Here is a 58,295-nt window from a genome sequence, read left to right as displayed (position 1 = left end):
CTGGTCTCAAACAAGACAAAACAACAATCAGAGGTATTTAACATCTCTGGGAACTCTTAACCGAGTTCAAACTGAAGTAAAACCCCACATGCTGGGATGCATAGGTCACTCTGTCGTTTTGTGTCCTGGACTTCCGACCTGCCGACTGCATTAATGTCTCTGATTGGTTCTTTCTAGATTTGGTCACACTACAGGGGCAGGGCTTTGGAGAAGTGATAAGCCTCCTGTACCTGTTGATTCCCAGTCACATGTCTGCCCTCTGGGATGACATAGCAGACCTTTAGCAAAGTTAACTATTAAGTTGTCAGGATGAAAGGTCGGGAGGCTTGCCTTTAACTGGGCAGCGAGGATGGGAAAAGCGCATTGCTCCTTAACATTTGCTTCCCTTGGGGCAGAAGGTAAAGAAGAAAAAAGACAATCATAGAAAGTCATCGTAACAGAAGTGCCCTGGAAATCACGATGGACGAATTCTGCAACTCTACTTTTTGGGTGAGAAATGACATTGATTCTTATGGTTTCCTCTTCTCAAACTCAGGCAACCATGGCTATCGGTACGAACCAGTAAATTTAGAGGTTTATTTGGCCTAAAGTTCTGTGTTTTAAGAAAAAAAAATTAATTTAGCCACATGATTATAACACGTGGGAAAGGCATTCCATTTTTTTTCTTCTTTAGCATTTTCTTAGTGCACTGCAGATGATTTTCTCGGACTAGCTGCAGAAGAGCCTTTTATCAGAGAAATAAAGAAAAATGCACTTTCTTCAGTCCTAGGAAGGGAATTTACTTTGTAGGGTAGGAGGAAAAGAGAAGGCAGATGTCTGAGCTTTTGGGTGATGTACTGATGTAATTAGTAAACTCCCATAATGTTGAGAGGAGCAGGAAAGACATTAGATAGCCCTTAATGTGTTAGGAAGAACTTAAGCCCCCAAGCCTTCATGGCCAAGACATGAAGACTATTAGAAGGTAGCTAATCATCTCTTGAGAATCCCCTTTGAAGGCCGGGTATGGTGGGCATGGTGGCACACACCTTTAATCCCAACACTTGGGAGACAGAAGCAGACAGATATCTGTGTGTTTAAGACCAACTTGATCTACGAGGCAAATTCTAGGACAGCCAAGGCTGTTACACAGAGATACAGAGAGAGAGAGAGAGAAAGAGAGAGAGAAGAAACAGAGACAAACAGAGACAGAGAGGGAGACAGACACAGACAGAGACAGACAGACAGAGACAGAGACACAGAGAGACACAGAGACAGAAACAGAGAGGGACAGAGACAAAGAGACAAACAGAGAGGGAGAGAGAGACAGATAGAGACACAGAGAGACAAAGAGAGAGACAGACAGAGATAAAGAGAGAGAGAGATACAGACAGAGAGACAGAGAGAGAGAGAATTTCTTTTTAGAATTCTACAAATCATCTTGTCCGATACTTTGACCTTTCCTTTAGAACATCAGTACCCACAGATCTGTTTAAAAGTATCTATGGAAAAAGAAAACCTACCTTTGTCTAATCCTGATTCAGGAACCGCTACGTCCACACAACTCCGTCTCCAAGGACTCTTTATTACATGAAACTCTTGTTTAAAACATGTTTCTTGCCCAAAAGTGCATTGTTATCTTGGCACTGAAATGTACCAGGTCCTCTTGGTTTTGATTATGAGCCTTCTCAGCCATAGTAGGCTAACGTCATAGCATGTCTAACCATTCTGTCTGGTGTCTGCAGGTTAGAATATCTACCAGTGTGTTCAAATAGTGCTAGAAACCACGTAGCATGCTCTTAGACCTGCGAAACTACTTTCCCCTTTGGAGAGAGGAATACTCTTTCTTTTTTCTATAATTTGGAAAATATTTTAGTAAGTTTTATGCAGACTAGTCAGTGTAGACATTCACTTAAAATCACATGAAGACACGTTTTGAGAGGAGGAAAGCCACTACATGTCATTAAATGGTGACTGTGTTTTAGTGTAATACATTGCATTAATGATGAGCCTGGAAATACACATAGTTATAAAGTAAAGCTTGTTATTGTTATAAGTGTGGAGTTGAATTCAAGTTGATTGAAAGCATTTGGAGAATGTTGGGAGAATGGGGTGTCTTTTAAAAGTATGTACCCACCAGTCTTTCCCTTTTGGTCCCCCAGAATCTCTCATTATTGAAAAGTCCGGAAGCTGACCTGCCTCTCTGTTTTGAACAAACTGTTCTTGTGTGGATTCCCCTGGGCTTTCTTTGGCTCTTGGCGCCTTGGCAACTTTACAGTATATACAGATCCAGGACCAAGAGATCTTCTATAACCAAATTCTACCTTGCCAAGCAGGTACAGTAACTCCACTGTTTTCAAACTCTAAGTCCTTGGTGTAGTGGTGGGCCATTTTCTTTGGGGTTAGTGTCCTTGTCTTAGTCTCTAACCAGTTTGCCAGTTAGTTAATCCTGCTTCAAGTAGGGTCATGCTATGGTCCTGCCTATGTCTCACCGGCCAGATTTCTTACTCAAAGTAGCTTTGCTTCTTGTATAAGAAGAGTGACCCTGAATTCTTGTGGATATTAAGTTCTCTGAGCACAAAGGAGGGGTCAAATTAGCATTATCTTTTACGGATTTGAGGTGTGAACCTCTTTAATAAATCAAAAGGCTGCTATCCAGTCGGCACCTACCCTGAGATGCAAACGAACTATATAGCAAATCTTTTGCCCCAATGGCCAACAGTCACACTTACGTCTCAAAACTTAGACCTAAAATGAGGGTTTTACATTTTTCCAAAGTATTTCATCAGTTAGGACGAGCCCTCATGGTGGAAAGAAGGGTTAGTATGCACGGTGACCAGTCACAGCAGGGAAGGGATGGGAAGACCATGGGCTACAGCAGAGATCCCCCAGAGAGTGAAAGAAGTGGATCTCAGCGCGCTGGAGTAGCCAACGTGGTCAGCGGTCTGGCAATACTGTGAAATCACCTTATAAAATCTACCATCTGTTTCCTCTACTGCCTTTCATCCCTTCTTCTGTCTATCCTTTTAAAAGAGGCTTTTAGAGTTTCTCGTCTGATGAGTTTATGTACCTGTGGCCAATTGTTTTCTTGGGATTTAGAGGTGATAACAGTAGGAGTCACGTGAACCCTGAGATGGAGGTGGGGCTGGGAGCTGCAGGCTGGGGGTGGTAGCTGGGGGGCCGGGGCTGGGAGTGGGTTTTTGTCAAACTTTCAAAAGGAAAAGAGTTCTCTTTGAGAGTTTCGGCAGCGTCACTGTCCCTCTTCCTGTTTAGGTGACCAGCGCCGTGCTTTGTCACCGATCTCCATGTTGGTTCAATGCTGGTATCAAATGCACCCTAGGTATGCGGTCCGCGTCAAGCTTGTGTTAGACAATAACCGGCTTCATGCTTTAGTATCTTTATAGTTATTGTCAGTTAATTCAGGAGGTTTCTTCTGTTTTTCTTGAGTTTCCACGGAGAGAGTAGGCAGTGTGCAAATCAGACTCCAATCCTGCTAAGATCTGTTAAGTTTTTAAAATCCACTTTTTGAGATATGGTTCATGTACAATATAATTTTCCCCTTTAAATACAACTGAGGGTGGGTTTTTTTTGTTGTTGTTTTTGTTTTGTTGGGTTTTTTTTTGGGGGGGGGGAATGTGTGTTTTGTTCTTTATATTCACAGATATATCCACCATGGTCCACCTTAGAAACTAATTTCCCCACTGTCTCTGATGTACGAAGGGAACTGTGTGGTATGCAGTCTTGCAAGATTGGCTTCTCTTAGCATATTGTTTCAAGTTTCAACTTTGTAGTATACTTAATGCTTAATTCCCCTTTTATGGCTAAATAGTATTCCAGTTTATGAAGATAGAGAGAGCTAATACTGTTTAACATGTTTAAGTTGAAAGTACAAATCTCTATGGAGAAGAAAAAGCAGTATCTCTCTCCCTCCCAGGAACCCCTCATCTACCCACATCTTATCCAGTCTAAGACCCATTTAAAATTTGTTTTTAAGGTTTTGGCCCTTATTCTGAGGGTGGTAAGCATAGATTTAACTTCTTAAAAATTTCGAAATGGTTGGTTCTTTCTCTCAAATAGTAGAAGCATAATTCACCCTAAGTTCATTTTTCTGTGAAAATCTCCATCCAGTCGTTTTCTGTCACATCCTCTTCTTCTCCTTACCTTTGGGCTGTTGTTTGTTTGTTTCACTTTGTTTTGTTTTTCCTTTCTTCTCCTCCTGAGTTGGCTCTGCTGCAGTTGTTTGGTCTTCAGTATGGTGCTTTCTCATCTGGACTTGGGTCAATCTGATTGAGCAACATGTAACTGACTTCCTAGGTTCGTTTAAAGATTCATCTTCAAAGAAGGACACAGAAAACAGGAAGCAACCAAGCAGACTAAATTTAAATACAAATATCTGATGGCTGTGGCAGGACTAAGAGTCAGAGCAAGAGGTACAGAAAAACAAAGGAGCTCAAACCAGTAAGATACGGGGATAATTACAGACGTATACGATAAAACATTGCCCACCATGTCCTGAAGAGTTTTAATAAGTAAGGCTGAGATAAGAGAATGGAGTTTATTCCAGCGTGGAAGGGTTTAGCTAAGTAAATGGTGTGTGTGTGTGTGTGTGTGTGTGTGTGCGCGCGCGGGAGTGGAGGGGGATCCAGTAAGAATGCTGTGTAATAGTAGGCAAGCTTCTTGAGAAGGTAACCCCTGAGAACTCTGGGACAGAAGGAGGTGCCCCTGTCTATTAGGGGAACGTGGCACCCCCAGGGATAGGGCAGATCTGGCTGCTGCATGTGTCATTCACAGAGCTCTGAGAAAAGAGGAGGAGAATTAAGTATGAATAAGCAGTCTCCTCCTCGGTACCGAGGAGACGCATTGCTTTATGGAAAGTTGAACTTTACATACACAGAAGTAACGTCGCATGGACTCAGCAGGCTATGTTTAGGGATATATATGTACACACAAATACACCTATGCATGCAATAGGTAAAATTAGTGGCATTCCCTAAATTTGAAGGAGAGTGGGGGAGGGAATGAGGAAGGGTTTGGGGGAGGAAAGAGGAGGGAGAAGCACAGTAATCTCAAAAAGGAACAACCACAAAAAAAAAAAAAGTTGAAGCTTAGAAAGTTCTGGTCTAAATTCTAAAAATATCACAGATCAGAGCAAAGAATATTGAGTAGTTAGTGAATCATTAAATGGCTGTGTTTTTCTGCTGTGCACTGAACTGTGTGCTTGTTCCTAATGATCAAAGGGGATGTGTGGTTGATTGTAGGAAGTGTAGAAGGTCCAGAAAAACAGCAAGAAAATCAAATCTATCGATCATGATGTCACTTGGATACATCCCAGATTAACACTGTCTTATTTTACCATCAACTTTTTTGGTTTTGGTTTTGGTTTTGGTTTTTTCGAGACAGGGTTTCTCTGTGTAGCCCTGACTGTCCTGGAACTCACTCTGTAGACCAGGCTTGCCTCGAACTCAGAAATCCACCTGCCTCTGAGTGCAGGGGTTAAAGATGTGCGCCACCATGCCCGGCTGGATACCATCGACTTTTTTAAGGGGGGGGGGGAGGACAAGTAAAAGCAAGCAATTTTTTCTTCATCTTTCTACTCTGAAGTCCTATTCTGCAGAGGCCTCAACGAGGGCCACTTTGGTGGTTTCATCTGTATCTGCCAGCCATGTACTTACATGTGTATTTCCCATCTGTCAAGTTATAAATGATGAGTCTCTGTCACGAATATGGCTGTGGTCTGTGGCAGCGGCTGGGAAGAAGGAGGTGACAGTCAGAGCTGGCTCCAGTGCAGCTGACCACAGAGGCTCAGTCAAGCCTTCAAGACCTGACCTGTCCTGGTCCCTCTCACATTTTCAATCTTTCTGTTTTGGATTTTTTTTTCCTCCAAAACATTTTGTTTTCCTACTTGTTACTTTCATGCTTAACTGTACATTCTACCTCCTGATGCCCTTTTGGAAAAACGTTAGAGAATGAGTGTTCCCAAAGTTCTTAGGTCCCTCTACAGAAGAACATCATGAGATAAAGCTTTTAGGGTGCCTGTTAAGCCCCTCAAACTTTGCATCTTAAAGGTACTCATAAGCTTATGGAATGCCGGCTCCACAATGACCTTTCTTAGCTCTGAAGATTTCAATTCTTTGTATATTGAAATCTGCCAAGCACCTGGTCTCACGGGTCTTTACCACACTCAGTGTGTCATTCAACCTGAAGACTCATAGCTTTCTCATGGGAAATCGTCTTGGTGTTCTTTTATTTCCCTTCTTCTAACTTTGAAGTTCTGTGTCTTTCAGATAGGCAGTAACTTTAACTTTGATGGATTTTCCTCCACAAATTCTCTCTCTCTCTCTCTCTCTCTCTCTCTCTCTCTCTCTCCTTTTAAAATATTTTTCTCTTCCTCTAGCATATTTTCTCAATAATTTCTTTCATTTTTTCCCTAAGAATCTTTACTTTAATATCCAGCAATTATTAAGAACTTTTCTTAATTTCTGAATGTATTTTTTTCTTTAAAAGCCACATGTTTAAATGATACAATGTCTTCTCATGTTTGCCTTAGAGTGTTAATTTTAAAGTTCTCTTCACTTACTATTTGTCATGTGTTTGGCCCCATAATCAATTGTTTTATTTAATTATCTCATTGTCCATCTTCTTAGTTTAAGTTGCTTTCCTAGCAATTCATTTGCATCTAAGAATAAATAAAAGTCTTAATTAACGTAGCCAGCTGGAGTAGACCTCTTCTCTCTTCTTGTGTTGACTTGCACAGCTGGCCTCTCCCTGACATGAAGCCTATCATCAAGCTCTGAGTCCTGGACAGCTGTCTGGCACTCTCACCAGTTCCCCTGGAGGTCAGAGGGTAGACACAGCTTAGACTGCACCTCTCTACCCCACCCATAGAAATTGGGATGGATTTACTCTGGGTACCAGAGGTGCTACGACTACCTTCTAGGCCTGCACAGGAGAGCACTCGCATGCGTTAGAGAGCTCTTACTTCTCTTGCATTAGTGGTCAATATGTTTAGTCTACAGTCATGGAGTGGGCATGTGGAAAGAAGAGTCAGTTGGTGTAAGTAAACCAGTTAAACCAGTTATTGCTGTGTGGATGGTGCCGTCATGAATTGATGGTCCTGGGTTCTGTAAGGAGGTAGACTGAGCAAACCAGCAAGCAGCGTCCTGCCATGGTCTCTGCATCAGCTCCTGTCTCCAGGTTCCTGACCTGCTTGAGTGCCTGTCCTGACTTCCTTCAGTGATGGACTATGATGTAGAAGTGTAAGCCAAATAGACCCTTTTGCCCCCAAGTTGCTTTTGGTCATAGTGTTTCATCCCAGCAACAGAAGCTCTACCTAGAACACTGCCTCTACTTATTTTTGGCTACAATTGAGGCACGGTGCACATAGCTAAAGCAGTTACAAGGTCAAGGGGCCATCATGATTGGTTTTGATTTACCTCATGAAGTTGAAGAAGGGCTCTGGTTCCACGGAGTATGTGGTTCAGCTAAGTAGAGTGTGTTTCACAAAACGGGGGTGTTGTTGAGACTAGAGTAGCTTTCAGTAGGCAACTCCACCAGAGTTCCAACAGGAATGGATGGCTGAGGCAAAACAAGACATTTTGACGGCATCTGGGGCTTAACATCTGTAAGATGAGACCACCACTGTAGGCTTCAAGAAATGAGGCCTAAGGTGACCCTCATAGGACAGGCAGAGATACCAGCGTAGCAACAATGAGTCTAGCTTAGATTTAATGCTGCCTTTCTAAAAACATTATTTTTGTTGACTTTTGGTGAACTTCACATCATGTACCCGGATACTGTTCATTTTCCAGTCCTTCCATATCTGCCCTCTACCTTTGTAACTTTCCCTATCCCCAAAATAAAATAAAGACCAGAAAAAAAAAATCTTGCTGTGGAAGCTGCAGTGTGCCATGCTGTGTTGTCACACAGTGTGCCCTTCTGTCCACACATCTTTATTTGCAAATGTTCATTGCAGTTCATTGGTCTGGTTCAAGGTCTCTGGCTTCTGCTACATCATCAATACTGGATCCTCACCAGGACTCCTCTCAGATATCCTATTGATCTCTGAGTCACGGAGATCCTGCAGCTTTGGTTCTATAGGACCGGCCCCTTCACATGCTCCGTCAACTCATAGATGGGTTAGATGTTAGGGTGGGTCAACTCAAACAAAGCCCTGGATCTGGGCCTGGCTGCTAGCTGAGTTGGTCAACTCACCGGCTCTCCTATGCCCACACCACCTTGGCCTTTCCCATAGCCACACCACCAAAGCCAGCTTCCCCTTGCTGCTCAGGTGAGGGGTGGGGCCAGCTCAGCAGGACCCTAGGACATCAACATGGCTTCAGACAGCAGCCCAGACAGTCTGGATGCCCTTTTGTGATAATATATGCTACACACATCCACACAGATCCCTGCTGCCTTAAGGCCATGGACCCAGACTGCAGGGGATGGGTCAGGCGGCAGCACAAGTCTCTCACATCAGACTGGTCCTCCATGCTGTCCTATCTCCAGTTCTGCCTTTCTTTACAGCGCACTAACCACTCCCTCTGCTTCTCTTTCTTTCCCATCAGTACTTGCTCATGTGGTTACACCCAGCCACCTCCAACCTGAGGCAGCAGGTGGTCCTCTGGCTGTCTCTCAATGCTACCTTTTTAAGGTGTATTTTGGGCTTTGGTTTCTCTGCTATTTATCTGCCCATCTTAGTTAGGGTTTTGTTGTTGTAAAGAGACACCATGACCAAGCCAACTCTTGTTTTTTTTTTTTGTTTTTTTTGTTTTTTTTGTTTTTTTGAGACAGGGTTTCTCTGTATAGTCCTGGCTGTCCTGGAACTCACTTTGTAGACCAGGCTGGCCTCGAACTCAGAAATCCGCCTGCCTCTGCCTCCCGAGTGCTGGGATTAAAGGCGTGCGCCACCACGCCCGGCGGAGCAAGAGTTTTTTTTTTTTTTTGGTTTTTCGAGACAGGGTTTCTCTGTATAGCCCTGGCTGTCCTGGAACTCACTCTGTAGACCAGGCTGGCCTCGAACTCAGAAATCCACCTGCCTCTGCCTCCCAAGTGCTGGGATTAAAGGCGTGCGCCACCACGCCCGGCTGCCCAAGCCAACTCTTATAAAGGACAATATTTAATTGGGGTTGGCTTACAGGTTCAGAATTTCAGTCCATTATCATCAAGGCAGGAAGATGGCAGCATCCAGGCAGGCATGGTGCAGGAAGAGCTGAGAGTTCTACATCTTGCACTGAGGGCAAACAGGAGAAGACTGGCTTCCAGACAGCTAGAGTGAGGGTCTTAAAGCCTACACCCACACCTACTCCAACAAGGCCACACCTCCTAATAGTGCCACTCCCTGGGCTGAGCTTATACAAACCATCACAAGCAGTAAGTCTCAGAAGCTGAAAATATTCTAGGCCTAAATAAGACTGTATGGAGTCTAGAAGCTTCCAGGACTAGGCCAAAGTTAGCTGGCAGAGGTAGTAAGCCTCCAAGGAGACAACTAAAGGCAAATAAAAGTTACTTTTACAAGCGATGGATGCGTGTATACATTTGTATTTGTACTTGAATTTGTATAAATATGCACTTACACTTCACTATTGAAAATAAGGCCACAATTAGCTTTTTAACTATATATGTGCGAAGTAGGATGGATGGTGGAAGGGAAGGTGATAGTAGAAAAGGTCCTCATTTGGAGACAAGGATACTAGTATAACTTCCCAAAATATAATTGATGCTAGGTGGATCTCTAGTACAATGTGGATAATGTTTTATGGGTTCATGGGAACAAATTGGGGGCGGGGCATGAGGATACCCTAGGTAAAATAATTGTAATTGCTTGCAATATCAACTTCAAAGGTTCTATGATATCAAGGCAAGAGTCCATAATCAAAGAAAGGGAGGCAGGGTTTCTCTGTGTAGCCCTGGCTGTCTTGGAGCTCACTTTGTAGACCAGGCTGGCCTTGAACTCAGAAATCTGCCTGCCTCTGCCTCCCGAGTGCTGGGATTAAAGGCATGCGCCGCCGCCACCCGGGCTTTTTTCTTTTAAATAGGATCTTGCTATGCAGCCCCGGTAGGTCTGGTACTCACTCTGTAGCCCAGGCTGTCCTGAGACTCAATCATCCTTCCTCCATTTCTGAGTACTAAGATGACAGGTTCCTTTTAGGCTTCAGTTCTCTTTTTAAACTTAGAATATAGCTCTCTGCTTCTGTGCAACAAGTTGTCTCTAAGTTTAACAGCTTAAAGGATACTCTGTGTGTGTAATTGTGCATACATGTTCATGTTAATATGGGTGCACACAAGTGTATGAGAGCGCACGTGGAGGCGAGAGGTCAACCTCAATTGTTATTTCCTGAGTCATCCTCCTTGCTGTTTTGTTTTGTTGTTTTGTTTTGTTTTCAGAAAGAATCTCTCACTGGGACATGGGATTTCCTAATTAGGCTAAGCTGACTGTCTGCCAAGCTCCAGGGAACCTCCTAGTTCTGCCTTCCCAGGGCTGGGATTAAGGCATGTACAGTCAAGCATGTATGTGTATATACATATACATGTATATGGTTTCTGTGTAGCCCTGGCTGTCCTAGAACTTACTCTGTAGACCAGGCTGGCCTCTATTATAGAGATCCACCTGCCTCTTCCTCCTTAGTGCTGGGATTAAAGCCATGCATCATCACCGTGACTGTCTCTGCTTAGCTTTCTTTATGAGAGTAAAGAGCATCAAACTCAAGCTCACAGGAGTGGACAGCAAGCACTTTACTGACTGAGCCATCTCCCTAGCTCCCTCTCCATCTATCTGTAACACAGTTATTTTTCTTTTAAATTAGAAAAAAAAATTTTATTGAACAGGTTCCTCCAAGAAGAAACGTGTTTACCTTGTTTCTATAAATCAGGCATTTTTTGAACCACTCGCCTGGACTCTGCTTTAAGGTCTCTCTCATGAGGCTCTTGGCAGGAGGATCTGCTTCTAAGATGTTCTTCTACTGGAGGATCTGCCTTCTAAGACTTTCTTCCGCATGAGTGGCAGCCAAAGTCCTCAGTTTCTTACTGGCTATTGTTAAAAAAAAAAAAAAGTCTCATTTCCTAGCCAAGCGGATCTTTCCCTAGAGCACTTTGAATGTCTTCACGATGGGAGTAGCAGGCTTCTTGAGAATGGTTGGCCTGAGAGATGAAGCGTCTGTGCGGCTTTTTATGATCTCGTATCAGGAGCTGTACATTTTATCACTTTTGTCACTTCCTTTCTTTTTCTTCTCATGGTATTTATTTATTTATTTATTTATTTATTTATTCATTTATTTCACGGGTCTCTCTCTCTCCCTCTTGTGTGTGTGTGTGTGTGTGTGTGTGCGCGCGCGCATGCGCATCATAAGCTGCAGGTAACTGCAGAGCCTGGAAAGAGGGCATCACAGCCAATGGAGCTAGAGTGTTGCCTTTTATAGTTGCAAGCCACCTGTCATTAGGGCTGGGAAGTTCATGAAGAAAGGAGTAACTGCAACAACACAAATCATTGGCACACTTGAAAAAAATCATCACAGCAAAAATGCCTATTGTGGCTGACTTTAAGACAAGTTCTCACTCAGTAGCCCAGGCTAGCTCTGAACTCATCTTTCTCCCTCAGTTGCCCCCGTGCTGGCATCATGGTTATCATGGTTGAACGTTAGCCTTACTTGACCTGTGTACAGCTATTTACACTAGGAGTGCTAATGGTGTGCTGTTTGAATCACTGTGTATCACTGTCCAAATCCATCCCTTCCTTCCAAGAGGTTCCAGGAGCCTTATAAACAGTGGCGTGACCCTAACAGTGCTCTTGTCTCTTCTCAGGTGTCCGTTGTGTGTCTTCTTATTTTAGCAGCCATAGACCTGTCTCTTGCACTCACAGAAGATACTGGACAAGCCACGATTCCTCCTGTTAAATATACAAATCCAATTCTCTACCTATGCACTTGGGTAAGGTTCAGTACTACCTCTACCGTATCTAATTCTCTTAACCCATAAACAGCTGAAATGTACTTCTTTGGGTATTGAATTAAGTCCCATTTCTCCTGTCTTTTACAAGAATTTACAGAGAAATATGGCTCAATTTTAAAGGAGTGAAACAAATTTCTTCTTGTTTTAAGTTCTAATTTATAGACCCTTCTCTAAATCTTGCTCTCTTATACCTTGCCATCTAAGGGCTACAGATGAGATCCAACTTTCATGATTGTAAAATGATTTTTAAATGTTGTAAATATTATTTTTTGTCAGATGGCTAATCAAATCACTAGGTCTAAAGCTGTATATAAGTTTGATATCAGAAAGAGCTAAACCAGGTATGGCAATGTACACCTGTAATCCCCTCCAGGGGCGGGAGACATTCTACTGCAGCCTATCTCAAAAGGGAGAGAAGGAAAAGAGGTGGAGGAGGAGGAGAAGGAGGAGGAGGAGGAGAAGCGGCTATATCTCTCCTACAGGGATCCTTTATTTGGGGACAGGAACATAAAGTATTTTTTAAAAAGTACTGAATAGTTACTATCATATTAAACAAGGGAGCTGACACAGAACTGCCTGGATTTATAAACTTTCACACAGATTAGAGCCTTTGATGTTTGCATCTGTGTGTGTTCAACACAACCTTGAATTCCCCTGGCCCTGCCTACATTCTGTAACACAGGCTGGCACTCTTTTCCAGGAACTTTGGTCTGTTGCCACTGCCCAGACAGAGGTGTCCTGGAGCTGGCTAACACAGAGCCGACTAGGTTGACCTTTTCCCAACACTTTATTAGATGGCATTCTATTGGAAATTGAAGCTTTCCACAGCAGCATTGTGTGGACACCAGGACAGTTGACAATTGTGACATGTCATGGCTTTTCTCCCTCTAGGACAGTGGTTAGCTAGCACAGCACTAGATAGAGGAAACAACATCTTTGAGTGAAATGATATAAGGCAAGGTTTGTGGTTTTAAAAAATGAGTTCCTTAGATCAATATTATAGAATTAAGATATAGTCAACCAGTATCTATGCATCAGCCTCGTCCTCCTCAGCCTGGCCAAAGCCTGGTAGTAATTTCCTTCTGTCCTGCAAAGGTTTTCATAACTCTCAGAGTAACCCCACTTAAAGTCAAAAGCAATGCTCTGCTTTCTTGCTAACTCTGCACCTAAGTGTAGAGATGAAACGCCAGAAGAGAGGGTTCCATAGCATCAGGGAAGGCATGTAAATTTGACACTCATGTATTCACTGCCTGGCTAAATTAACTTCCACGGTCCTGTCTTTCAGCTCCTCTCCTACCCCCACCCCCACCCCCATTTCCCCCACGTTCTCTGTCAGCCATCTTCCCGGTCCTTGGTGGTGACACTGCTCTTCAGCGTTGTACGTTTTCCTCCAGCTCCTGGTGTTGGTGATCCAACACTGCAGGCAATGCTGTATACAGAAGAACTCTTGGTTCCTGTCCATGTTCTGGATTCTCTCTCTATTATGTGGCGTATTCCAGTTTCAGACTCTGATACGAGCACTCCTGCAGGTAAGGGGGAAGGGGAGGTTCCTTAACTACAAAGATGCTTGTCCTAGACCCTCTGGTAGCCAATCGAGGTCAGAGAGCATGGCCCCAAACGGTCTGAGTTTGGGGATAGCGGCATGCCAAAGGGTTTAGTGATAGCCTTTAGTCATAAACCTGATTGTGATAAAAGACTCCATTTTGTTTGTTTGTTTGTTTGCCTCGAACCCACAGGATATCAAGTCCAACATGGTCTACTCCTGCCTGTTCTTCGTCTCCTATGGTTTCCAGATTGTCATTTTGATCCTTTCAGCCTTTTCAGAATCAAGCGACTCAACACACGTGAGACTCTATATCCATTCGTTCCTTATGTTATTTAACTGGAGGATGCACAAGCATAAGTAACTTGGAGATGTGTGGGTTTCATGGCGGTCTCCTGAGCCAGGGATGAGGTATAGATTGAATATCACTGACCCAAAACTCTAACATCCACAATTCCCCAAATTTGAAAACGTTCAAAAAGGCTGTACAATATTAATATTGTAATTTGGAAGAACTTCAAAATCAGAGACATTTTTGGTCCCAAATTGTAGATAAGGGATACTCCACCTGTGGTATAGAACATTTTATATTTAAACAATGCTAACTATATAGGAATACTGACTTCCACATTCACCTGTAAATGTTCTGTGCAGGCTGCTAACTCACATTATGCCAGAATATCTGGCTGTTAGCATCTCTAGGTAAGCACGCTGACCAGCCAGCACCTGAATAATGGCTAGCTTCTAAAGCCAGGTTTAGGAAGTCAGTGTCTGATTTTAGAGCCCTATTGAGTTCTCACTTCCAACTGACTCACTGTTTGATGATTTTATTTTTCAGGCCCCATCAGCTACAGCTTCATTTCTGAGTAGCATTACGTTTAGTTGGTATGACAGGTAAGAAATGCCTGGATTATAGGGCATATATATCCCTATAATATCCATATATATCCTTATATGCTAACTTCTTTGAAAATGAAAAAAAAAAAAGCTCAATTTTTTAAAATGCCTCCTGTGGCCTCCATTTCTCTTCCATTTAGAGTCTGCGAGTATTAAAATGTACAGATCAGTTCAATTTCGCCCCTTGGTTGGACTGATTAGAATGAGGAGGAGAAACTGGAAGGTGATCATTTCTCATAGCCTAAGAGTTCCATGGGAGAAACAGAAGGAGAGAGAGCAAGACAGGAAAGAGGGCACCTGGAGGCAGGCAGTGTGGAATAGGAAGAGGGAAAGGGAGACACAACCTGAGCTACCAGAGGGTCTACAACGGAAATCTTTGTAGTTTGTGGACCCTCTGTGGTTTGGATCTATTGGACACAGACTATAAACATGGTCGGAATATCTAACGGGCAAGTTTGTGGGACTGGAGAGGTAGCTCAACCCCTAGGGCTCTTGCTCTTCTTTCAGAGGATCCGAATTTAGTTCCCAGAACTCACGTCAAGAGGCTCACTTCCTCCCGGTAACTCCAGCTCCTGTGGAACCTCAGGCCTCCACTCTACACAGGCACCTGCACGTGCACACACACTCTCATACATCACACATGTGCACACACACTCTCATACATACACACACATACATAATTTAAAGTTAAAAAAAAACAAATCTGTGACAGAGCAATGCACATACTTTCAAATGGACTCATTAAATTTAAATATCTAACGACAAGGATATCTTAAATATCTATCTTAGAAGGACCATAATTTGGAAGCAGCAATTAGTGTAAGTTAGCCGTGAAAACATCTATGGGTTCTCCTGGTAACAAAGACACCATGTTAAGCTCATATTAGGAAAAAAATGCTGGATCTCAGTTATGAATTGTTACAAATAAAGATGCAGCTAGTATTTCATTCATGTTCTCCAGCCCCGAATTGGATAGGCCCTATCTAGAGACGTTGTGTGAAGTCAGTGGTGAGGTCACGCCATTTCCTAAGGGCATCATGGAGTTCCCTCAAGGACATGCCAGAGTGTAGAGAGGTGGTTGGTTCTTGAAAGAGACGGAGCAAGAGCAGGAGGATGGCGATGCCTTTGACTTTTGATTCAGTAGAGCCTCTCCCTGTCTCTTCTCCATGTTGTCTTCTAGCACATTCTGTTGTCTCTGTGTCCTCCCCCAAGTTTCTGTCCAATAAAGGGCCAGGAGCTGTAGATAATGGAACAGTAGAGAAGTTCAAAACTTCACCCCTCTGTCTCAGATCTGGAGGCTAGGCTCTGATAGAAGCAGACTGGCAAAGCACAGAGGGGCTCAGCCTGTGGTCCATTCTTGTTCCAGCACTGTTCTGAAAGGTTACAAGAATCCGTTGACACTAGAAGATGTGTGGGATGTTGAAGAAAAGCTTAAAGCCAAGTCACTCACCAGCAAGTTCGAGACAATCATGACAAAGGACCTGCAGAAAGCCAGGCAGGCTCTTCAGAGGCGGCTGAAGAAGTCCCAGCAGAGCCCTGAGGGCATGTCACACGGATTGACCAAGAAACAGAGTCAGAGCCAAGATGTCCTTGTCCTGGTAACTGTGACCCAAGTGTCTGTGTGAGTGCCCTGTATGGCTCAGGCAAGGAGCAGTGTTGGGTCTGACTTCTTTCAGATTTTCATACTCTTCTATGTGCTTTGCACTGCACTTTACATTCATGATATACACAGTTCTAATAATGCCTGAGTGGTGGGTGCATGTGTGTATTATATACTGTTGTTTCTCCTATTGAATACATTTGAAATTTTTCATGGTGTAAAATAGCAGGAGCAGGAGCAGGAGCAGGTAGTAATAGCAGCATTAGTAGGGCTAGGGAGATGGCTCAGTGGGCAAAAGCACTTACCACATGAATCTGGCAAGCTGAGTTTGAATACCTAGATAAAAACTAGACACAGTAGTACATGTATCTGTAATTCTAGTGTACCTACAGGAAGTGGGAAATAGAGACAGGACAATATGCAGAAGCTCCTAGGCCAATGAGGCAGATTGCTGTAGCAGAGAAGAGACCTATCTCAGACAAGGTAAGAAGGGCAAAACTAACACAGGATGCTTGACCTGACAACCGTGTTCACACTTCGGCATGCCTGTAACCATCACTCCTACACACAAACACTCTCTCTTTCTCTGCACAGGCATGTGCGCACACACGTGTGTGCATGCACAGGCACACACACACACACTCATTTCTAGAAACAGCATTGTCTTGGAAGTTAGCATTAGTAGCTAATGCATTCATTCCCTTACTCAGACATATTCACTGGGCGCAGATGTGTGTCTCTTTGGGTAATGGGTACAAAGAACAAGCCTGAGAGGGAGCTCATCAATAGAGAACTAGGAAAAGAGGAACAAGTGATGCACATGCCAAGGGTGATTAATACCAACGAGAAAGCCATGCAAGCATGGTACAGTGACTCCTCAGGGAGTTCAGGCAGGAGGATCATAAGTTTGAGAACAGCCTGGGCAATACAGTGAGACCCATCTTGAGAGGAGAGGGGAAACAGCTGGGATGGGCAGAGAAGAGAAGGGAGGGCAAGAGAGAGCCTGCTTCACAGGCCCTGGGTTTGATTGCTCATACCACAAACACAGAGAAAGAGGAAGGGGATGGCGTGGGCACCAGAAGAGGAAAGTGGGAAGTGGAGATGCACCATCCCAGAGGCCTGGAAGCTAAAAATCTGAAATCAGGTTATCGGCAGGATCATTTCCCCCTGAAACATGGGAGAAAGAATGAGTTCTACCTTTCCTGTTTCTGTTCTATGCCAGAAACCCTAGGTATCCTCTTGGCTTGTAGGTGCATAATCCATTCTGTGCCTCAGTTGTCCCAAAGCTACCTCATCCCTATCCCATCTCTTCCAAGGGCACCAGTCATGTTGAACTACAGACTATCTTAAAGACCAGTTGGCTTACACTCACACTGATCCAAGTTCAAAAGGGGGCACACTCTTAAGATACTGTGAGTTGGGACTTTGTATTAATCAGGGATGTCTAGAGTAACAGATCTTATAGAATAAGTCCCTCTCTTTATATAAATATACAGAAAGGGAATTTATTAGAATGATTTACAGACTGAGGTCCAGCTAGTCCAACAGTGACTGCCTATGTATGGAAGTTCCAAGAATCCAGTAACTGTTGAGTCCATTAAGGGAGAAATGGTCTTGCTGTTGAGGGTGAGAAGAAGCAGGCAAAGAGAGAGACCTTCCCTCTTCCATGTCATTTCTCCAGGTTTCCTCAGAAACTGTGGCCAAGATTAGAAGTAGGTCGTCCCACTCCAAAAGATCTGGATTCAAGGGGCCTTTTCACCTCAAAGATACAGATTAGAGGTGGGAAGATCCACTTCTAATGATCCAATTAAGAAAACATATCCCTCGAGGGTGTACCCAGCCAGTTTGGGGTTTTAGTTAATCCCAGATGTAGTCAAGTTGGCAAACAAGAACAGCTACCACAAGCCAGGTATAGAGAGGCACATGGCTTTCATCTCAGCACTCAGGAGTTCAAGGCCAGCCTGGTCTGCAAAGTGAGTTCCAGGGCAGACACCAGAATAGCCACCACAGACTTCATCAGACCTTTCTTGAATAAAATTCAAATTACAACATGCTCCAATAACCACATAAAAGAGCAACTGAAAAGTCTCCTGAGCATCCTAGATACAGGACCAGCAGATTCCTTTACTGTCAGAGAGCATGAGACGGCACCCTTCCCCCATCAGAGTCTCTTTCTTTGCATGTAGTATTCGCTCCAACACCCCCATACTGGAATCTTACACAGGACCTCGTCCTGTATTACTTGTTGTGAGGTCATCACCAGAGAAGACTGCTCGGACATGGGTTTAAGCCAATGGAAGGCCTTTATTAGCCAGCCAGCAACTAGATAGGTGGTCTGGATAGATTGGGTCTTTCTGTTTGGCAGGCAGTACTGTCTCTGTGCTGGATTTTGTGATACGTCCATCATGGAGTCAGTTGTGCTACTGTCTGGGGCCTTGTTATATACTGAGCTACAACTTCAGACCTCGGATTTTTGAAACAGTCTTTTTTTTTTTTTTTTTTTTAGTGTAATTACGGCTGGCTTTGAGCCCACTGTGTAGCTCAGGCTGGCCTCAAAGTCACAATCCACCTTGGCCTCCTGAGTACTGAAATTCCACTTGTCTGTCCACGCACATCTTTATGATGTCTTCTCTCTCTAGTTTAGTTATCTGCTTTCCCAGCCCAAAAGAGATTATAAGTTGGAAGCAGGGGAGAGAAGCGGGGAGGGGGTGGGGGGGGGGAGGGTGCTGGGAGTGGGCAGGAGATGAAGAGACAATTACAGCTATACAGAGAGGGTAACCTGCTCGTAAGCCCTGCTGAAACCTGGAGCCATTCCGAGCACACAGTCTTAACCAGTCCTGTAATGCACAAGTCTGTGGACATAGTTGTTTTTGGTTTTGTACCTAGGAAGAAGCGAAAAAGAAGAAAAAGAAGTCCGAGGACACCCAAGACTTTCCCAAATCCTGGTTGGTCAAGGCTCTCTTCAAAACTTGCTATGTGGTGATCCTGAAGTCGTTTATTCTGAAATTAGCACATGATGTTTTTGTGTTTCTGAATCCTCAGCTGCTGAAGTGAGTACGCAGGACTTGCTGCCTCCCCTCCCTTTGTATGTGTAGGCAAGAGCGTTCTTTGAGTTCCCAGTTTTGAAAACCGCCCGGATTTTCTTCCACTCACTTCCGGGCTTTGCACACAGGAAGGCACAGGGCAGTCTTCCTGATCTAAGATAGCGCTTTGGCCTCTTTTCTTTGTGCCTCTCTCCTTAGAGGAGGCCATACACTCCTTAGACCTCTTTGTTATTAAAATGAACTAGTATGACCCAAGCCACACCTGAGAGGGGGGTTGGCAAGCCTCCGGAGAGAGTGACTAACTTCATCTCTTCCGAGCCAGCGCCTTTCTTAGTGTGTAGAGTGCTCACGACAAGGCTTTGCAATCTGCCACTGTATGGAATGAACAGCCAGCTGGAGAGTCCTTTACCTCATAGAGGTATGAGCTTGCATTGTCTGAAAATGATTTGACTCATGCCACTTCCTATGACAGAGCTGAAACATCACAGTGGTGTGTGTGTGTGTGTGTGTGTGTGTGTGTGTGTGTGTGTGTGTGAAAATTTCTCTAAAGATACTTTTTGTTTTGCAGTCTCTCTATGTAACCTAGGCTAGCTGACATTAAACTCTGGCTCTCCTCCCTTAGCACTTGAACACTGAAATTACATGTCTTAGGGTTTCCATTACTTTGATGAAATATCATGATCAAAAGCAATTTGGGGAGGAATGGGTTTATTTGGCTTACACTTCCACATTGTAGTCCATCTTTGAAAGAAGTCAAAGCAGGGACTCAAACAGGGCAGGGGCCTTGGGGCAGACGCTGATGCAGAGAGGCCATGGGTGGCTGCTGCTTATTGGCTTGCTCCTCATGGCTCCTTCAGCCTGCTTTCCTACAGAACCACCAGTGGAGGGATGGCTCGCATCACAATTAGCTGGGCCTTCACCCATAAGTCACTAATTAAGAAAAATTCCATATAGCCTTGCCTACAGCCTGATCTTATGTAGGCAGTTTCTTAATTGAGCTTTCCTCTTCGGGACTGACTTTAGCTTGTGCCTGGGGCAATTCTGGTTGTTTTGTCACCAATAGAGCAAGAGTGAGGCCTGTGCAGAGGAGGAGGAGGAGGGGCCCTTGGGGACCTACTGAGTATCACTTAATCTGCTTTTGTTCCTGCAGATTTCTCATTGGCTTCGTGAAAGACCCTGACACGTATCCATGGGTTGGATATATCTCTGCTATCCTAATGTTTGCTGTGACTCTCATCCAGTCTTTCTTCCTTCAGTGTTATTTTCAGTTTTGTTTTGTGTTGGGAATGACTGTACGGACAACCATCATAGCTTTTGTATATAAGAAGGTAAGTGGTCATGCCAAGTATAGCCGAAACAAAAATAAAAAAATAAAGCGCTTCGTAAGCATAAACAGTTATTCCAAGACTGAGGAAAACTTGATAGAAATGGACTTTAATGTCAACACTTAATTTTGATTAGTTATAAGGGTCCCCTAAGTGCATCTTTGAATTGCAAACATGAAATGTGCTCTTGGTACTGAGCATCCGAGGGGGTAGGTACCCAGCGTCTGCTGTTCAGCCCCGAAGGCTTAGATGCTAGCTCTCCTTGCCTCTCCTGACAAAATCAAAGCCTTGGGAAATAAGATAAAGTCAGAAAATTCGCAGTTACCAACGCTTTCCCTTCCCATTGACTCACTTACTTATTTTACTTACATTCTCTCATCACTGAGGTCTGTAGGTTTAGGAGGCGTTAGATTTGCTAGAAGTTGGTTATGCTCATCTTTCCTCTGATTCATACTTTTAAAAATTACATTCATTTATTTATTTTTGTGACTGTGTATATGAGCATGTGTGCATATTAGGAATATGTGTGTAGGTATGTGTGTGTGTGTGTGTGCGTGTGTGCAAGAGTTGGTTCTCTCCTCCTATGGTATGGATTCTGATGATCAAATTTAAGTTATCGAGGTTTGGTGGTAAATGTTTTTACCTGCTAAACCATCTCTCTCTGGTCCTGATATCAATCAACTGAAGCAACCAGGACAGATATTTAGGACAGGTATCTACTTTTTTTTTTTTTTTTAAATTCTAACTTGTGGCAAGTTGACACTAAAACCAATCATAGTGTCTAGTATCTTACACTGCAGTTCAGTTGAGCCTGGAGCTTACTATGTAGCCCAGGCTAGCCATAAACTTCCAGCAATACTCCTGCCTCAGCCTTCTGGGGGCTTTTACAGGTGTAAACTATTATAGGTAGTTTGTAAGACCTGGTAAGGAACAGAGCTATGAGTATTCGTCTCCTGATCTTTCGACCATGAAAGCAAAAAGCCTATGTCACCAGGTTCAGGCGTGTGAACTTGCCTACAAGCGGTAGCGAAAGCATATGGTTTCAGATGTGTGAACTCCACAGGTCTCCTCTCCATCCTAAAAACCTGTGTTCTCCTTAATAATGCCTACATTCTCCTTGTAAGACTCTGGCTGAAAATGAGTTAGACATATCAAAAGTCTACAAGGGGTCGGTGAGATAGTTCAGTGGGTAAAGATGCCTTCTATGAAGCTGATGACTGTGTGACCTTGTTGTTATACACACACACACACACACACACACACACACACATGCAAGGATCAACATGCTGTCTTCCTCCTTTTCCCCTTCCGTCTCACGTTTCCTCATTTTCTCCCATCCCCCTGTATTAAATATCCAATGATACAATAGTGAAATGGGTAAATGAAGACCTTGTCCTCACGGTTTACATCTGATAAATTATAGAAAAACAAAGCAACTGTGGCTTAGTATAATTAAGGCAAATAAAGAGTTAACTACAGAGTGTTGTAAGGGTACACAAAAGAATTAACTCTTGTAAGTTTGGGAGACTGGCAGTCATTTCAAACATTTAAGTTGACACAAAGGATAGACAGGAATTGGGGGGGGGGAGGGCAAAGAGATGTGTGGTGGGTAGAATTTAATGAAGGGGAAAACAAGAGGAACCGATGGTTAAAAATGAGATAAAATACTGTGTTAGAATTTGGACTCAAAAACCACAGTCTCATGGAGAAGCTATGTGTATATGGAACCCACCTTTGTGTTGTGTCTTCATTTCCTAAGGTCCTTGTCTGTTCCCAGTATCTCTGGTCTTATCTGCTGACCACAATCCTAATCTTTTTTTTTTTAGGCACTAACCCTATCTAACTTGGCTAGGAGGCAGTACACGATTGGAGAGACGGTGAACTTGATGTCTGTAGATTCCCAGAAGCTAATGGACGTGACCAACTACATACACTTGCTGTGGTCCAGTGTTTTACAGATTGCTTTGTCCATTTTCTTCCTGTGGAGGGAGTTGGGACCTTCGATTTTAGCAGGTGTTGGGCTTATGATTCTCCTGGTCCCAGTTAATGGCGTTCTGGCTACCAAGATCAGGAAAATTCAGGTGAAGAACAATCATCTGTGCGCATGTCTCTTTTGAACATCTGAACTCTGAGTTTTGCTACTATTTCCTAGAGGGAGCTGGGGAAGGGCAAGGCTTATGGAAGACTTTCTACCATCCCAAAAGTCCTCCACTTTTTGATCTTCCCTTTCAGCCTCTAACTGGCCACTCAGTATATATAATTCCCCCACCTGGTTCTGCTGAGCTTCCTTAGATATGATTTTTAAATAAATCTTGTTTTTCCAACATATAGCAAGATAAACCAACCCCCCCCCCCATAGCAATCACATGGGTAATCTCAATTTTCCATTTATGTCTTGACAATCACCCTGCCTCTGTAGCTCTTCTAGAATCACAAATTTTGTAGGTGGGCTCCCTGGAGGAGAGGATCTACCTATTCACTTGTTTTGTATTCATTCATTCATTCATTCATTCATTTCATATTTGAGTAGCAAATATGGTCTTAAGACTCTTTACTGCATGTCTTACCAAGGTCACTGCAACAAATCAGACAAGGATCCTACTCTCAAGGACATTCCATTCTGCTCCCAGGGTAGAGAGATAGACAACAAAGAAAAACAAAAACAAACAAACAAAAACCTCAGCTCGAGATGAGTACTGCACAGAGAACGAATTGTAACGTAGTAGTGAGTGGGTAGAGATTGCCCATGAGGAGGTGGAAGGAGTCCTCTGTGAGGTGGGCATCGAAGGCCAAGCTGAATGACCCATCCTGACAAGGTGTGGGGGGGAAGGAGCCTTGACAACAGGAACAGACTGAGGAGAGAGTTCAGTCAGGAACAGGCTGAGGAGAGAGTTCAGTCAGGAACAGGCTGAGGAGAGAGTTCAGTCAGGCAAAGGGAAAAGGAGGATGGGTGGGAACAGACTTGGTGGTGTAGGCAAGGGTCAGAGAGAGAGAGTAGGGAGAGAGGAGACAGGATGGGAAGCAGGGAGAGCTGAAGAGAAATAAATGCTCTCACTGGGCATCTCAAGTTCAGATTAAATGGCAGCCAGAGTTTCCTCAGGACCTCCCAGCAGCAGCAAACCTGAGCCCTCTGTCCCAGAAGTACATTTGGGTTTTGTCTTTCTGTCTCTGGGCAGGTCCAGAATATGAAGAATAAAGACAAACGCTTAAAAATCATGAACGAGATTCTTAGTGGGATTAAGGTAAGAAGAAGGATAAGAACGGTGATAGCCTCTGCCTGGTGAGTGTCACAGGATTCTTGATTCCTTCACCTGCAAGTCTCCAGCTTCCTCTTCTGCTCCTTCCAGATATTCTTGAAACTTTATTTCTACATATTTGCCCTGAATGATTTGTTTTTACATTTTACCAGAGAAAATTTTTAAAAATTATTTTTAATTTATTTCACAATTTTATAAATAACGAATTTTGATTATACGCCCTACCATACACACATAATTCTCCTCTCTTATCCCCTTCTGCTCCCTCCCTTTGAACCCTTACTTCTAGATATATCCTCCTTAACTCCCTATCTTTAAAAAAAAAAAACTATATAACCCACTGAGACTAAGTCGTATTATTTGCATGTACATGAACATAGACATGGAAATTTATTACTGGCTACACACCTGAAGAAAAATGATCTCCCTTCCCCAGTAGCCATTAACTACCAATTGCTCCTCAGCTCAGAGGGAGACCTGTGCACCCTCCCCTATCCTTGGGACTGCAACAGAATCCATCAGTAGATAAAGACACCAGCTGTGCATTCATGAGTGTAACAGCCGTGTCTCTATAGAAACCAAGGCTTTGCAGCCTCCTTCCCGTCACTGGCTCTTCCATTACTTCCATGCCCTTCCATGAAATTCCCTGGGCTGTGGGGGTAGGAGGGCAGTGATTTAGAACCACCATTTAGAGCTGAGCACTGCCCCGCCCTCACTTACTCTTAGCACTTTGGTTAGTTGTGTCTGCTTTAACCTCTGCTTCCTGCAAGGAGAAGCTTCTCAGACCAGGGCCAAGAGCCACACCCACCTATGGGTGTGAATGGAAACAATTAGAAGGCAACTGGCAAATCCACTGAGCAAAGCAACAGTATCAGGTCCCCCAAGGCATTGACCTCCACAGACAGTTTTGTTGGGGGGGGGGTTGTTTGTTTGTTTGTTTGTTTGTTTTTTGAGACAGGGTTTCTCTGTATAGCCCTGGCTGTCCTGGAACTCACTTTGTAGAACAGGCTGGCCTCGAACTCAGAAATCCGCCTGCCTCTGCCTCTGTGCTGGGATTAAAGGTGTGCGCCACCACTCCCGGCTTTGTTTCAGTTTTTAAGAAAATATTTATTTTTCTCTCCTGTGTACTTTAGCTTGCTCTCTCTCTCTCTTTCTCTCTCTCTCTCTCTCTCTCTCTCTCTCTCTCTCTCTCTCTGTGTGTGTGTGTGTGTGTGTGTGTACTCATGCATGTAAGTACAGGTGTCCATGAAGCCAGAGGTCTCAGACCCCTTGGAATTGTTCCAGTTTCTTCAAGCTCAGATGTCACGATCCGCTCTGTCAGTGAAACCTTCCACAGAGCTTCTGTTTCCTTATTGCCCAAAAGGAAACGATACTCTACAAAAGCTGAACGACTAATTCACCTTGATTTGCCCAGAAATTTCCAACTTTTAACATGGGGAGTTCTGTGTCTTGGCACTTATTTGAACAGGCAAGCCAAGCCAGTTTGTTAAAAAAAAAAAAAAAAAAAAAAAAAAAGTTAAGTGAAGAATTTAGGTGAAATGTTTTACATTTACTGGGTTGTTAATAAATATATGTGACCTCTCTATTAACCTAGTAACAGTTTCATAATCTAGGTTTCCAGCTCCCAAGTTTTTGGTAGATTATCCTAAAATAAGGGTGGACTGGATATGTGTACCTGGTGTCTTCTCAGGGGGCAATGTGGATTTTTTTGTTCTCTGGCCCATTAGATCCTGAAATACTTTGCCTGGGAACCTTCCTTTAAAGAGCAAGTGAACAGCATTCGGAAGAAAGAACTCAGGAACTTGCTGCGGTTCGGCCAGCTGCAGACGATTTTGCTTTTCATCTTACAGCTAACTCCGACCCTGGTGAGTGAGCAGAGGAAGAGTGTGGACTGGTGTCCGAGCCTGGAAAGGAAAGTCTGGTCCTAATAGAGTTCAAGGTCTATAGATCAGAGCCCCTACTTCAGGGGATTTGATCCTCCTTCCTCAAACTTGTCACCACCCTTACGACCCCATCTCTAATTCTACCCTGTGGGTGACTGGCAGCCACTAGTGAAGGTTCAGAACATTTATCAGGAATGCGGTCTCCAAGAACGATTTGCACAGGAAGGCTTGTCTTCGTGGGGGAAGCAATGTGGGTGTGGTGAAAGAGAGACTAGATCCAAGCTCTGATTTTAGCAACCCAGTCATTGACAATCCCTCCTTGGGAGAGATAGTGCTTCCTCTAATGGGATTAAACTTCTTACGGGTAATCGGAAGAGACTGGGATAGCCCCTAGCATTCCTTCAGCTCTGATATACAGTGTTCCTGAAATTGTTGCAAAAGGTGTTTGGACCATTAGTGAGTTTCTTATAGCCTTGCTCTTCCTAGGTGTCCGTGGTCACATTTTCTGTTTACGTCCTGGTGGATAGCCAAAATGTTTTGAACGCGGAGAAGGCTTTCACCTCCATCGCCCTCTTCAATATCCTGCGCTTTCCTCTGTCCATGCTTCCCATGGTGATCTCTTCAGTCATCCAGGTACATGGGAATGCCCCTGCTGACTGCTCAATGGCCTTAGAGTGCAGATTACCAGTTTACTGTATCTCATGTCTAGCATCGGCTGGTGAGTGAGTGTTAAAAGTCCGACTGGGTTTCCGGAAACACGGTTAGATCTTAGTGAAATCCTAAGCTCTCTGAGCCCCAGTTTATTTGTCTCTCTGGCTAAAAGGCGGATCTTCATCCTGACCTCATTCACTTCACAGATGATCTTAGAGACATTCAGTGAGACCATTAGGATGACACCTGCCACCTGCTCAGAGCCACTTTCCTAGATGAGTTTATGGCCTGTTGTTCTAAAGCGAAGGAGATAGTGACACAGCGTTGAGTACATATGGCACAAGAAGAGAAAAGGCTCTGGCTTTGAATGAACCTATGTGGTAATAAGTTTGAGAGCCTCAGGCTGAGGTCGTAAAGCTTGCATGAGCCTGAAGCACTGTCTTCTGTTCTGAAGCCCTACCATAGTCACTGAGTACCTAGTTACCAGGGATTAGACCTCAAGAGGAAGCCCGAAGTACAGATGGGAGACTGGTGACAAGAGCAGAACATTGGGCTTTGGTGCCGGCCCGCATTCATTTGGATGCTTCATCGAGGTATAGACTCCATCGAATAGGGCCAAGACTGAGGCTCCGGTACCAGAAGGAGGTCTAAGTTAGGGCTCTGTCACAGAAGAAGGTGGTAGAATGTTTCTGGAAATAAGTCCAAAGTTTAAAGAGAAATAGCAAGGGAGTTAAATTACCCGAGTCTCTGAAAGCTGATATACCGTCTTTATATACTTCTGTCTAAGGTGTGGGATTGCTTGCAGGGCTGAGGTACAGTTGAGTCTGTGGTAGTGGTCAGGAGGTTCCAATTGTGGCAAAGTCATGGCTAATGACAAAGTAAAAAATCCTTTCTTCCCCTTAGTTTTATTTCCATAAGGGCAACTGTTTATTAAATAATGTTTTATTTATTCTTTGAATTTTTTCATATAATAGAACTTGAGTATATTTTCCCCTCCTCCAACTTCTTCCAGATTCTCTCCCATCTCCCTTCCCACCCAGCTTCATGAAAAACCAAATCAAACCAAAGCAACTTCACAAAACATGGAGTCCAATCTGTATTGGCGATGTTACCAAATTTTCTTACTCCTCACTGTTTTCTGTGACCTTCTCTAGGCCAGTGTCTCTGTAGACCGGCTGGAGCGGTACCTGGGAGGCGATGATCTGAACCTGTCTGCCATTCACCATGTCTGCCATTTTGGTAAACAAATTATTTCCACAAATTATTCACAGTGCTAGAAGCAGACTATTTATAGGCAGGGCTTAAGCACAGCAACCAATGAAAAGAAAGAGCTAGGAGATCCATTCTGAATTGATTTGTCTTGTATAATAAACAGTACAGACTATGTTCTCACTTAAAGATAAATACTTAGCCAGATTTCTAAGCAAAACAGCTATTTGGAGATAAGCAGGGAGTCCTGCAAGGGACCCAGGAAACAGAACTCAGACTAGAGCTAAGTGTGGGGATGGGGAAGGTAACTTGGGATAACAGAACATGTGGGTTCTGAATTGTAAGGCATCCATTGCCAGAGCAGTAGCTCTGGAGTCGAAAACAGGGAGGGCTCAAATAAGGATATAGAACTCACGTGGAGGATTAGGTAACAGAGGGCTGGGGGAAGGGTGGGGTTGGAGATGTGGGGGTATTGGGGCTGGGGTTGGGATGGCCAGGACATCTAGAGGTCTAAAGAATTTGAGTTTCCAAGTTTAGGTTGATTGCCTCCTGCTAGTATAATAAGCTCAGCGCCTATCAGAGGTGATTGCGGGGGCTGATAGATGAGTCAGAGACACATGGGCTAAGGAAAGATGGACAGTCACATGAGTACTGACATGTCACTAAAAGAGAAGGCTTTTCCCCTCCTCTCAATAGATAAAGCTGTGCAGTTCTCAGAAGCCTCTTTTACTTGGGACCCGGACTTGGAAGCCACAATCCAAGAGTGAGTTCAATCCCCTTGCTTTCCGGCTCTTCCTCAGGATCCTCCTGTCCTACCCTGTTCTCAGAAGACTCTATTCAGTGGAACACCAGAAAAGACTGTATGTTGTACTCACCTGGATACTAGTTTAGGCTCTGCCCTGGAGGGGTGAGCTGAGAGTAAAGGTCTCTTGCCTTTCCCCATGACTCTGTTTTCTACCTGCTTTCGTGCACGTGTCTCCAGTTTAAAAAAAAAAAAAAATCCATGAAGACCTTTGTTCCTCCAGATACTAGGTGGAGAAAGTGCACGCACGCACTTCGTGAACTTTAGAATCTAGCTTTTCTCCCCAGTCTAGGCAATGAGAACCATTGCTGTAGATGTCAGACGTGGGTGTGGCCGTATACACCTGCCGCCTCTGAAGCCAGGAGGCTCATGCAAAGGGATCCTTAGTTTGAGACCCGTCTGGGCTAAGCTACTGTAGACTACTCCTGTTCACTACTATAACCAGCTCATTCTTGCGTGCTGTTGTATATAGAGAACCAGTTAAGCCCACCCCATTTTGGACTCCAGAACCACCATTCACTCCAGCTATGGGTGCCTTCCAATTCAGAAACTGTATGTTGTTTCGTCCCAAGTAACGAACTCCATGACTTCCTACCCTCTCTCCTATTCCTGTAGCCTTCGAGTGCACTCTAGGGGTCAGCACCAGGGTCAGTCAGAGCAAAAGGCACTGCTCTAGCCCTCCCAGCCAAAAGCTTTCCTTTGTAGAAAGGAAACCAGACACAGTTCCCACTTCACTGCTGCAGTCCAGAGCAGGTTGGGAAAGACTATGTGACAGCTTCCCGATGTTCCAAGTGCATTCTGAACTCAAATAGTTACTCAAAAAGCAAGCCAGGTGTGGTGGCGCACGCCTTTAATCCCAGCACTTGGGAGGCAGAGGCAGGTGGATTTCTGAGTTCGAGGCCAGCCTGGTCTACAGAGTGAGTTCCAGGACAGCCAGGGCTATACAGGGAAACCCTGTCTCGAAAAACAAAACAAAACAAAACAAACGAACAAACAAACAAAAACAAATAGTTAAGCAGGCACAAAGAGTCCCTGGGATTCTAACTCAGTGTAGACCTGTCCCCAGCCAGAGAGGTCTGATCTTCAGGGTTAGGGTTAGGGAAGGGAATTTGCTCTCAGCAAGATCATAGAATAAATAAAGTTGAGAAACATTAAATAACGAGTAACGTAGAAGCAAAAAATCCAACTTTCCTACTTTAAAAGCAAAACCTTAGTCCAAAGAAAGTGACCTATCAAAACTGCCCAACCCCACAGTATCGGAGTCGAGACCTGAACCAAATCAGGTGTCGAGGCTCCTGAGAGGATGCTGTTCGAATGTTCAAATGAGAACTTTCTCCCTCTAGGGAAACCTTTACAGTTGCAATTGCCCCTTGAATAGGAACTTCTTTGATGAGTCTGGTAAAAGGAACGTATCCTTCAGTGTCTTGGAACTTAGCAATAATAAAGAGTGTATGAGGGTCTCATACACTCACGGCGAAGTCTCTAGTCTTGATGGGAAACTTATCTAAAATGAGATTTCATAGAGTCAGAGAAACGCCTTGAACAACTGCCCCAAACCCACCCACATCCTTCAAAAACACTTCTCTCTTTCAGTGTGAACCTGGACATAAAACCAGGCCAACTGGTGGCTGTGGTGGGCACTGTAGGCTCTGGGAAGTCCTCTTTGATATCAGCCATGCTGGGAGAAATGGAAAATGTCCGTGGGCATATCACCATCAAGGTGAGTGGAAGTGTAATGGAGAAAACTCGCGACCCCAAACGCAGGTCTTAGTGTGGTTTCCTTAGTTGGCTCTTAGAGACATCTGATGCAATTGTGAACTGTAGATGTTCTGCCTCACTCCAGTCTTAAACAGTTAGACTCTGGGAAAAGAGCCTAAGGCTCTGCAGTTTTAATGAGCTGTCAAGGTGATTCGTACACGCATACCCGGTTATTTAAACCATTGACTAGAGATGGCTTCCTTCACAGTATAGGCATTTCTGTTGTAGATGTGTGTGTGTCTGAAAACCTCACATCTGTAAAATTATGCAATAAAAGTAAAAGGACCAGGGGCTGGAGAGATGGCTCGGCAGCTAAGAGCACTGACTGCTCTTCCAGAGGTCCTGAGTTCAAATCCCAGCAACCACATGGTGGCTCACAACCACCTGTAATGGGATCTGATGCCCTCTTTTGGTGTGTCTGAAGAGAGCAATCATGTACTCATATACATAAAATAAATAAATAAATCTTTAAAAAAAATCTTGAAACAACAACAACAAAAAAACAACCTTTACTTTGTGATCAGAGACCCAATAATAAGCAACAATAAAATCAGTAATGACAGTGAAGTCAACACTGGCACATTTGTACCTAACATCATAATTAGTCCTGAGTCTCTCATCCTCCCAGTGACGGTAACTGAACTCAAATCCTTGGAGAGACAAGGCAAATGCTCTCCCTCTGAGCTATAGCCCAACTGTCTCTTTGCTTTAACACCTCCCCCCACCGTGTGTGTGTGTGTGTGTGTGTGTGTGTGTGTGTGTACTTGTGCCACAGTGTCCATGTCAAGGTCAGAAGGTAACCTCAGATGTCTCTGTTGCTGTTCACGATTTGTTTACCAAGTTAGCTGACCCACGAGCTTCCAGAATGAGTTCTACTGTCTCTGCTTCCCAGTTCCCCTTGGGACACTGACATCACACGGACACATCCTACTGCGTCCAGCTTTGCATGGGTTTTTGGAATTAACCATTTCTGCCAGTTCCCTTTTCTTGCATTTTGATTTAAAACACATTTGTAGCCTGTCTCCTTCTGCAGCCCACGCTGGCCTTGAATTTGTGATGTCCTCTCTCAGCCTCCCGAGTAGCTTTCATTTCAGGCTGTGGCACAGTGCCCAGTGCTCCTTCTTTGAGAGCTACATCTTTAAGCAGAATTCCTAAAATACAATGTTACGTTTGGTTTGTTTCTTTGTTTGAAAACAGAGGAAAGTGGATTCACAGCATTGTCATGGACTTCTCCAGAGTTAGATTTACAGGAAGTTCTGAGCAATTTCCCATCATTAAACCAGCTACTATCTGGATCACAAAGATCGCTTTAGCCCCTCCTAAGGCTCTCTTTAATTATGAGAAAGTTTGCGCTGGGTTGCTTTATCTTAACCTGTTTTGGGAGTCAAACATTTCTTCTTTTCACAGTGTGCTGAGGTCACGCCTTCTTTAGCAACCTCCAACAGGCCATGTGTGTTTTCTTAAAACATGCGCTGTAGCAGAGAGGAGTCCAGATCTGACTCTGTCTCCTGACTATTTTTAGGAGACTTTTTAATGGCTAACTTACAATTCAGTCATTCCTCAAAAGCAGTCATTTATCAGTCTCTATCCTTTTGCTGTGTTAATTTCAGCCTCTTTGGATTGTCTTTCCAGGGTCTCTTCTATGCCATTTGAAAGAATTAACATTCTATGAGCTCTAACCAAGTCATTGGATTTGACTAAACCCCTGTTCTCAGCAGCATGCCTTCTGATTTTCAGGATCAAGGCAAGAGAACGATAGGAGAAGACATGCAGGGAAGAGAATGTTTAATGGCAGGATGCTGCTCTTACTTTCCAGCCAGCAGATTAATAAATCCCAGACACTCAGGAGCCTGGCTTATAGCTCTACAAACCTAGGCATTGCTTATTCTCTCCAGCCTCCAATTCTGTAAGCGTGACTGTCAGATGGTCTGACCCTTCCCATTTAGGGCTCCATAGCCTACGTCCCTCAGCAGGCCTGGATTCAGAATGGGACCATCAAAGATAACATCCTGTTTGGGTCAGAATACAATGAAAAGAAATACCAGCAAGTTATCGAAGCGTGCGCTCTCCTCCCAGACTTGGAAATGTTGCCTGGAGGAGACATGGCTGAGATCGGAGAGAAGGTACGTGGGGCGAGGAACCTTGAAGGGTACAGAAATAATTGAAGAAAAGCAGTGTCTTAGTCAGGGTTTCTATTCCTGCACAAACATCATGACCAAGAAGCAAGTTGGGGAGGAAAGGGTTTGTTTGGCTTACACTTCCACACTGCTGTTCATCACCAAGGAAGTCAGGACTGGAACTCAAGCAGGTCAGGAAGCAGGAGCTGATGCAGAGGCCATGGAGGGATGTTCCTTGCTGGCTTGTTTACCCTGGCTTGCTCAGCTTGCTTTCTTATAGAACCCAGGACTACCAGCCTAGGGATGGCACCACCTACAATGTAGCCTTGACTGACCTGGAGTTTGCTGGTCCAGGCTGGCCTCAAACTCACAGAGATCCACCTGTGTCTGCTACCTAGGATTAAAGGCCTGCACCACCGGGACTAACTTTCAATTTTTAAAACTTTGTACCTGGAAGCAAATACAAGAATCTTTAATAAACATTGATTTTTAGTAACTATAATATATCCATTAGATAGATATACCATAATTTACTTAGAAATTTTTTAATTACTGCATGTTTAAAATATTTTTTATCCTTTCTTCCCTTTTCAAAAAAAATGAACAAAACAATCAATTTAAAAACTGAACATAAACAATTAACCAGTTATCTTTCTGTAAGGATAAGGCACTGGTCTAAGGGAGTCCCTTACACCCCTCCAAGGAACAAGGATCTTGAGCCATTAGGAGATGAGTGAAAATACAGCTCTAGATTGTCTTTTCCTTTAAGTCAGAACCCATTAATTGAACAACTACTTAGTGTTCCCTGCCCTTAAGTCAGCTCCACTTGCCCACAGGGCAGAAAGTGACAGAGTGTTCAAAAAGCAAACTGCATGCTAAAAAAGTTGGACAGGACTAATTATTTGAGCTAACATTATTTGACTAGAAGTTACTTTGTATAAAGAAACACACCAGGCCGGGCGTGGTGGCGCACGCCTTTAATCCCAGCACTTGGGAGGCAGAGGCAGGCGGATTTCTGAGTTCGAGGCCAGCCTGGTCTACAAAGTGAGTTCCAGGACAGCCAGGGCTATCAGAGAAACCCTGTCTCGAAAAACCAAAACCAAAAACAACAACAACAAAAAAAAGATTTATTTAGCCGGGCGTGGTGGCGCATGCCTTTAGTCCCAGCACTCGGGAGGCAGAGGCAGGCGGATTTCTGAGTTCGAGGCCAGCCTGGTCTACAAAGTGAGTTCCAGGACAGCCAGGGCTACACAGAGAAACCCTGTCTCGAAAAACCAAAAAAAAAAAAAAAAGAAACACACCATGTTTAAGCCTTGCGCTTTATTGGGTAAATGTCTTCTTTTTGCTCCTCCTTAGCAGGCTTGCCAAGCAGGCCGAGGGAGTGTTGCTTAACAAAAATGACTTTGGTCCTCAGGGTATAAATCTCAGTGGTGGTCAGAAGCAGCGAGTCAGCCTGGCCCGGGCCACCTATCAAGATGCAGACATCTATATTCTAGACGACCCCCTGTCGGCTGTGGACGCTCACGTGGGAAAACACATTTTCAACAAGGTTGTGGGCCCCAATGGCCTGCTGAGCGGCAAGGTGAGAGGGACGGATGTGTGTGTGTGTGTGTGTGTGTGTGTGTCTGTGTGTCTGTGTGTGTGTGTGTGTGTGTGTGTGAGAGAGAGAGAGAGAGAGAGACATGTCTTTGAATGGTACTGTCCTGAAGATCTCCTTACCTGTGTCCTTCCTGTCACACTAGCCTCAGTGAACGTCTGTTCCTTGAAGGCCCGCGTTATGAAACTCATGGCCCTAGCATGAAGTTAGTTATAAGATGCTTTCTCTGTTGTTCTGATTCTTAGGGGAAAAGCTAGACCTGTGGTTATAACAAGCAATATATATCTTTGGCCCTCTGCTGACAATAACCTTTTCTTTAGCAATAGTCAGGGAGATTCCAACCATATTTGGCTTGTTCCCTTCAAGATTTCTTGAATGCTGCTAAGCAGAGGATGGCTGGGCCGATGAGGCAGCTTGCTGTGAGGCTCTTTGCCTCTGTTTTAGCTCAGTAGGTCTGCGGGGACTCCCTCTTGCTCCTGGTCTTAGCTTAGCCTTCCATGCCTAAGACCTAGACTTCATTTACTCAGGAACTGACATCTACCCTGTGGCAAGTTTGTTGAAAAAAAAAATATGAAACAAAGAAACAAAAGATGCTTTACTGGTACTGCAGTTGGAAATCTTAGAGGAATCCCCAGGTCTTACCAAGGAACTTGAGAAAGGGACATAGGGACGGAGGATCTCTGAGATATTTCAGCTAAGGAGACTCTAGATGTTGTGCACTGTGAGGCAGAGGGCTAGTGCAGTGGACCTAGGTTATCTCCCAGAAGCCCATTACAACCTCATATGCTCTTCTTGGCTCCCTTGTTGGTTGACTCATCTTTCTGTGAGGTGAGTTCCTGTCTCAGTAATCAATATAGCAATTGACAAAGTATGTCAACTGTCCAATACCAGGAAGGCCTGGATAAAAATGGTGTCCCCTTTCCCACAGTATCCCTAACTTAAGATCTGGGAGGTTCTTTTTCATACAGTTGATGAGCTAGCTAGGTAAGTAAACGTCTCGTAAGTGAGAAGGGATAATTAACCAGTAATCCCTCTATCAGGATAGGCGCTGGTCTAAGGGATTCTCTCGGGTCAGTGTTGTCCTTCAGGACCATGGAGGAGGAGGATGCGAGCGGCTGGCTTTTGTTTTCACAGACTCGGATCTTGGTTACACATGGCATTCATTTTCTTCCCCAAGTGGATGAGATTGTCGTTCTGGAGAAAGGCACCATCTTAGAGAAGGGATCCTATAGTGACCTGATGGACAAGAAAGGAGTGTTCGCTAAGAACTGGAAGACATTCATGAAGCATTCGGGACCTGAAGGAGAGGCCACAGGTATGTAAGCAGGGTTGGAACAGGGTGGAACTTGGGGTCTTAGTGGGATGGTAAACCAGGAGCTATATCCTGAGCTATTTAGTGTCCAGTGAATTACATTACACTGAACTGCCCAGAGATTCAAACTCCGTTCCTCTGTGTTCTGGGTCTCTGTAAAGGAACATAAAAATCAAAACACTGTGTCTGCATCAAATAAGTGGGACTTTATACTCTGCTGCCTCTGACATGCAATCAAAACAAACTTCAGCATGGACAACTGAATGTTTGAATGAGAGGCCCCTATTGGCCGGGGGGTGGGAGGGAGGGCAACGATACAAAGCATTCACTTATAGGGATGACACACTCCTTTTTATTCAAGTCACACACCCTCCCCAAACTGCTTCAAATTCATTAAATCCTGGACAGCTTCACAGGATGGTAAACTTTTGATAATCCTTAACAAAGGAATATTGATTAATACATTAAAAATTACTGTATGTTTGAACCATAGAAACAATTTTCACCACCACCATTGTGCTCCTACCACCATTGTGCTCCCACCACCATTGTGCTCCCACCACCACCATTGTGCTCCCATTCACCATTGTGCTCCTACCACCATTGTGCTCCCACCACCATTGTGCTCCCACCACCACCATTGTGCTCCCATTCACCATTGTGCTCCTACCACCATTGTGCTCCCACCACCATTGTGCTCCCACCACACCATTGTGCTCCCACCACCACCATTGTGCTCCCACCACCACCATTGTGCTCCCACCACCACCATTGTGCTCCCACCACACCATTGTGCTCCCACCACCACCATTGTGCTCCTACCACCACCATTGTGCTCCTACCACCACCATTGTGCTCCCACCACCATTGAGCTCCCACCACCACCATTGTGCTCCCACCACCACCACCATTGTGCTCACTAATTAGCCGTGGTTAGCATCTGAGCCTGTTTACTGTGACTCTTTCCAAGGATCTCCTGTCAGTTGTGCTGGGTACAGCATCAGGTGGTGATCACAAAGGAGCGGTCAGGATTAGGAGAGAGAGAGAGAGGAAGAAGAAGAAGAAGAAGAAGAAGAAGAAGAAGAAGAAGAAGAAGAAGAAGAAGAAGAAGAAGAAGAAGAAGAAGAAGAAGAAGAAGAAGAAGAAAGGAGGAGGAGAAGAAGAAAAAGAAGGGAGAGGGGAGAAAGAGAGAGATCTGAAAAAGTATTCCAGAAATTAGGCCTTCTGCTAAATGTTGGGAGGTCATTTCTGAGCAATTATGTAAGCCCTGAGCATAACATGTTATTTCAATGGTTCTGGGACTCGGCATTTAATTGGAAAGAGGGGAGGGGAAAGTGAGATGTATTGATATTGACTGTGTATTAAATTCCTATAAGCTGCTAATAACAAAGTAACATAAACTAGATAGCCTAAACAAAGACAAGTCTATTGTCTATACTTCTAGGAACTATACAGGCATTGTCAAGGTGACAGAAGAATTTGTTCCTTTTTAGAGTGCTAAAGAAGGAAACACACACACACACACACACACACACACACACACACACACACACGCACGCACGCACGCGCTCATCATTTCCCCCTCCCCCACTCCCTTTCTTCCCTCCAGTCTCAGTTTCTTTCTTGTTGCATGGGTGGGGGTTGGCCTTAAGGCCAACTAGAGCACTTCTGGTTACTGTCAAGGCATACAAACCACTGCTTCACCTTAGGGCTGTCATGCTATGCTGGTCTTTGCTGTGTTCGGCATAGCCGGATAGGTCTATCAATTGCTTCCCTCCCTTAGAAGTTTGCATGGTACCTTCTGGTACCACGAAAGCCAGTTCTCGGGTGATTATCCTGGGTTAGGGCTTTTAGGGTAATGCTAAACCAACTTTATCTCCTGGAGGGGCTGCCTGACTGCTCATTTTCCTGTCTACCATAATGTTTACGGTATGATATATTATTGGTTTATGAGATATTCTAGCTGAGGAGAGAGGGGTGGAAATGGGACACATTAAACTACTGCAAGATTCAGTCATTTAAAAAGACATTTGAATTATAAATAGTGTAACCTGAACTCCCCTGATGAACAATATATGGGGGCTGGGAGGAACTTTTCTCTGCTTTCTCATACTGTTGTGAGTCCTGTGTTATCCCCTAACTCCTAGCATGTCTGTCTCCTTAGTCAATAACGACAGTGAGGAAGAGGATGATGACTGTGGGCTGATCCCAACTGCGGAGGAAATTCCTGACGACGCAGCTTCCTTGACCATGAGAAGGGAAAACAGCCTTCGCCGAACACTGAGCCGCAGGTAGCTCGTGTGTTCAGTTGGCAACTCTTACCGCTTCCTCAACTCTACTTGATCTTTCTTTCTCTATGTAGACTTTTCCCAAGAGAATAGATGTCATGAAGAGTCAGCTCTGCCTGTTTCCTTGGGTGGCGGAGGGAGGGCTAGGGCTGTGGCAGTTTAGCAGCCCTCCACTCTGAATGTTCAAGGTTGTAACACCTGCTTGTACGAAGATCTCTGCGAAGTGTCTCCATGCTCAAGGGTGTTTTCCCTTCTCTACCTCAGCTCTAGGTCTGGCAGCAGGCGTGGGAAGTCCCTCAAAAGCTCCTTGAAAATTAAAAGTGTGAATGCCTTGAATAAGAAGGAGGAAGTAGTGAAAGGACAAAAACTAATTAAGAAGGAATTTGTGGAAACTGGGAAGGTAAACACACACAGACACACACACACACACACACACGACCTATCAAGCTATGTAACTGATGTGTGGAGAACAGGGACACTTCTCTGAAGTACAATTCCCGGAGCTGGAGCGCACTAGCACCAGAGGCAGAGCATGCAACACAACGTAAGGAGACTTAAAAGCACAGCTTCTAAGGTCTTAATAAATGCTGGCCTTTGCAACCCTCTTCTGTGTGGTTTTCATCACAGTTAAATGCTAATTAATAATGGCTATTTACCTGGCAGGGCACTTAGCCTCAACACACCCTGGCCAAGGGTAGAAATGGTGATCACAGGCTACTAAGTTTTGCTACCCACTTTCCCAGGAGACATCACTCCTTGACTTAATTAGCCCAAACACCGAAAACAACCTGGGGAGGACAGGATTTATTTTATCGTACACTTCCCAGTCATGGTCCATCGCTGAGGGAAGTCAAGGCAGGAACTCAAGCAGGTCAGGAATAAGAGACAGGAACTCAAGCAGAAGCTATGGACAAAGGTTGCTTAATAGCTTGTGGTTCATGGCTTGCTCCGCCTGCTTTCTTATAGAGCTAGGTAGTAGCACCGCCCACGGTGACCTGAGACCTCCCATATCAACAATTGATCAGAAAAATACACCACAGGCTTATCTGCAAGTCCATCTGGAGGGGGACCTCTCTCCATTAAGCCTCCCTCTGCCTAACTTTTTGCCAAATAAAGATATTTGATAAATAATTATCCAGCACAAGCCCCCACCCCACCCCCATCCCAACGGTGAGTTTTCTTTAATTCTTCACCCAAAGCCCTCAAGGATAATGTTGAATGGGTTCTTTGCAGGTAAAGTTCTCCATCTACCTGAAATATCTGCAAGCGGTAGGATGGTGGTCCCTGTTCTTCATCGTCATCTTCTATGTATTGAACTATGTTACTTTTATTGGCTCTAACCTCTGGCTGAGTGCTTGGACCAGTGACTCTGAAAAACAGAATGGGACCAACAATTCAACTTCTCAGAGGGACATGAGAATCGGGGTCTTTGGAGCTCTGGGAATAACACAAGGTATGTCTAGTGGCTATGATAGACGTCTCTATGGGATTTGTCTGGACCTGTCCATTTCCTACAACTCAGGGAAGCATTTGCCATTGTGTCCCAGGCACAGGTCTTCAGGTGCATGGTATTAACAATGGTGACTCTGTTTCTAGGTATATTTTTGCTTAGTTCAAGCCTAAGGAGTATATATGCTTGCAGAGATGCATCCAAAACTTTGCACAGGCAGCTGTTAACCAACATTCTTCGCGCACCCATGAGTTTTTTTGACACAACTCCCACAGGCCGGATTGTGAACAGATTTGCTGGGGTAAGTTTCTCAATACACTGGGGTTCTTGCTTAGATGCTGAGGGTCTTTCTAATTGTGGGATTATGGGGAGAGAGAGAGAGAGAGAGAGAGAGAGAGAGAGAGAGAGAGAGAGAGAGAGAGAGAGAGGAGTCCTACGGATGGACACCTCAGGCTTTTCAGTAGTTTATTATCTAGTGAAGGAGAAAATCCAAAGAAAAGACTTACAGTATGGTTAAAAACAGCAATGGCATGTGCAGAGGCATTCTGGGTACAATGGAATGGTAGAAAAAGAGAGCAAGCTCAAACCAGATGGCAGATGAGGACAATCAGAAAAGCTGATATTAAATCATTGAGGTGAGGGAAACAGTGAGCATGGTAGTGGTGGTCGGGGGGGGGGGGGGCAATAGAACTGGGAGAGGGGAGATGCCACAGAAAAGCATGCTCGCTGCTCAGGACGGCTAATGGAAGGGAGCATAGGGTGACTGTTTCCTTGACTTGTCTCCATTCTCAAATCTTTTAATGCTTTGAGGACCAGTAAGTTAGGTCTGAATTTTGGGTTGGGATATCTGTATGGAAAGGGAATCTCGAACACTTGCTTCTATCTGCGCAGATCCCAGGACTGGGGCCACTGGGGCATTCCTTTTCTACCATCAGTTGGGTTGGTTTTTTTGGTTTTTTGGTTTTTTTTTTTCAATGAGCCTGGTACTATTAGATGTGAAGATGGCTTCCTTCTATGGACTAGACCTAAATATTCATTGTTTCCTCTAAGTGCATCCAAAATGGAAGCTTCAGGATTCGAGGCAGAAACCAGGCAATGCTGAATGACTGTGAAGTGTCGTCAGCACAGGTTTTAGTTCTCTGCTTATGGAAGGGGAAAAGCGCTTTATAAGATGTACGAATAGGCCTGCCCTGTGGGTGGATCGTAGCCTACAGTCAGGATCTGAGCACACGGCAATCGCTTAGGAAGTAGACAGGTAACTTGCCATTTCCCCCCTACCTATAAGGTAGAAATAGCAAAGCTGCCATTGGAGACCACTTAGAGGCTGCCTGCCCGTTAGTCAGTAAAGAGCACATACTTTTGGATGCAGATATTTCTCAGAAGAATTAGACAGTCTCTGCAGTCTTTCTGGTGTCATTATATGTATGGTCTGTCTTCTGGGGTCTTCCTGTGAGCTAGTTAGACTTCAATCAGATTTGCTGACTGGTCCTACTTGAGAAAGAAAACTTACAATCATATAGTAAATTATGTTGCAGGGGTGGTTCAGGGCGGTGAGCAAGTCTGATGTGGGGTCTTCTAGAAACAAAGATTTGGAGTCCTTAAAAAAAAGAGAGAGAGTACACTTGGGAGGCAGAGGCAGGCAGATTTCTGAGTTCGAGGCCAGCCTGGTCTACAGAGTGAGTTCCAGGAAAGCCAGGGCTACACAGAGAAACCCTGTCTCTGAAAACCAGAGAGAGAGAGAGAGAGAGAGAGAGAGAGAGAGAGAGAGAGAGAGAGAGAGAGAGAGAGAGAAAGAGAGAAAGAGAAAGAGAGAAAGAGAAAGAGAAAGAGAGGGCTGGTGAGATGGCTCAGTGGTTAAGAGCACCGACTGCTCTTCCAAAGGTCCTGAGTTCAAATCCCAGCAACCACATGGTGGCTCACAACCATCCATAAGATCTGATGCCCTCTTCTGGAGTGTCTGAAGACAGCTACAGTGTACTCACATATAATAAAATAAAATAAATAAATCTAAAAAAAAAAAAGAAAAAAAGAAAGAGAAAGAGAGAGAGAGTAGAAGAAAAAAAAGGTGGAGAATCTAAGATAGGTGAGGATCAAAGTAATTCTCGTAGAAGTGGTGGCTAGTGAGGCTTTGGCTTATCTGCCAGCCCTGGACATGGCTAACTTATGTGCATGCTGACATAGCGTGGGACAGGTACATAGACTCAGAAGCACCTCAGTACAGAACTCTCTTGTCCCTGGCTGAACTTGGGAAACTCCAGAAATCATCTGGACTTGTCTTAGTGCTCCCATGCGCAGTTGATGTATAGGATTAACATAGTCCTCTAGGAAAGCCAGGGGAGGGCAACCCAAGATCTAAAATAGGCTTTCCAAGCGTGTTGCAAACCATCTACCCTTCCATTAGTTTCCTCAGTTTATTTCTCACAACACGAGACAACATGGCAGTTAAGCCATCTTCTGCTTCTGAGTTCCTTGGCTGGGACGCTAAGCAGTGGGAGATAGATTCAGCCCCCTTTCCTTTCCCTCTAAAACTCTATGAAATAAATGGAATATACGTAAAGGTGGGAGACAAAACTTTGTACACCAGAGTTTTAAAACAAGTGTGTATTGGATGTCTCTTGTGCGCCAGACTCTCTACTGGCGATTTAATAGGCCGAGAACCCGTAAAATGAGGATTCTCTGAAAGACTCTAGTAGTTTGCAGTGTAGGTCTCATGAAGGTGAAGAATGAGAGAGTGAGAAATCCACCAGATCTATTGGGAAAGCGGAAGCTTATTACCATAGGGCTCTGGAAGAATTTAGAAAAGTAAGGAGACCACAAAAATCTGATTAATTTTGGAGGACTGGTATGATCTATTACAAATGGACGGCTTGAGATGAAATGGCAAAATCCCGAGGAACTGAGACAACCTGAGCGTGCCGGACGGAATCGGGAAGATGAGCAACGTCTTACAAGCTCACTGGCTCATCGTCTCTCCTAATCTGTATCCCTAGGATATTTCTACGGTGGACGACGTACTCCCCCAGACTTTTCGAAGCTGGCTGCTGTGTTTCTTCGGCATAGTTAGCACTCTCGTGATGATCTGCATGGCCACCCCCGTCTTCGCCATTATCATCATCCCTCTCAGCGTTCTCTATGTATCTGTGCAGGTGGGCTTGGGAAAGACAGGCGGGGACTCCCCCCTCTGCTTCCGAGAGCCCTGAGATGCGTCCCTTAGGTTTAACGTGGGCAGCTCCTCTACAGAGTCTTTGATGTGCCCAGAAAAGCACGGGACCACCCAGAGCTCAGTTGTCAGTATGAGTCAGTGTGTGGGTCACAGCATATGTCACCCTAAGCTGCCCCCAGAGAGCTTGGGTAGGGAACATGTTTGGATTCAAGACGTTTCGTTGATATTGTTTATTCTTTTATGTCACGTGTTGTTAGTTGAAGATGAGGTTGTTAAGTGGCAAGGGGGTGTTTGTTTGTTTGTTTAACGTTCATTGGTGTTCCGTTTCCATGTATGACTGTGTGAGGATGTCAGATCCCCTGGAAATGGAGTTACAGACAGTTGTGAACTGACATGCGGGTGCTGGGAATTGAACCCAGGTCCTTTGGAAGTGCAGCCAGTGCTCTTAACCTCTGAGCCATCTCTCCTATTTTGAGGGGTAGCCTTCAAAATATATAGCCTGGTGGCAGAGTGCTGAGAGGGAGAAGGAAGGGGACTGTCACTAACTGACTCTTGGTTTTTGAGTTCAGGTGTTTTATGTGGCTACATCCCGCCAGCTGAGACGGTTGGATTCTGTCACCAAATCTCCCATCTATTCTCACTTTAGTGAGACTGTCTCTGGTTTGCCTGTTATCCGCGCCTTTGAGCACCAGCAGAGATTTCTAGCCCACAGCGAGAAGCAGATTGACATCAACCAGAAATGTGTCTTTTCTTGGATTACCTCCAACCGGTGAGGCCTCCCTTAAGGATTTACTTAAATGAACGTCTCAGATTTCTGCATGTCTGACATTTGGCATGGGAGAGCAGGCATAGCCAGTGGTATAAAATTCATCCTGGACAGACACACACACACACACACACACACACACACACACACACACACGACCTATCAAGCTATGTAAATTGAAAGAAGAAAGTACGGACTTTGGAGTTACAGACTGGTTCTCCATCCCAGGCCCGTATTGAGCAAGCGAGGTGAATTGCCGTGCCCTCGCTAAGGAAATAGCATTGTCTTACTTTCTCAGTTATGGTAAAAGTCACATGACATGTGTGAGTCTTTGGAAACTCAAGTACCGTTCAACTGCTGGGTAAATTGAACGTCTTGTGTTTGGTTCCCTGAGCCGGGAGTCGAGACTTTTCCTAGGCACGATGCTCAAAGGTGACTAAGAAGCAGAGGTCCCAGGGAGGGGAGTCAGGAAGTTTAGTAAGATGCAAATGACAAGAAGGGAGAAGGTCACCTGCGCAGACTGGAAATCAGGAGACCGTGACAAGCAGTTAGGGATGCCTTTGAAAGAGAAAGATCCAGGGAACAGAAATTCTTCAGTGGCTTGAGTTGTTAAGGGCAGGCCAGTGGTGATCAGTATTCTTTGGAACATGGAGAGGTCAGAGGTTCTGGTTAGACTTTCCAAGAAGAAAAAGGCATATGAGTAAACCCATCGGATCCTAATTGTAATACCTGCTAGAATTATTGGTACAAATTTAATTAAATATATTTTATTTCAGAGGGCTAACTTTTTACAAAGGATGTTAAACTATGTGTTCCTCAGCCCCCCATAAAGCCCAGTTTATCCCCCTGTAGCCAACTCACACCTAACTTGTTTCTGCTCCCAGTTTTTCTCCACTTCAAAAGAAGTGCGAAGGCAGTGCTGTACTGAAGGCTCTGTAGCTTATGGGTGCCACTGCTTCCTGGTGCCAATCAAAAGAAACCGCTGCTCATTGCAAATGCAGATGCTTGCCAGGCTGGTGGCACATGCCATTAACCCCAGCAGAGCTCCAGGCCCCCCAAAGGCTGCATAATGAGACCTTGCCTCAAAGAAAAGGAAAAGGGAAAGGGAAAAAGGGAAAGGGAAAGGGAAAGGGAAAGGGAAAGGGAAAGGGAAAGGGAAAAGGAAAAGGAAAAGGAAAAGGAAAAGGAAAAGGAAGTGTAGGTGCTAAACTCACATGTGGCCCTTGAATCAGATCTCATCCAAAAGGGCTAAACATAGTTTAGATGAATTTGTATGTTAGGTTTTGAGCATTTGTCCTATGTAATTTTTATGACTTGGGACTTGGGGAAGTATTTCATTGTAGGATCCCTTTAGTTTAGGAGACTCTTCTAGAACCTTTAAAATGTGACTTATTTCCTTCAAAAAATCAATGTAATGGACTATCAAAGATTCAAGTATTTCTAAACCAAAATGAGGTAGCTCCTAAGAGCACAGCGTACCAACTGAAGCCTCTAAGAGTGTTTTACGAGCCCCCAGGTTCCTGGTGCGGACGAGAGAGTAGAGACCAATGACCCCTCTCTTTCTGCTTCCGTCACTGCGCAGGTGGCTTGCCATTCGCCTGGAGCTGGTTGGAAATCTGATTGTCTTCTGCTCAGCCTTGCTTCTGGTTATTTATAAGAATTCCTTAACCGGGGACACTGTGGGCTTTGTTCTGTCCAACGCCCTCAACGTGAGTCTGAGGACTGAAAGTCTGGCTAGGTCAACCAGTCTGACACTAAGTCTGATGTGTATGCAAGGAGGAGCGCATGCATGGCTTTTACTCTTTTCTGACCCAGAAGAACGAGGAAGACCAGTTCAAACCCTGGCTCCACATCTTCACCCGAGAGCACTCTGCTTACCTCGTTTAAGTAGGCAGCGTACCATCTGCCAGAGCAGGCACGGATCCTACTGTCCTAGTGGCTTGAAAAGACAATGTTTCTTGATTGTTTTGCTTCCTTCACTGGTTCCAGTCCACAGAGATCATGCATTTACTCTCTGGAATATCGGATTAATCCTTTGGTCAAACAACTCCTGAGCTTGCTTTTCTTATATCACAGAACAAGTTAAAAACAAAATTATTATGGGGACTCTGACAGAAACATATAACAAATGTCACTACGGCACTGCAGGACACTTGGGGGCTAAAGGCTGACATTTTACATCCCAGCGTCTGAGGCTGTGGCTTAGCACCACCTTAGCTACTTTGGACATCACGCCATCTCGCTATGCAGCTCTTCCAAGCACCTTATATTCATGTGCTTTATACTGCACTGTTGACATTAGAAATTAGTGAGGCTCAGCAGGCAGGGGATGATGCACGTTTTTAGTCCCGGCACTCAGGAGGCAGAGGCAGGTGGATCTCTGTGGGTTTGAGGCCAGCCTGGTCTACAGAGTGAGTTCCAGGACAGCCAGGGCTACACAGAGAAACCCTGTCTCAGAAAACAAAAACAAAAACAAACAAAAAAGAGATTAATGAAGCTCCAGGAGGCTTATGAGAGGGCACCCAGAGTCACTTGGTTCTTTTTGCCATTTTATCCCTCAGTTCAGTCAAGGCAGAGTAGGACACCGTTAGATTGAACCAAGATTAAATATTCAAGTGTCAACAATTATACATGGTCCTACACAAAGTTGCCACTCTTAGTCTTCATGGCCTGGTCTGGGATGTGTGGCTCTCTCTCTCTCTCTCTCTCTCTCTCTCTCTCTCTCTCTCTCTCTCTCTCTCTCTCAGCTCTCATTCACTCCACAAACCTCCTGTGATAATGTGCAAGCTCTCGATGCCTTCTTGAAAAAGCTCACATCTGAGTAATCCCAGTACTGCAGACTGGCCTGCACCATGTGGTTAAACACATCCGTGTGGTGGCTGGGAGACATCTAGACCCAGGGAGGACAAGGGACCATATGGATACCCAACCTTGATGGCTAAGAGAGAGACAGTCTTGCTTGACAGTCTGCTTGTTCCCCGATTCTTTTCTCATAGTATCCCCCATTTGTAGAGTACCATCTACAATTCTACAAATACACTAGGTTTGCAGGCATTAGACCTGAACTCTGGTACCAGTTCACCAAGAGCCAACCTCTTTCACCCAAGCTTTACCCCTGAATGATTCAGAGTTCATATCGCCCTTCATGTGAGCACCACACAGCTAAGTATTCAATTGTTACCCAGCCAATCAGTGTACTGGTCTTATTTCTATGCTAAGAAAATAAGAATTACAAAAGAATTGTCCTTTTTATATCACCACAGCCCTTGAATATAAATTAACTGCTCAGTTAACCTTGTGGTATAACTAACTAATTGAGGTGGTTTCTGAACCTGAATGTGTATATGTGTGTGTGTGTTGTGTGGTATTGTGTGTGTGTATGGTGTGTGTATATGTGTGTGTTGTGTGTGTGATGTGTGTGGTATGTGTGTGTGGCATGTGTGTGTGTATGTTGTGTGTGTGTGTGTGCTATGTGTGTGTATGGTGTGTGTATATGTGTGTGTTGTGGTGTATGTGTGGTGTGTGTTTGATATTATAATTTTTTCTTCTTCTATAGATCACACAAACCCTGAACTGGCTAGTGAGGATGACGTCAGAAGCAGAGACCAACATCGTGGCTGTTGAGCGAATAAATGAATACATAAATGTGGATAATGAGGTGAGAGTTATCGAAACCCGGGCGGAGGTCCCCAGCACGCTCTCAAGAGGGCATCTTTAGCTTTTTGTTTGTTTGTTTGTTTTGTTTTTTTCAAGACAGAGTTTCTCTGTATAGCCCTGGCTGTCCTGGAACTCACTTTGTAGACCAGGCTGGCTTCGAACTCAGAAATCTGCCTGCCTCTGCCTCCCGAGTGCTGGGATTAAAGGTGTGCGCCATCACGCCTGGCTGCATCTTTAGCTTTAAAGAACAACTTTCAAGTCTCGCATGCTCTAACCCAAAGGACTTAATTTCTTCAAATGTAAGAGGAGGAAACAGTTTTCCTAAATGGTGATGTCGTTCTAGAAACCCATAGAGCAACCTTGTAGGGTGTCTTATTGAATAAAGTCAGAAAAGCCCAGTCCACTCAGGTAGAGGTCCCCGCTACCCTTCTGTTAAATGCTATGAGTCCCACGTCAGCTGTTGGCTGGGCTGCTACCACGTCCAGCGTTTCTCATCCTTTCCCCTTGCCAGGCGCCGTGGGTGACCGACAAGAAGCCTCCCGCAGATTGGCCCAAAAAAGGTGAGATCCAGTTCAACAACTATCAAGTGCGGTATCGGCCGGAGCTGGATCTGGTCCTGAAAGGGATCACTTGTAACATCAAGAGCACCGAGAAGGTGGGTGAGAAAGACAGTCTGCTTGGGAGGACTCAGGGAATAGCCGGGCACAGAAGGAGGGTCCCAGGCCTTCACCGTTTGGGTGCAGGGAGAGAATGAGAATTCTTCCTGGACTCTGGGAACGTGGAAGGAACCCACCAGGAGGGCTGGATCCTGACTCCCTGCCAGCCCACTGGGGCTCGTTTCCTGTGCAGGCTTAAGGTGTGAAGCCTCAGACCTGGACGCAGAACTGCCGAGAATGGTGTGTAGCTGGCTGAGCCTAAGCAGGAGAGAGTCTAGTGTTCTGGTCTTTGAAGTTGAGTACACTCTTACAGGTCTAATGGAGCAAAGCTATCCATCAAATTAATCAACCTAGGCAAGGAGGCTGAGGACCAGGGTGACCCAAGGCTCATCTGGTGACAAGTCTTTCCTTCCCGCCACTAAAAGTCAAAACAAACAACCCAGTTCTCCCTGTGGTAGCTCAGATACTCAAATCAGAGCATCATGGGCAGATTAGCATGGCCCCCGAGCGAGGGGACACACAGATCCATGAAGTGCTCTACAGTTTAGAACTCCAGGCAGCCAAGGAATGCTGAGAGAGGAAGGAGAGAGTTAGCCATCCCCAAGGAAGCACGCGGCAGATGTCCGTCCCTGAAAACTTACATACACGCGGCGTTACACAGACCACGCAGCTCACGCTTAGGGATGTACGTCTGTGTATTCATGTGAATATTACATATATTCGTGTATATATATCATATATATTCATGTATTACATATATGCATGTAACAACAGTTAATGAGAAAAGAGACGATGGATTTGAGAGAGAATAAGGAAGGGTGTGTGGGGGAGGCTTGGAGGGGAGAAAGGACGGGGAGAAATGTAACTATACTCTCAGAAGACAAGAGAGGTAATACAAAATAAATTATTACATTTTTATTTATTTTGTGGGTGTGCACATGCACGTGTGAAGGACACAGAACAACCTGTTCCACCGTGTAGGTTCCAGGGGTTGAACTCGGGTCATTTGGCTTAGCAGCGAATGCCATTACCTATGCAGCCATCCCAAAGTTTCTTTCTGTCTACTTTGAAATTAAAAAATTATTTATTTTATGTATGTGAGTACCCAGTCACTGTCTTCAGACACACCAGAAGAGGGCATCGGATCCCATTACAGATGACTGTGAACCACCATGTGGTTGCTGGGAATTGAACTCAGGACCTCTGGAAGAGCAGTCAGTGCTCTTAACCACTGAGCCATCTCCCCATTCCTCTGTCTACTTTTTAAATAAAATCTTTTTTAAAAAGGGAATAAGCTATGACTGTCAAGATTGGCGGTGACAACAACGGAGAAGAGGGTTTGTCTATTTCCAGCGGCCATGGTCTTCAGCACACAACTCAGGCGGAGTATGGGAGAGCCATTTTTTTTTCTTGACATCTGGGCATTTTTTCCCTCTCATCAAAACTAAAAGCCATTTGATATATTTGGTATGGGGTTCTTTTTATCACGTGCGATTGTGAATACATAGGCTAAATTTTTTTTTCCTCCAAGAATTGCATGTTGAAGTCGATGTAAATGAACTATATTCACAGGTCGGTGTGGTGGGCAGGACCGGAGCTGGAAAATCATCCCTCACAAACTGCCTTTTCAGGATCTTAGAATCTGCAGGTGGCCAGATCACCATTGATGGGATTGATATTGCCTCCATTGGACTGCACGACCTTCGAGGGCGACTGACCATCATCCCCCAGGTTAGTTAACGAGGACTCACTTGGGCACACGCAGTGAGGAAACACTGATATGCATTCAATTACAAATACAACTCCGGCAGTTGCTTTGCTTAGTTTTCTTGTCATTGTACCTGTCAAGAAACAACTTACAGGAGGAAGGGTTATTTCGGCCCGCTGAGAAGGGGCACAGTTCTTGGTGGTAAGGCATAGCAGTAGGCATGTGGGTCCTACTGTGTCTGCACTCTCCAAGTGTCAAATATAGACACTCTCTTCCAAAAGTTGACTATCAAGATTCATCTTCATACCACGATTCCAGACTAATTCCCTGAGATTCTGTTTCTCGACTAAAGAGTTCTGTCTGTCTTTTGCATGTGACCGGTGGCTGCTAGAAGCGACCAGTAGGTGGCAGCAACGCGCCAGCACTCGGATAGAGCAGATGATTGCTTGGCGTTTCTGTTAGCCCATCAGGGTTTGCCGAGACCTTTGTAATTAGCAGTAGCAATTTTGCCGCCGAAGCTTGAAGTCATTAAGCTTTATACTCCTCATTTGATGCGGCTAAAAGATAGAGGAGGGAATTTGCTGCGGGTTTTTGCCAGCAAGCGGAACATTCATCGTATCAGCAAGAAAGACCGTCTCCCTTTGGCTTGCTCTATGGACCCTACCGAGTTAAGGATTGCCACAGAGACCTCTCCACTCACAGGAGGCGGGAGAACCATCGCTCCCTCTGCACTGTGGCCTGGTGCCTGTGGAGGGTTTGAAGTTGCTTAGTACAAGGTGACATTAGATGCCCTCTCTGTCACTCTCCCCTCTATTCCACTGAGACAAGGTCTCTCGAGGAACCTGTAGCTCGCCGTTTTGGGATTTGCTGTTGTTGTTGTTGTTTTAAGATGTTTTATTTTATGTGGTATGGGTGTTTGCCTGTGTGTATCTAAGAGAATTTGGACCTGGCTCTCACAGAAGCCTGGCATTAAGATCATGTGTTAAGGAGTGTTGTAGGCTGCCGTGTGGGTGCTAGGAAACGAATCTGGATCCTCTGCAAGAATACTACGTAGCAAGTGCTTTTAACCACAAGCCCCCTCGGGAGGATTTTTGTCTTTGGCCTTTTGGTTTTGTTTTGGCTAGCTCAGTGGTGGGTATCTCCGGACAGCCTTCTAGTCTCTGCTTCTTTCTCCCTCTCAGTGTGAGCACATAGGCTCCACTTTCTGCGGGATGCTGGGTACTCAAACTCAGGCTTGTGCGTGAGAACATCTCCTCAGGCCAGGGGTTTTCTTAGTTTAGCGCATTCTTCTCTATGGCCTCTTCAAAATGTAAGAGCATCTCAGATGACTACATGATCTCTTTCTACGTCTCTTGGTCTCCCTTGTCCTAAGCCAGGAGGCTTTGTTTCAGGAAATGATGGTCTTTTCATCTGGATGTCTACAAGTGGATCCCACAAGGGAACGAAGCAGGTGCAAACCAAGGACCACCCCACCCCCACCCCCACCCCCACCCCGTTTAGTTTTCCAGTTGCAGGTACTCTGGGCCTTCAGAGGCTTCCAAAAGCTCAATCGTGAGCCAGCTTCCTGCCAAGAGTTCATGCCAGACCACTCCTACCCACGTTCTCCTGGCCACAAAGAATGACTGAGCCCTTTGCTGACATAAGCCCTGATGGCTCCCCATTCTCCAACTTGCAGGAGCCCATTTTGTTCTCTGGGAATCTGAGGATGAATCTCGACCCTTTCAACAAATACTCAGATGAGGAGATCTGGAGGGCCCTGGAATTGGCTCATCTCAAATCCTTTGTGGCTGGCCTGCAACTTGGGTTGCTCCATGAAGTGACAGAGGGCGGTGACAACCTGAGGTAAGCTACTTCTTCCACGGGCTGTGGCAGGGTGTGAGGGAGCTGTTTCTTGTGTTCTGGTATTAGATACCATCTGGCATTGTGGGATTTATAACTGTGTAGGTCAAATTCCTAATGTGTAAAAATGTGATAAAAGCAGATGTTAAACCGGGCGTGGTGGCGCACGCCTTTGATCCCAGCACTCGGGAGGCAGAGGCAGGCGGATTTCTGAGTTTGAGGCCAGCCTGGTCTACAAAGTGAGTTCCAGGACAGCCAGAGCTATACAGAGAAACCCTGTCTGGAAAAACAAAAAAACAAAACAAACAAACACAAAAGCAGATGTTAAAAATGCATAGGAACACTTGTAGTTATGAAATGTGCCCTTCGTGTGACATTATATGACATGAACTTACAAATGCCATTGTAGTGGAAAATCACAGAAACCAGAGTCTCAAGGCTCAGCAGCAACAGCTGGATCCCTGGTCCAACCTGGTCTATTTGTTATGAAACACAGACTGGATGGACATGGGGACATGAAGATCCCCTCGGGCTATAAAAGGCATCTCAGTTTGAGAACCTCCAATTTAAAGGGACACGGATAAGATTTACTGCCTGCAAAGCTCTTGGGCATTGCAGAAACACCTTAAAATGATAACAGTGATTATAGTTTTTACCTTAAAAAAATATATATTTATATCCTGACACTTGGCTTGTGGTCTTCACTGTGCATTTGTTGACGCGAGGGTCTGGCCTTCTCCCTATGAGAGTTTGGGGTTCTCCTTCACATACTGAAGCTGAGCCATTAGGCAAAGCCTGCGGCTCGTGGGTAGTTCTTGCTTCTGACCCAAGTACCTCCACAGTGGAGGCCAGACGCAGACCACCAGCAGCTAAAGCATCAGTAGATCAAACTGGTCTGGAAGCTCTGGGTAAATGTAGGAGCTTCATATGAACACAGAAGCCCAGCCCGTGTGCCTTCTAGTCTGAACCTACATCTTAGCAAGGTTCCCAGGTGGCTTGTGCGCTGTAACCTGAGAAGCCTGCTTAAAGCCCTGGTCCCCAACTAGACTGAGGGACTCAGCCAGAGACCTTAAGTTCCACTGTCCAGACTGTCCCTCAAAACCAACTGAACCCAGGACCACGGTGACTTCACCCAGGGGGCACTTGTATGGCTTGGTAGTGAATGTCATCTGTCTTGCTTTCCTTTGCAACAGATACAGGGGGCAGCAAGGCTTAAATAGCTGTTTAGCCCTATATAAAAGACCACTCAAATATGCAGTCAGTAAATATGTATTAATACCTACTATGTGCCAGGTACTGGAGACACAGAGGCAAACCTCACAGACCCAACCCTGGATTTCCAAGCACATAAAACATATTGGGAGAGGCAGGCTTGTGGGATAAATGGCCACACTGTTAATACTGCAGGGGAGACATGGGGGACATTATGTCAGGATATGACAGTGACATTCCCTGTCTTGTCCGTGCCGAGGGATACTCCACTCTCTTACTAGGGTTTTTACTTCAGACCTGCGTTTCAAGACTTGGTTTAGGGAATTAGAACTTACATATATCAGAGGAGGAACAAAACTGATTAAAATACCTGTGGTAAGTGACAGGGGTGAGCACCAGAGAGCAGAAGAAAGCCGAGGTGGTACCTGTGATCATAAAGTACAGTTGACCCGGGCAGAACTTTGATTCTGCAGTGTGCCTGATCTTACACAACAGACAAACACTGGAAGTTCATTTTGCTTGGCTTCCTATCTCCGGCAGAAATGTTCTTACAGAGGAGTTACAGGACGTTAGTCTAACTGCCCGTTTATTACAATCCCTAATGACCACAGCGGGGAAGAGTAATCAGCAAATTCCCAAATTTTTCCTCCACATCATTTCCCAGAGCTCCTTTATGTAAGCAAGAGGTCCAGCCTTCATTATAGACTTTTACCAAATTAAAGCTATTTGCATTTTACAAGTATATTTGAATTCCACATACATTGCATCTCACACCAAGACACCAGGCTCATTAGATAGCTTCGTCTCTAATCAAGGCAGAAAGTCTTGAACAAATAATTAGCCTGAGACTAGAATTGCACATTAAAATAATGAATGCATTTGCTAAGGCCACAAAGAAATGGCACTGGGGCATCCTTAGGAAGTGCCACCCTATGTCAGCGGTGTCAGGGCAGACGCTGCTGGCGTATGCTCCTGTTATTGGCAACTGCCGCTATCATTTGCCAAATGCAAAAAAGCACTGTTTCTGGGCCAATGTCTTCCAAACTTGCTTGAACATGAAAGTATCTGGAGTGCTTATTAGAAATGTACAACTCTAGGCTGTTCCCCAGTCTGTATAGAAGGAGAGCCAGAGACAAACTTTTTAAATCAAGTATCCCGGTAAGTCTTCTTCCTGCGGAACTTTAGAAAACACTGCCTATAACGGTGGCCATGGTGAGATTTTGAAGTCGTTTTGGAAATCTGGATTGGATCGAATCATGAAACTGACCCCAAGCTACAGCTTTCCCCCTAGTCTTTGGAACTTATATGTGGCTTCTTCTGTTGATTGCAGCATAGGGCAGAGGCAGCTCCTATGCCTGGGTAGGGCTGTGCTTCGAAAATCCAAAATCCTAGTCCTGGACGAAGCCACCGCCGCAGTGGATCTAGAGACGGATAGCCTCATTCAGACAACCATCCGGAACGAGTTCTCCCAGTGCACGGTCATCACCATCGCGCACAGGCTGCACACCGTCATGGACAGTGACAAGTGAGTGTGTGAGCGCCATCACCACCACCCATAGTCATACTCGTGCACATCACTTGGATAGGGACTAGTGAGGGGGCAAAACCTAACCCCAGAGCAACAGTCACAGCTTCAGCTAGAAGCCCAGAGGCACGCCACAGCAGGAGGCTTAACAATGTCATTTGGTACTCTGAGGCTTCACGGTTTTAATACATTTAGCCAAAATTGTACATCAAGCTAATAAAAACTAATGGGGCCAAGGATAAAATAAGAAACTGTACTGATGGACTATGGGAAGCCTAGTCGGTCTTACACAGATGACGGATGTGGACATGGGCCTTCCCAGCTACCACAGCCTCAACCTTTCCTACAATAGGGCAACCGTTTGGAGAGGAAGGAGCCCCGTCTTATACCAAGCATCCTTAAACAACAAGTACTTTGTAGCAAACACATGTATCCTACTGCTCTGGCCCCTGTTGAGTGTTAGACATAGAGCCCTACTAGCTCATTGACCAGTGCTCACTGCTGCGGTTCACTGACTGTTGTCACCTGATCGTTAGACACAGAGCCACCGCTGTTGGCTCCTGCTCACTGCTGAGGCTCATTCATTGTTGGTGACTTATTGACTACAGATTAGTCCTGGTTGTCCTTACAGATTAGGTAAACTGAGACTCTGGACTTTCTAAAGATTTCCTTTCCTCTTTATTTCAGGATAATGGTGCTAGACAGCGGCAAGATTGTTGAATACGGCAGTCCTGAAGAACTGCTGTCCAATATGGGTCCCTTCTACTTGATGGCCAAGGAAGCTGGCATTGAAAGTGTGAACCACACGGAGCTCTAGCAGTGCTCCCTGGAGCTCTAGCAGTGCTCCCGGGCTAGCGGACTAGAAGAACATTTCTTAGTTACTTTGGTTCTTGTGACTGTGTCATAGGGGCAAAGCTACACAGTTTGTTGCTGTTGCTCAGGTTGGCCTCAAACTCTAAGGCTCAAGCAATCTCTGGTCTCAACCACCCTGTAAAAAAAATACACTTAAAAGGGTATCATAAATAAATACTTAAATAAATAGTATCAGGTACCTTAGAAAATCCACAACTGAGCTGGGGAGATAGCTCAGTTGTTAGGGTGCTTGCCTTGAAAGGGTGAGGATCCGATTTGACCCCTGGAACCCCCTTATACTCATTTTTTTAAGTACGGGCATAGTTGTCCATGATAACAGTTTGAGTGTTGGACAGCCAGAGGTAGTCAGGTCCTGGGGCTCACTAGCCAGCCAGCAGAGCTAGCCTGCTTGGAAAATCCCAGATCAGGAAGAGACCCTGTCTCAAAAAACAAAACAAAACAAAAAACAACAACAACAACAAAACCCCTAGGTGGACAGAGCCAAAGGCCTCAACACGCACAAACATCTGCATACACACCTCAAAATGGAAGCCTCGTTGCCTTACCTTCATCATAAGTTCTTGCTACCCCACCATTCCCAGAAATAACCGCTATTCCTAAATTTCATAGTTCTTTTGCCTGTTGTTTTAGTGCTTATTGCCTTCGTATGCTCAGGCCATATATGCTGTTTGATCTGATGTAAATGGACTCATACAGCTTGCGTCCTGTGGCTACACATTTGTTAACAATACATTTGCAGTTTGTCTACACTGATGCGCGTGGCAGGGTTCTCATTCTCTCTCTCTCTCTCTCTCTGTTCTTCAGTAGCACAGCACTGTGCAAACAGATCATACTTTCTTTCCCTACTGACAGAGGTGACTGAGCACTGGGCTTCTCCTCTGTTATCAACATCAGTGCTGTGAACATCCTGGGGTACTGCGTTTGTGTCTATAGTTTGGAAATGGGGGGTGTGCAGTCTTTACATGTATATCCTGAGCAGCTCCAGTTTAAACCGTGAGTATAGCTAAGATCTTATTTTGGGTTCGCTGCGGACACCCCCAGTTTCTTAGGAGGGTTAGTATCTATTTGTGGGCTTCTGGTACATCTGAGTGTATTACAGTGTTTAAAATGTTTTATCTCACAGTTTCAGCATCTGGATTCTTTCTCACCCATTGCCTTTTTAATGTTAATTTTTACTCATTGATTTATTTTATCACTTTTAATTTTAATAATTTAGTTATTTTTAATTTTTAAAAGATTTATTTTATTCCATGAATGTTTTACCTGCGTGCACATACGTGTATCATATGCTCAGAAGTCAGAAGAGGGCTTTAGATCCCCCTGGAACTGGAGTTACATGCAGTTAGAGCCACCTTGTGGGTCCTGGAATCGAACTTGAGCCCTCTGCAAGAACAAGTGCTCTTAACCTTGGTGCCATTTCTCCAGCCCCCTCGTGTATTATTGTGATGTCATATTTCTTTGTATGCTATCTCAACTTTTGCTATGAGCTTTTTACTTCCCTTACAATCTGATCTGAGACTGTCCTTTGAGGTTGGAGTTAAACCCAAATTCTTCCTAAGAGAAAACGCGAAGGCTTCTGCCAAAAACCTGGGATATCACCCAAGCCCCTCGGGACTAAACTCTCCCCTAAGAGTCCAAAGCAGGCAGTTCAGGCAGCTTCAGGGCACAATCATAAAAGACCTGGTTTGTGATTTACAAGTCTCAGGGAGAGTCCCCACTTAAATAGGTAGCACTGGACATGGGTTTTTTGTGGCTGTTGTTAACACCTGAATTCTATGTTCCTCATTTACCTGGCCATTTCAAAAGTAGCCTTTCAAGACTCAGGGTTATCAAAGGAGTCTGTACAGGTTTGTTTATCTTGGCTTTCTCTCTTAACTGGTGTCCTATATTATTGACAGAGGTAGATTTTTAAGCTCTCAGGGTTTGGAAGCCTGCCTGCCTTTGCCCCAACCTCACAGCTCCTTTTTTTTGGATTGTGCTGGAGGATCACTGTAGTCTTCCATTTGAGGCTGTAATTATGAAGACTTGAATCTATCCAGCACTTCGTATTTAGTGAGGTTCTCAGAGGGAGAGTATAGCTAACGTAGGCTACCCTCGCTCTCTTGCCCTGGCGGTGACCAGTTGCATTGGTTATCCAAATCGTAACTCCCCCACTGCCCCCCTCTAAAAGTTGTCCAGATTAGATAACAGTGCTTCCGTTTCCAGCGCCCTAACCGTGGCCAACACAGTTATGTAGGTATTAACCTGTTGCCTTAATGAAGACCTTGCCTTCCCTGACTCTGCAGATTGGATACATTGTAAATAGTTCACAATTAGTGGCCAGTTTTCAAAGCTATTTTGAAATGTTACCAAGGTATAACTGCAAATTAGTAGATATGAATCTAACACCCCATAGGTTGAAAAAAATACCCATTGTCCTACATACTTGGAAAGAACAATTAAACCTGGCACGTCTTGCATGAGGTACCTCCCATTTTTTGTGGCAGGGGAGGACATTTGAAGATTGATTGATACAGTCCTGTACCTCTAACACTCTGTCAGAACTATGTGTGGCTTTAACTCTGCTACTCAGGTTTGCTCTTTTTCTTGCCCCCCCCCCCAATCTTGGTTGCTCCCTTTCTCCACCATCAGCGCATCCTTTCCCTCTTCCTCAGCCCAATTTCTTTTTCACTTCTGGATAATCAGTTAAGTAATAGAATTTTCTTGTTCTGTACTTAAAAAAAAAACCACCTTATTTTCTTCTCAAGTACATTCTAAATCCGTACAATTCTCTAGCTTGCTTCTTAAAACGCGTTTCTAGATACACAACATTTGGAGAACCAAGAGGAACTTTGGAAACCAGAGGAGCAGTTTATATCTGCTGAGCCGTCACTGCCCAACCAGAGCTGTGCACCAGAATAAAGCATCAAGGAGGAAGCAGAGCCCTACCCACCTCCCATTTACATCCCGAACTAATCAGTCCAGGCTGGTCTTTGTATTGTTATCATTAGAGAACTTAGATTTACAGCCAGTTCTATTTATCTATTTATCTATTAAATGTCTAACATTTAAAAAGTCATTTAATGTAAATAAAACTATTTTATTTAAATAAACACCCAATTCCGTTGTGTTGTCAGTTAGTCTTCCCCTCACGAAGTTCTTAGTTTAGCAAAATCATTTCTGGGACTATTTTCGATAACTACGGAGGACTAGAAATCCCTCCAAAATGTCACCATCACCTTCAGTGATCTTTTGTCTGTCTCTTCTGTGCATCCGTGTATCTAATCAAGGTTTATTTTAAAGCGTTTAGTTTCTACTCAACTTTACCTAACATTGTACATTAGTCAAAAATGCCAAGCTGGTGCAACTGGCCCACTGGCTATTCAATAACCATACTTGGAGACCTACAGTGATGTGGTCAGAGGAATTAAAATGGAGAATAGTTTCCCCCTTGTCTTCCAAGGTCAACTAAGTCCCAGGAGACTGTGCAGCAGCTCTCAAAATGTCCTGTAACTATGGAAAGATGCTTAGGTCATTATTAAGCTATATTGTCTTAGCACTTTCAAATCCAGCCTTCCTCCTTCTGCTCTGTTGAAGTTGGGCTGGGATTTGTAAATCCTGGGGTTTTTTTGTTTGTTTGGTTGGTTTTTGTTTTTGTTTGGTTGTTTGCATCATATCCTACCTTTGTGAGTTTCTTCGCTCAGGAGCTACTGCAGAGAGACCTAGGGGAGGCTAAGCCGGGTCCCTGGCTGCTGTACTTCCCCCAGCCTCTCTCAGCAGTGTCTCCACTGCAGCGGTTAGGACAAGCAGCAATACTGACTTTGTTTATGGCCCTTCAGACAGTCACAGAACCAATTCTTTGTGTTCTTAGACACCCGCATCAGATGAGCAATACGGCTTCCTTAGAAGCAACGGTGGAAACAAAGTAACCACATTGATTCTCCGGAGCCAACTGCAGCAGGGAGAGGGCCAGCCCTATGGAAGGGGGTTTGTTTTGTTTTGGTTTGGTTTTTTGTAAGCTCATTTTGTGTGCAAGCTTTTGGAAATATCTGAAGAAATACATTCCATTTAGGCAACAGATTGAGAATATGTTTAACCACAAATGCATACTAATCAGGCATTGATGGGACAATTAGCAAACATTGTACAAACACAGATATTTAAACTTATGTAGCTTAGATTTACTTACCAAGGACTATATTCTACTTTAAGTGTGAGTTAGTCTTCCATATAGACTCTCAATGAACTTTTTAAAAAAGTTTTCA

The 58,295-nt window shown here is 44.6% G+C and overlaps 1 protein-coding gene across 1 annotated transcript; it reads left to right on the top strand.

Annotated features, from left to right (window-relative positions):
• The first annotated feature begins 263 nt into the window (after nt 1-263).
• Nucleotides 264-57,150, top strand: Abcc2 (ATP binding cassette subfamily C member 2). The gene is made up of 32 exons (XM_085834269.1): nt 264-489; nt 2,139-2,312; nt 11,773-11,898; nt 13,314-13,448; nt 13,656-13,763; nt 14,301-14,356; nt 15,726-15,957; nt 18,846-19,009; nt 20,154-20,331; nt 22,155-22,409; nt 23,505-23,570; nt 25,313-25,450; nt 25,955-26,101; nt 27,274-27,358; nt 28,025-28,091; nt 29,724-29,850; nt 31,835-32,011; nt 33,420-33,587; nt 34,737-34,917; nt 37,079-37,205; nt 37,467-37,602; nt 38,436-38,655; nt 38,799-38,953; nt 41,643-41,798; nt 42,385-42,584; nt 44,164-44,290; nt 46,138-46,239; nt 46,750-46,893; nt 48,467-48,625; nt 50,278-50,444; nt 52,984-53,178; nt 53,866-57,150. Exons 1-32 carry the CDS (start codon nt 460-462, stop codon nt 53,993-53,995), a joined length of 4,632 nt encoding a protein of 1,543 aa, XP_085690395.1. The 5' UTR covers nt 264-459; the 3' UTR covers nt 53,996-57,150.
• Nucleotides 57,151-58,295: the final 1,145 nt, after the last annotated feature.

This window comes from Mus caroli, unplaced genomic scaffold (genome assembly GCF_978045245.1).
Source record: "Mus caroli unplaced genomic scaffold, Mus_caroli_1 scaffold_20, whole genome shotgun sequence".
Taxonomy (NCBI): Eukaryota; Metazoa; Chordata; class Mammalia; order Rodentia; family Muridae; genus Mus; species Mus caroli.
The sequence above is the reverse complement of the archived record's forward strand: the minus strand, read 5'-3'. Positions and strand labels throughout refer to the sequence as shown.

Bases quoted from the DNA above. Each gene is read 5' to 3' on its own strand.
- Abcc2 (XM_085834269.1), top strand. From the start codon at position 460: ATGGACGAATTCTGCAACTCTACTTTTTGG. The intron at 28,092-29,723 runs GTGAGTTCAATC...TCTCTCTTTCAG, and splicing joins TTGGAAGCCACAATCCAAGA to TGTGAACCTGGACATAAAAC. The intron at 32,012-33,419 runs GTACGTGGGGCG...TTTGGTCCTCAG, and splicing joins TGGCTGAGATCGGAGAGAAG to GGTATAAATCTCAGTGGTGG.